This window comes from Pseudopodoces humilis, chromosome 5 (assembly GCF_049639895.1).
Source record: "Pseudopodoces humilis isolate 2021_Gansu_Grassland_sample_001 chromosome 5, ASM4963989v1, whole genome shotgun sequence".
NCBI lineage: Eukaryota > Metazoa > Chordata > Aves > Passeriformes > Paridae > Pseudopodoces > Pseudopodoces humilis.
This window is the reverse complement of record NC_142204.1, coordinates 33,296,258-33,368,346: the sequence shown is the minus strand read 5'-3', so window position 1 is coordinate 33,368,346 and position 72,089 is coordinate 33,296,258.

The following is a 72,089-nucleotide window of genomic DNA, read 5'->3' as shown; positions in this document are numbered from 1 at the left end:
ATTTCTTCCAAGGGGATCTCAAAGCATGACTTGAGTGGATAAAGCTGGAGGTAACCTGTCATGGATTGACTGCTTGGATTAACTGCAGCTACCACGAATTAACTGAAGCTGGAGCTGGTGAGCATGTTTTTGGATGATGCAGCTGTTTTTCAAAACTGCTGACTCACACAAGCATAGCTTTTCACAAGGTTAGGGTTTGTGGTGTTGTTGGAGTACTTCTCTCTGTCTTGGGATGGAGTGTTCAATTTGATAGCAGACTGCAAGGAAGGGGGTAGACCGTATCAATGGGTTTTGGTTTTGGATACTGCTTGGAGTGCTAAACTTGTGCTTTTCCTTTTTCTGGTTGGAGGTTTGGATTTGTTCCTACTTCACATGCCAGATGAGGAAACTTGAGGTGTAGCTTATTTTGGGGCAGGTTTCAAAGTTTTTGCTAAATGCATTCATTTTTGCATTAAAAAATGAAATAATTTAATGAGAATTATGTCTCTCTTATCTCTTGCCTAAGTCACTTTCATAAGGAAGTATTTGACTTCAGTTTTATTAGTCATAATCTTGTGCCACCCTATGTTTCCCACTGCCCCCTAAATACACTCTCCCAAAAAAACTTTTTCTCAAAGGATTTGACAGGTCAGCGAAGTTCAATAGTGACTGGAATGTTTTCACATGATGAAAAAAGCATTTCTGAAAAAAGAGTTCTACCTTTGACACCAGGGTTCAATGGAAAGAGAGGAGATCCTGAAATGTTTTTCTGTTCTCAGCTGAGCTGTAACAAAGATTTTTCAAGTTAATCTTGCATCAGAGCTTTTTAATGTGTTTATTTGATATTATAGGTAACATTATCTAAACAAAATAGTTCTCCCAATAGGTAATGGAAATGCGTAATCCCAGATTCTTCTGTTTCATGTCTGGTTCAATTGATTTACTATTGTACATTTAGCTTTTTATTCTGTCCAGAACATATATAGTCTTATAAGGTATTTAAAATTGGAAAAATAAGTAGATATTCTATTTTTGCAATAGAATCAGAAAATAGATGTCAAGATGTCTGAGATTCTCAGTTGAGCACATTTGAATGACTAGACTAAGAAATAACTGAAAGTTATCAGTTCCGTTTAGAAACAGTAAGACCATAAACACCATGTCAAACACTTCAAATTTGCCACTCAAAGGGAGACAGCCTCTGTTACCTGTAAGGTTAAAATTTTATTTCAAATATAATAAATTATTAAAATGTTAGAGCTAGAAAAACTCAGGGGAAAATTTTAGCATGTCTGTAAATAAGGGAATTTAATTTGCCTATTATTTTTATCAACGTTGATGATAGAAATGAGACATAAATTTAATAGTCTCCATTTAATAGATAGTCCCACTAAAAATATAAAAAAATAAATAAATTCTAGCTTGGCCATTAGATGGTTGAGAACTGAAAAGTTAATGGCAGCATGAGGTAATTTACTGTGACCTAATCTGTATTACATCTCTGTTACTTTTTCCAGTCATTGATATCTGGTGGTTTCCATAACTGTCAAAAAGCCCCATAGCTCTAAACATTTTACAGGCTTTACCAGAAATGTATGATTCAAGTTGTCAAGGCAATTTGGAGTTGAGTATGTGGAGTTTACTGAGAAAAATTTCTTCCCATACTGACTTAGTAAAAGAAAACCAATACATTAATTATATTTGAAATTTTATATTCAAATTATTGAAGACCTTCTGATAGGCAGATTCTGTAGCATGTTTTCAGAAGCATCCTACTGCTTCTACTAATGAGCTTAGGTTCTCAGTGTCTGGAGGTATTAGATAATTTTTGTGATGGTTTACTGTGATACAATGGTGTATGGATTTTTGTGATTCAGAGTAGTCTGCTTGTCAAGTTCAGTTTACCAGAACTAATATGAAAGATTAGATGACTTCTGGACCTCTGCCCTTGTTGAAAAGCTAGTCAAATGTCTGAAAGTCTAGCAATACAAATATTTTTCAGAGATGGATCATAGTTTCATGGAAATTGTAGGTTCATTAATTAGTAGTCTTTTTCCATCCATGAATACAAGATGCTTATGCTATTCTGTTGAGGCAGCTTGTAATTTAGTAGAGTAGGAATGGATTAATTTTGAAATACCTCAAAATAAATACCCTAAATCCAGTTAGGTAAATTGAAATATTTTTTTTTCAAGTATCTTTGTTTTTTGTTCTTTTTTTTTTTTCTTGCTTTTTTTTTTTTTTATTTTGCTGAGAGGTTGCAGTTTTTGGATTGGTTTTGATTTAAATTTGTGTTTCTTTTTTTCTTGAGAATAAACATTTTCCTCAGAATTGTCCTTTACAAATTTGTTGAAAAATTCTAAGTAAATTTGATATTTCCTTAGAATAAGATATGCAAATCACTAAGTATTGATAAATTTGGAAATACCAAAAATAACTTGTTGAACTATAAGTTTATCTGGGGAGCTAAGATATCTTTGTTGTGATAATATTTATAGAACCTAACATAGTGAAGCAGGATGAAAAGTAGGTAAAAATGTCAGAGATGTAACCAAAAGAAGTTAACTAGATAATTTGCTAAGGAGAAAAGCTACTGGTTCTGAGTGCTTTAGTTAAGTTCACTGACGAACATCTGGTGCTGATCTTTGTCTGGATGATGGAGGGAAAACAAATACAGCAGAGTAAAGACAGGACTTGATGACAAGGTGTTAGCAAAGAAAACTATTACAAAACAAAAGCTGGCTTAATTTACTATGACAAGATAAGATTTCAAGGAAGACAGACAGTTAACTTTGTTTTAAAAACACAGTAAATTACCTTGCTCTATCTTTAAAATAAATGGTACTTTGGCATTAAGCAGGGTTACTGATCACAGCCCATGAGCATTCATATAAAGAAGCATGTTATGTCCAGTCTTAATAAAGTCTGAGATTAAATAAAATTCTGGCAGGCAGAATTTGGTAATGACAAACCATCTGAAAGCATGAGATGAACCTGTCTTATTGCCAGAATGTGAAAGGAATGTCCTGAAAGAGTATCCATAAAGATACAATAATTCTGAAATATAAAATATCTGCCAGGGGTATTATATATATTTTTTATGCACTAACTTTAGGTGTATAACTGTATACACTTTTTACATTTATTGGTTAAAATAGTATTATCTGACAGATTAAACATAACTTTAATCCAAACTGCATTAACTGTCTCAACTAACCTTATATTTAACTCAAAGACTTGGAAATACAAACTTGACAAATACTTTAATTACGTGAAGTATATGAAGACTGGACATTGAAAGAACTAAGTGAGAGTGAAGTGAACATTTAATGAATAAATAGATGTGTGTCAATTTCTAGACTTACAGAGATCTTAATAAATGAAGGCTTGCTAAGATATGAAAACAGCTAGAGTATGTGGCTTCCTAAGGAAAAAACCCCAACATTATATATAAATTGTAGCTAATAAAGGTTTTGTTGTTGGTTTGGATTTGTTTTCTGGGTTTTTTAGGGAGGGAGGTTGGGGTTACGGATGGTTCTTTTATTTCTTGCAGCTCTTGGAATCAGACTTCTCTTAAAGCTGGAATTTAGATGCACTATAGATTGAAATTTAATTCCACATCATGTAATTTTCGTGAAAAAAGGTTGATTGCTGAAATTGCCCAGTAAGCAGAGGGAAATAAAACATCTGTTATTTACTTATATTAATATGCATTTATCAGATAACACTGCCAGTATGTTTGACACCATTCACTATACAACAGATCTGTGAGTCAGACTAGTGCAGTGCAATTCAACAGGAAAAAAATTCAATCTGTTTGCAAAAATGAATTTAAAGAATGATGCTTCAACTGAGTGAAAAATTTACATGAAGAATGTTTAATTAGTATTTCTTTATTCATTCATTCTGAGAGTACTAGAATTTAGCTTAGAGGACATATGAACCAAACTGAAGAACCTTCCTAAATGGGTTTGTATTTAAAACTCAAAAACTACTGCAGTCAAATCCTACTTGATAATAGAGGTATTCTTCCTTGCTGCTCATTTGTATTTATTTTGAACTGAGTTACTTAATTTTAAGGGTATACTCAGTCTTATTTCTTCTTAAGAAAGTCTTTTCAAAAATAAAATTTAAAAAGTTAATGGATTAAAACATGGATAGTAATTGTTCTTTCTTTAAATTGTTCTTGATGTAAAGTGCAAAAAAGAAAGAGTATTCTTTTCCAGGTGGTATTCAAAATAAGGAAGTATTGAGATGATCTTGGAATTGGTCTAGTTAAAGAAGTACTAAGAGAAGAAGATAAAAAAATATATTCCATTTATACCTTCCAGTTACGCTTCCTTTCTGACTCAAAAATAGAAATTGTGTGTGTAACAATTCAGCCAAAACCTAATAAATCTAAAACCTCACAGAGATTACAGTATTAAAAAGAAAATGAATACAAACAGGTACTACAGCCCACTCTTTCTTCAAATGCTTTATGATTTTACTGGAGTGTTTATAAAAAGAGTGTCCCACCTACATCATACATGGCCATAAACAATTTGTGCTTGGGTCAAGCACCATGTCTCCAGAAGAGCTCCCTCTCCATTAATATTGAAAGAAGAAGAGACAGCTGTGACTGCTCAGTCTAAACTACCATGGAAAACAGAAACAGCACTATATAGAAAGAGACAGTTGAGTGAATAACTCACTGTAAATTATGTATGTGATTAAGTTAGTCCTTTATTCTCCTTGTGGCTTCTCTATAAATAGATTGTGATTTCCTCCCATTTATTTTTCATTAGATTTCACTCCGTAAATATCATCAAAAAAGTCTTATTCAATGTATTTACACAGATTATTGAAAATGCAATCAGTGTTGTTTCGATATTTTCCTCATGACTCAAGGGGATTTTATTCCTTTCATTCCTGCTGTCTTCATTTCAGGAATAACAACTGCCAGATGATAACAGCTCTCCAAACAAGTCTCTCAATCTGGGATTCCCTAAAAGGCAAGTTGGGTGGAAATACATTTCCTATTTTAGTGAACTTAAGCTTACTGATTTGTGGGCTTGTTTTCCTTAGTCACTCAGGAAGAAATCCACCAATCATCCAGAGACCAATATATCATAGAATGCAAGTTGCTGTTATTTTTCCTGTACTGTCTACATTTGGTGGTCCTGCATGGTTGGCCTTCATATTTATCCAGTTTCCTATTTCTTCCCTAGTGAGAAGATAAATCAGACACCTTGAAACACTTGGTTCCAAGTGTTTTAAGGAGCTAGTTAAGAATACATAAGGCACGTTGTTCTCACTTCTCTGTGGTACTGCTGGACAAGCATATGGCTCGTTAAGAAACAGGAAGGCTTGAGCTGATATAAATAATTGGCCAATTAAAAAAAAAAGGGTGATAAAATTTGCAGGTAAAAGATAAGCTACAGCAGAGCATCAGAAAGAAAAAAATCCACTTATGTGTGTGTTTTTTGTTTTCCTGGGGATCAACACTCCTTAATCACCAATAAGACATGCCCTCAGTTGATTAAGGATGGCTTGCTGACAATTTCAGGCACACTTGCTGATGAAGTGTTTTCATTTAACAGTACATCTTATAGCTATCTCTGTGCAAAGTTGTACCAGACTATTAAAATTTTCATGACTACTTGGAGTGAATATAGCACTAGTCAAAAAGGATAAAAAAAACTTTAAAATGGGCTGAGCAGTACCAGGCATATATACATAATGGTGTAGGTGAAACACAAGTAAGGTAAGTAGGGATAGAGAGATGGAGACAAGACCATACAGACCTGATGGCTTTAGTCCAACCTCCTAAAAGTATTTGAATTTAAAAACACCCTTTCAGAGAGTGTATGGATGCTAGCTTTGGAGCAGGCTGCAGGTCCCATGGCCTCTCAGTCCTGCCTGAGAAGCTGGCCTGGGAGAATTCATAGGAGGATTTCAAAACAATCCTCAGAAACAGAAAACAACTGCCAGGTGCTGTTTGCCTGTCCTCTTGTTTTCCTTGCAGGAGAAAGTCAGGGGGTGGTGAACCCCACTGACCAATGATGGTGATGTAGTGATTTACTGACCAATAAGAGTTTCCTTTCTGTACTTTCCACGAACTAATCTATATAACAAGCCTAGAGCAATAAACTAGAGGATTTCTCCTGTTCTGACTCCCTTGAGAGTCTGTGTCGTTCTTTCCCGCCGTTCCCCAATTAGAACGACAAGAGTGTAGAGTTTGTACTCCAGGTTATTTGCATGGGAGGGGAAGGGGCAGAGGGTGCTACAGGGGTGGCTTCTGTGAGAAGCTGGCAGAAGCTCCCCCCACATCCGGCAGAGCCATGGACAGATGGCTCTGGGATGTACCCTCTGCTGGCCAAGGCCAAGCCCATCAGCGATGGTAGTACTGCCTTGCTGATAACATTCTTAAGGAGGAAAAAAATACTGATTGTGGCCAGAGAAGTGAGGAATGTAAATATCTGCAGGCACAAAGGCTGGTTTAGAAGCAGGAGGTCCTGCAGGTGGCACAGCAAATATTCCCCTGCAGCCTGTGGAGGTTCATGGAGGTGTGTCTCACACCTGCAGCCCCTGGAGGAGCTCCATGCCAGAGCAGGTGGGTGCATGAATGGAGGTTGTGATCCCATGAGAAACCCACACTGGAGCAGGCTTCTGGAAGTACTGTGGACCCATGGACAGAGGAGCCCATGCTAGAGAGTTTGTTGTCTGGACTGAACAGTGGGGGCTGGGGCGGTCTATTTTTGAAGGACTGCACCTCATGGGAGGGACCCACACTGAAGCAGGGGAAGGACTCTTCTTGGGGGAAGCAGCAGCAGAAACGATGTGAGATAAACTGTAATCTCCATTTCCTGTCTCCCTGTGCTGCTGCATAGAGGAGAAAGCAGAGAATCAGAAATAAAATTAAACCTGGAGGAGGTTTTTGGGATTTGTTTTTCTTTTTCTTTGTTTTTCTTCTCATCATCCCGCTCTGATTTTGACTCGTAATAAATTCAACTAGAGGACAAGGGAACTAGTGGTGTAGAGAGGAAATCACACAAGGATAGCTGAGGTCCCTTGGCTTCTTCAGCCTAGAGAAGAGGAAACCGAGGAGAGACCTCGCTGTGGTCCTACAACTTCTTTGTGAAGAGAAGAGGGGCAGGCACTGATCTCTCTGAGGGATTGGCCTGAAATTGTGTCAGGGGAGCTTTAGGTTGGATATTAGGAAAGCGTAAAGTCTTAAAATTTTACCCTGGAGGTGAAGGTCACCCTGGGAAGTAGTCACAGCACCAAGCCTGCCAGAGCTCAAGAAACATTTGAACAACACTCTCAGGACTGTGGCAGGATTCTTGGGGCTGTCTTGCGCAGGGCCAGGAGTTGGACTTTGATGATATTTTGGGTACTTTCCGGCTCAGGATATTCTATGATTCTAATTAATTTCTCCAAGCCTAGCTGAGGATGGGAGTAATAGAGAACATTTGGTGGGTAGGTGGGTATCTGGCCTACAAAAAACACATAAAAAAAAAAAAATTTCAGGTCAGGCCAGAAGGCTGGAGACTAGAAACTTAAGACTTGAAGGCTTTAAAGGATCAATAGTTGATCTCAGGCTCCTAATGCAATATTATGGGGAAAAAAAAGAGGACATTGTCACAGTTAATTATATAAAGAGGAATATAGGTAATAAAGGGAGAAAGTGTGAGGAAATCAAGTCCAAAAATTGACTGTTTTGAGGTCTCTTTGAAAAAGAAGGTTAATACTTCTTAAATAAGTTATTCTCTGGTCCTCGCATAACACTTCAACAGAAAGGCTTGAACTCTCACTGTTGGCTAAAGAGAGATCAAGATTTGACACTGTGAACCTTTCCAATTTTTGGAGAAATTCAGATCAAATCAAGAGGTAGAAAGTAAAGATAAGTGATAATAGTGCAAAAAAAATCTTATCAGAACAGATATGCAATGTTGGATGCAAAACAACAGGAATTAAGAGACAGATTTCCCATCATTTCAATGGCTTCTGAAACTTTTCCTTAGAGACATAAATGGATAACTACATATCTCTAGTATACCCAAGCTGTACGTTCGTTTATTTGAACCTAAATGGTTTTTGGACCAAATTGAAAAGTCTTGTTCTGTATCAACAAGTACTTTGGTTTGCATTATTCAGACAGCTGTAAGGGGAAAGCAGTGTTCACTGGGTAACAGGGATGAATATAATTAGATGCAATCATTACTCTGAAGTTTAATGACTCTTATAAAATAATGAACAATGTCAACGTCATGTGCCATGCTTTAAATAATTGATTGCTTAATAGCATTTTGATGGGAATGTAGTTCCCAAAGAGGATCCTTGATTGCATTTTAGTGTTGCTAAGTAATAGTGAGGGATATATCTCCATAGACTTATGTGTTCATTTCAACTAAGATATGTATGAAATATTTGTCTAAAGAAAAATAAAAAAGACATGCTGAAAATCCAGTTTTATATGTTACCCTATTGCACCATTTCAAAAGTTTTGGCATCTACTAAATGCAAGACTAGATAATTTTAATGAATATCTTTACTTCAGATGGTTACCTATACTTTCTCTTTTTTCTTTCAGTCTTTTGTTTTCAAGAAAAAGGTGTACAGAGAAAAAAGAAAAAGAATAGGCTGTAAAGTTTTTAGCTGTGGTAGATATCTTTTTTTCCTATTGTCTTACGTAGCACTGAGTTTTGTTTGCCTGTTGATATGACATTCAATTTAAGACACTTTCATGAGAAATTAATATTTCAGTTATTTCAATACAATACAGTCATCAGACTGCATAGAAAGCACTCATTTAGCACCTCTTTTTTCTCTCATTTTTCTTCTTTTCACATGTCACAGTTAATCTAATACATTAGCTTTCCACATCAGCAAAACACTCCTGAAAATTCTCTTCTTAACAGATTTTTCATACCCTCATAATTCAACGTTACTCTTCACAAAAGTGTGGGAGGTTATGAACGTGCATTTATTAAATTGTGAAACAGGAATCTGGAATACCATTAAAATGAAACTCTATGGCAGGGGTCTATTTTCTGAAAGGTAATAAAATTTTAAAATGTAATGCAAGTCAATTAAAGGAAAAAGGAAACAAAAACAAGAGCAAAAAGGCATAGATTTTCTGGGTTTTTGCATCAACTAATATTAATTAAACAAGTTTGAAACTCAGAGATAAAGATACTGAACTGCTATTATTTTGTATACTTTATTACTTTATGCTGGTTTTAAGATGTTTTCCCTGCATGAGTTGAGGCAAATCCTACATATACAAATGTAGAGGAGACGTTCAGACAGAAGCCTGGAATATAAATGCTCACAGAAACATGCTCTGAATAATTTTGCAGTGTAATTTTCTTAATCTTCATTTTTACTCTTATTTCATTGCATTTATTTCTTGGTGGCAACACATTATACCATGATGTCTAGAGTTCTGTATTTGAAATCAATCATATGTTTCAATATATAGCAAAAGCCAAACAGAACTTGGAAATTACCCTAGGGTACCTGTGGAAGGAGAGTGGAGGAGGAAAAGCTTTCATGTGTCACCCCTTGCAGTGCTCCTTGAGGAAACTGCCTCTTAAATCTAGAGTGAGAGGAAATAGCCATTACCAACAGCACTGGATATTTGGATAGGATCACTCTGGGGGAAATCTACAGGCCTTAAATAGCCATAAAAGATTGCTGTTCTCATTAGAAATAGATGTGAAAATACAGAAATGATTCATTGCTACCAGGATACCACAGGTAAGATTTGGCAGTAAAATTCTTAGAAATAACAGTCTTCTGCGCAGATTCTGGACTCCAAACTGAAGTAGAATTTTTTTGCATCCTATTTAAAATGTTAAAGTTGTGTTTGTTTATTCTTCTACCTTCCCATGAAATTTTTTTCATGAATTTTCATGCCAAGAATTTTGGCATACAGTGAGAAGTATTGTTAATTTGAAGATTCAGTGAGGGCTTTTTTGTCAAGGGTTTTTCCTTGTCTTCCAAGAGCTGTAGTTTAAAAAGCAGAAATGGAAATGAATAGAAATGAAATGGAAACTATTTGAACTGAAAACTGCAACTATTGAAAGATATAGCTATAAAGACATAAAGACCTATAGAGACCAAGATAGAAGCTGAGTTTCTCATAATTTATTTAGAAAAATCATTATTTATCTAGAAAATAAGTCATTTATTCAGACGACATTGGCAAGCCTTTCACGATAGGATGGTGAGATTTTTCTCTACCTTTTTTTTGTATGGAAAGTGAAATGCAATATTTTTGAAGATGTAAGATCAAATTGAAATATGTCTGAGGGGAAAAATGTTATCTTTCCAGTGACCATTCCTAAAGCTTCAGAATATCTTAATCCAAAACCATTTACATATAACCAAATGCCTGTACGAAATGACCACTCTTTTTCAAAGTAATTCATAAAACCATAACATGTATAAGATTGGGGAAACAAAACCACACGCCAAAAAACCAACACACAACCAAACTGAATCATACTTTAAAACTTCATAATGGTACTTTCAATACCTCTATTTCAATAAGTTTTTTCCAGGAAGAGAGAAAAAAAACTCCACCCATTTTTCTATGTTCTAGATGCCTGATGTGCTCCCAAACTATAAATCTGAACTATAAATTCACTTCTCATTTAGGAATTATTTGATTATTCATTTCTTAGAATGAATAAAATCAAGACTACATCACCCCATGATGCATTCACCTAGAGAATACTATTTTTCAAAAAAAATGTGTGAAGCTAGGTTTCCAAATATTTTTTAGACAGTGATATATGGGTTTTAATGCTTACAAGTACCATGAATTCATCAACCTCTTGCAAGAATTTATGGGAGCTGTTAAATGCTCAGTATTTTGGAAAATGTGGCTTACAAATTGCATGCCTAATTTTAGTTCTGGAGCTTACTTTAAGACAGTGATTAAGAAAAAGGTGATGACTTATATGTTGCATTGCATAGATATGTATTTCCTCCCTAATTTCCCAAACTAATTTTTTTCAGGTTTTTGATTCTCTTTCCTGATGCTGTTGTGAAGAGAAGTTTTACCTCTACCCTTAGAGCTTGAAATATTTGGAAGGAAAGCAAAACATACGTTGGGCTTCAAAACTAGAGAATGTCCATTCATTTATAAAGGAATTTCAGATGGCAGATTTGCAGTCATATTCAATTTTACCATCATACAGTATATCATTGGCTTGATCTTGTAAGAACTAGCAACTTCCAGAAGGCATTAAGTTATTTTTGCCCTTGTGATATCAATAGGACTTGGGATAAGTAAGACAGTTTTTCAAATAAATATGAAAGCTGTACCTAGATATTTCAACAGAAGTCTGGTGTTTTAGTTTATATTTTAAGATTTTGACTAGATTGTTTTCCTGAAAAACCAAAGGTGAGCCTAAATCATATGCATGATTCATGATGGAGTGCCTCCTAATACTTACCAGGGCACTGGACCCCTGCCCATAAAGATTTATTAATTGTCATTCAATTTGATTTTATGGAAACAAACTAACACCAAAGTGCTGTGTTCTAAAGAAAATACTGAATGAAAATGGCAAGAAATTACACTGAGCAGTGCTCTGGGAAATGAGGAAGAGGCAAGGAAAGAACTTCATACACTGATCTTTGAGATGCAGAAGCAAATAAAGCAACATTTCAATGCTGCTAAACCGAAACTGGATGGAAAGAAGTTTTATTCTTAGCAAGACATTGCCATCTACCTGTAGGATTGATAGCACTAGTACCTTAATACCTTAATACACAGTTAGTTTAAGAGTTAGCTTGTTATTGACTGGCAGCATGAAAGCAGGAATTCTAGAGAAACCTAACTGCCCCTGAACAGGCATCACAACTGAGTCTGCTAGCACTGACCCAGTGAGGACTGGTTGCACCTTTCTCCTTCAAATATTTTCAAACCCAAGTCTTTTAATGCAGTTATATTGGTCTTGTGTAATGGCAAAACCTCAAGGAGCATCAGAGAGGAAGGAATAAATAGAGTGGGAATTCTTTTTGTACCTATTGCAGACTGAGCCCTTTCTCATCACTAGACCATCTTCTTAGCCATGAAAGTGGAGAAGAAATTTTTCATACCTGAATTCAAATCTTCCTTATCTCCCTGTGTATTCAGTTGAAAATCATAACTTTATGATTGATTGTTCTTGTTAAATATGATGAACAATGAGTTTAAAAGGTACCCTATGCCAGGGCTGTTGTACATGCTTGTCAGCTGTACTACATTTGCACGAAGATTTCTCTAATGTATGAGAGGGCCCCAGTTCAAAGTTTCAGGATTGTTTCAAAGCAAATCTCCCAACCATTTCCATTTACTGTGTTTTGGTTTACACTTATGTGTTCATTGGTTCTCCTTCCGAGGCAAATGAGAACATGTGGTCCACAAAGTGTTGTATTACTACTATTTGTTGCTGTGGAATTTCGGTTTCTTCTCAGGGCTGTGTTTTCTTTGGGATACTCTCTCATGGGGAGTCTCTCATCTCAGTTTTGTTTCAGGAAAGATTCTCTAAAGGCTCGTTTGCTTTCTGTTTCTTGTGTTTATTCATATATAATTAAAAGACTTGGCAGGTTTTCCTCAGACTTTCTGCACAAGTTCAATCCACCACAGCTTTGGCTCAAGTAGGCTTGAATAGCACAGAATGGCTCTGAAATACGCAGCTCTTTTATCTTTATACTTATTTTTACTCAATTAACAATAGACACATAAATTATTTTTTTAGTGACTCAATGACTTATCACTTGTGTGTTCCACTGCGGCATTTTTTATTCAATCACTATTACTCAAAAACTTAGAAGAAGAAGATGAAGAAGAAAGAAGAAGGAAAAGAGACAACATTCTAAAATCTTCCATCTTGTCTTCTGTTTTCTAAACTAGCTTAAATTTTACATTCTAACTTTTTCACTCAGTGACTTAAGAAAACTTTCTAATCTGCACACTCACATTTTTAGCTTTTCATTTAACAGTTGTTTTCATGGTGTTATATGAAATTCAGTGTTTACTTGGATGTCAGAGCTAGGTATCAGAAACAAGGGCACGCTCTGTGCCTCAGACTCTAACATCAAACACACTTAGGAATGTGGACAGGCTGTCCACAGGAATCAGTCAGAGACAGCTTTATGATGGCTTTTGCTGCTAAAAAGCTAAAAAAGCCCTGACCATGGACTATTTCCCTGGACAGGCATGCTACAATTGACCCACAGTAATTGCTGTTTGTCCATCTGAAAGCAACAGGGTGGGTAAGCCCTTCTGAGACTGCTCTCACTGTGCCTTCATTTAACACTGATGGGGACTGTTCTCATTTCCTTCTCTTTCTTTAGCTCTCTGAGATGTGTGTGTGTATGAGAGCGTGCTTTGTTGCTTTTGGCTATAAATTAAGGAAGATTACTACCTTCATTTTAAATAATGTATTGGATTTAAAGTTAATGGGAAAAAAATAAGCAACCCCAAGTAAAACAATCTATGAGAAATGTGAACAATTGCAGTAGTGTTTTAACCTTTTAACAGTTATAAGTGTCCATTTTTATCACTCATACCTTCTCCACTCCATTGCCATAATACAATGAGATATACTAAAAGAGGAAATGTTAGTGCTTAAAATGGTCAAAGACATAAACACAAAATAAATTGTGTGTGTCTGTGCTTTTGTGCTTGCATATGTGGGTGGCTTATCTAGAACTGAAAAATCCCTGCTGTGAAAAACTGATCCCACATAAGAATTCTAAGCTGTTGGAAATCATGGCATTTAAGGAAATAATAAAGGTTGTAATTTATGTTTTCAATATCCATTATTTAAATATACATACTGCACCCACTTCAGTACAAAGTAGACATTTTCTGATTTTAAATAGGGGGTATAGCATCCTCAGAAGACTAGATAATAAACATAAAATGAAAAAAAAATCCTTATTATTTACCTCAGTGCCTGTATTCATAATTATTTTTGACAAAATCCTTGACATTTTTCTTTATTATACAGCTCTCAACATGCTGTCAAGAAAAAAAAAAACAAACCAAAAACAACAAACCCACACAACAAAGCAAAAAATCTATGGAAGAAAATAAAATATTTATGGATAACCAATCTGAAGAAAATTTCATAAATGTAAACTGTCCAATCAAAGTATTATCTGAGAAAAATAGATAACCATTACCAGAAAAAGACTCAAACACTTGAGAGCATTAGAAAAAATCTGAAAATTATTTAAGTTCAGGAGTTAGACATGTCTAAGAGTAGAATAAGAAGACAAAGGTACAGTATTATGTTTTTAATAAATGGGGCTGGAGGGCACTAAAGTAAGAACAAAAGTCACATTAATTCTTTCTCATAGTGGGACTGAGTCTATAGGGAATGCCAGCTATTGTAGACAAAATGCTTGTTTTTTTCCATTTTATATAGAATTTAATGTATTGTTAGCCCAAAAACACCACCAAGAAATACACATCACTGATACTTCTTGGCAGTACAGCTTATCAAATTCTACATGATGAGGAGACAAACAATAAAAAACAACCTTTGCTTTGTGTTAGCTGGTGCCAATCGGTGCAATGTGGGGAGGAAAAAAAAAAGAACCAGATCACCCAGTCTTCAAAAACAGTATGCCCAGTAATTTGTTTGTTTGGTTCATTGGTTGGTTGGTTTTTGTTTTGAGAAAACACTCTTCCTTTGTATTTAGTGCACCCACCAGTGCCCTCATTATATTTTACAAGAGGACGGTGTGCCTCTTTCCAAGATTCCAGAATCTTCAATGGGAGGATAAAAATATCTTAACACTTAATATATGTCTTAAAAAAACTGAACCAAAAGTAGAATTGGGAAGAATACTCTCAATTGTGCAACTCCAAGATGAAAAAGAGAAAATAATTTTCAAATCAATTATGGAAGAGTATCTAAAAATTCCCTTTTTTTTTTTTTTTAATGAATAGACCTTTCTGTATTGCTATATTAATAGTAACAGATCTACTGAATCAGGGGATGCTGCACAGTTAACATGATTTTTGAGTTCTCCAGTTATTGATAAGGAAGTCACAAGGAGTTACTGCTGCTGTGATGAAAAAAGAAGAAAAAATACTTTGAATAAGGCAACTGAGCATAGTAGGATCTAACTTCCTTTTCCCTTGACAGAACTGAAATATAGCCTACACAGGTTTGTGAGGAGGCACAGTGCTGTGTCTCTCAACAGGGAGACATTAAATCCTGTAAGTATATTGGAAAATAGAAGATTTCTTCAGTCCTTTGGATTCTGAGGAAAATTGGACAATTTCCAAATGCTTTTTTATATATTTAAATCTAGTAGCAATTGGCTCCTGTTTTGGCACACTGGCATAGCTCATGAGCTCATCAATTCAGGATCAGACGATACTGCCAATTTTGCTCCTTTCAGGGAATCACCTGTTTTGTAAATGTTCTAATAAGGTACAAGAGATATTTACTGTCAATTACATTAATATTGCATCTTAAAAATGGGTGTCAGTGACATAGCTGCACTGTAAACTTGGAAACAGTAAATGTAGAATAATGTAGATCAATCTTTGAAAAAAATTTCTATCAGTGTAGCAGAGAGCATTTTTGATTCTTAACAGTTTATAATACAAGTTGCAACAAGGGGAGTCTTGATTTGCTAACTCTTCTTACAAGACTTGAATACATTATCTTTATAACAAAAAAGGGAATTGTTTATGTTTCAATGCACGGATTTTTTTCCAGAATAAAATAACCTGTCCAATGGGACTGAGAGAGATTTTGTCATAAAATGAGATTCTTAACATAGATATTTAACATTCTGTATTATATTGATCTGCTATCCATTTGAAGTATTTTCATTGCCTTTATTTAATATTTACATATTAGAAATTTCCATAAGTTTCTAACTTGTATTCTTCCCTTGAAAAATTTGTATTTTTACCCTTTGGCCCTTTTTCCCATCAAATTTTCTGAAAAACATGGAAACTGTGAAATGAATCTTTGCATTCTTAAAAGATGATCCCCCATCCCTGGAATCACTCAAGGTCAAACTTGATGTAGTGGATCAACCTGCTCAAGTGAAAGGCATTCCTGCTGACAGCAGGAGTGTTAGAGTAGGGGATCTTTAGAGACCGCTTCCAACCTAAGCCACTCTCTGGGGCTGTGATAGGGGCTGTAATTTTTCCCCTAAAGGGTTTAGTACATATCATGTATATCTCACATATTGCACCCACAGAATGTCGAATACCAGCAATCTTGGCTCGTATGTCAAGCTCTGTTGCTCACACTATGCATATTCTCAGTTGCATGGCATGGCCTTTTCACAGCTGGTGGAAGTCAGCAGAATTCTGACAGTTCTCATGTTGGATCACAGACTGCGTGATAAGGTCCCTTACCATTCATCTGACACTGACACTGCCTCTCTGAATTTCAGTAATCCTCTTTCCATTTTGTGTCTTAAAGAGGAGAGTACAACAAAGTTGCAACAAGGAGCAGATGAAGGAATCCTATTTAACAGACAGCTATAATGTTGTTGCTTCATGGATAACACTGAAATTGCAAAACAGAGCCTGAATCACAGCTGCTTTATTAAGTAATTTCTGATTGCAGCCAGAAACCAGGAAGCCAAACATCAAGCAATCACTCTGCCAGTTTTCAGTTTCAAATTTTCTTTATTACTCTACTCAGAAATTTACATTAGCAGCCAAAATTTGCCAAAACCTCTGGAAACACTCCCATTCAAGCTGCTTCTATGGGAAAGAAATTTTAGGCTTCAGACTAACCATCAGGATTTGATTTTTTATTTGCATCATTTGTCATTTTGCCAGAAACACATATTAGAAAGGTATCCAAGGTAATACTTATTGAATGCTGTGTGTAGATTGAAAAGCAGGAAAACAGAGTTTATTTATTGCACCCTAGTTTTACACAGTGAAAAGTCATATAAACCCTACTGCACATCTTGTGGAGGGCAGTCATCCAAAAAAAGTAGATGTCAACTACAGTTGCTAAAGGGAGGTTTGGCAAACAGAAGTGCAGTGGCGTGTCAGAATGCTCTTTGCTTAGCCTTTGCACAAGGCTGATGATGTCTGCTCCTATGAACACAGGAATCTTGGTGCTTGCTGGCTCCTGGAAACAAATTATCTGAAAAAGAGCAGGCAGAATCAAGAGCAATTCCGTCTACTACCACTACACCCTTATGCTGAATAATTTTGGATAAGTCTGATGACCTCAGACTTAAAAATATCAGACTACTGCTCCACATTTTTAACTACCTGGGGCAAATTCTGAGCTCCAGTGCAACAAGCTTCCATGTGCAACTGCATCCTACAAGATGGAGGAAAACATTAATTCAATGATTTTAAATCTCAGAAAAAGTTTTATAATAATGAGGTAAGAGCATAGTGTTGTTGGGTAATACAACCCTTTTATTTTTTTCTATAATGCACTTGATGAAGTGACAGATTTGTGTTACCCCATCTAATATCTTAATCTTTCTTTTAAGACCCTGAACATCACAGGATGCTGTTGCTTTTCTAGCAAACTCTCATATTATATATGAATTTCATTGTATATACGACATGCAAAAAATAATTTGTTATTTTGATGTAAGCAAAAAAAACCCCAGGAAATCACCATAAATAATTATTCTTTTTCTTGTCTGTTTCTGAAGCATGACATTCATTCTTATGCCAGAATATGATCTTGCATACGGCATTAAATTTGCATAAATCAGATTTTGGATTTCACAGAACATGGGTAAGGCTCCCAAATGCCAGGAGAATATCTGAAATATCAGAGGACTTCTCAGGTGGGCTTCTTTATAAATATTTTCTGTGTTTTGTTTGTTTCGCATGAAAGTTCTTGGCAGGTTTAATTTGTTTAATTTTGTTTGTTTGTTTGTTTTGGCTGGTTTTTTTTCTTTTTTTTCTTTTTTCTCTTTTTTTTTTTTTTTTTACTATAATACCTGTGTTTCTCTTGTGGTCAATATCTCTTGTGATCTCAATCTCAGGTCTTTGCTAACCTACAAAAATTGCTAAGATTTGCAATAAAGGAACAAGAATTAGCAACTCTGGAGGTCATCTAGTACAACTTTCTATTTGAAGGGGGACTGTTGCAAATTCAGGCCAGATCAGCGATGAATGTGTACAGCAGAGCATTGAATATCTCCAAGAACAGACCTCCCTAGACAACAAGTGCCAATGCTGTGTCATGCTGGCAATTTCACTGCCCTATTAATTTTTTTTTCCAGCCTAAAATGTCAAAGACATACTTTATGGCAACTTTGTTTTGTTATGTTTTTTGGTGCTACTATGAAAGGTATAGCTCTGTGTCTTTGCAGCTGCCCTTCAAAGGGCTGTAGACATTCACTAGATTTCCTCTCACTCTTCTTTTTTTCTGTATTGAACAACAGTTCCCTCATCCTCCCTTCACAGTACATGTGCTCTGGGTCCCCGCTCATCACAGAAGCGCTTTGCTGAACTTTTCTAGTTTCTCCATATTCTTCTTGAACTGGATGGAAGGCAAAACTGTATGCCATAGTCTGGTTATAGCCTCATCAATGCCAGGTAGAGAGTGACAGAAGCTTCCCTTGATCTTTAAGGCATATTCTGTTGCATTTCACAGCTGCAGGATCACGTCCAGAGAAGCTGCAGTTACCAGGAGCCAGCATGGGACACCAACGAGACGGGCTTCTGTTCATGAAACCATTTATTCAGCATGGGAACAAACTCAGATCCAGAGGCAGAGAGCCCCAAACAGAGGCAGGGTGATGGGTTTTGAGGAACAGAACCAGGGTGGAGTTCAGGGTCAGGGACCACTAGGAACACAGCAAGGGAGAAACCCCAGGGGCTCAAACCCAATCAGAACTCCTGGGCTGCCACCTCACGAGGGGTCTGGGGTGAGGCAACTGGTCCAGGGCTCACAGGGAACATCCTCTGAGGCAGAAGTTTAGATTTCACACTAGCCTGGCTTTACAGCCACGCCTCTCACTTTAATAATGCATATCTGAAACTAAATCTTTCCCTGCCTGGGCAGGGGGACCTCACAACATTCCTCTCAACACAGACCAATGCACCATTTGTCTCCCATGCAATGACACTGCCCTGTTCCCTCTGGGGCTCACTATAATCTTTAAGTTCTGTGGTAGATTGACCCTGCCTAGATGTCAGGTACTCAAAAAAACACTCTATCAGCTGGACAGGGGACAGAAAATATAAGAAAAGTTTTGTGAGTTGAAAAAAGGATTAGGAGAGCTCACTCACCAAATGTTATCATGGAAAACACAGACTGAACACAGGGATATGAAATTAATTTAATACCAACAAAATCACAGCAGGACAATGAGAAGTAAAATAAATCTAAACAACACCTTCTCCCCATGTGAAAGACTGGAGGACTTTGCTGGCTTAAAATATTTCAGGTGCATGTTTGGGGACAGGGGCAAAACAAGTCAGACCTTGTTGACTGGTCTTGGTGTCCTCAGAGCTTTTCCTTTCACCTATTCTCTGTCCAAACCTACATCTGCACATTAACTTTTTTTCCCTTTTTACATATATTGTCACAGAGGTGTTTCTCTCATTCTTGATTGGCTTGGCCTTGGCTGGCAGTGTGTCCATTCTAGAGCCAGATGGCATTGGCTCTGTCACACATGGGGAAAGATTCTGGCAGCTTCTCACAGAACTCACCCCTACCTCCCACTGTTACCAAAATCTGGTCATGGGAACACAATAAAAGTTCTTCCCAGAAGTGAGATTATTTGGTTGTTAGCCCCTAGTCATATGCTTGGAATAGAATCTAAGAGTAAATGTTTTGTGACCTTTTTGGGGTCTGACATGATGCTGATTTCTTGGACCCATTATGGGCTACTTTGCCTTTTCTAAACGTAAAATTGTTGTAATGTTAGACTTTTTTTTTTCTAATTTTTGCTAGGCACTCCCCCATCATCACACTTCTTTGCAGATGACAGAGAGTTGAATTCAAAAATCACAGTAGCCAGCTCTTCCAGCCTTTCTATCTGAAACCAGCTCTTTCAGCCTTTTTGTATGAAACCCATTTTGTTCCAGGAATTTGAATGTACCCAGTGTGCCTGACTCTGTTGTGTCCCTGCTGTTTATTGTCCCATGCCTTCCCATCTTTTCCCAGCTCACTCCTCTGTAAAACGGATTGTTAATAATCTCAGAAACTTGAATAGCTACTATTTCATTACTTCCTTCTGTGAACCTCTCATGGCTTTTGAGACTCTTGAAATAGAGAAAATGTCAGGTAAATGTCTCTAGAGAGAGTACTTAACTGGAACCAAGTATATCAGACTTGCTACTACCTGCTACAGTCACATTTTCTGCTAGTCTCACTCAAAAAAGGAAACAGTAGAAGTCCAATGGGGTATAGGCAAGAGACAAAAGAACAGGAAGGTGCCAAAATCCATTTCCTTAGGATAACAGCTGTTTTTCATCCAAGGAATTTGTTAGTGGTACACAGGGGAATGGTATATATGAACATACAGCAAAAGTCAGTAGTTGTTTTGATATCAGAAGAACTCTTATTTTCAGAAAGTATTTGCATTTGGACTAGTTTTTGTTTAAATTCAATGTATTTATTTCAAGCTTCGTATCAACTAAATTTATGAAGGGAGAAAAAATAGAAAAGACCTTTGCAGGCTTGAATCTGTATCACTGATTAGAAAGACCTGGGTAATAAAGAGAATTAGGAATGGTCATTTTCAAAGGTGAAACTGTTGTCTTTAGCAAAGCTCCTAATAGGCATAACACACCAGATAATAGCTGTAAGCATGTGGTAAGTGACAGCTCTGGTTCTCTGCTATAGATATGTACATTAACATATGGAAGACACTTCAAGACAGAAATGTATTTGCTGATTCAATGCACTGAATTATATGGAACATCATATATAAGTATTAGAGATTGCTTTGCATAAATATTGAAAATCAGAAAATGACATTTCTACTTCTTGTCATACTTAAAATTACCATTAGAGCTGCTCATTTTAATTCAGAAAATACATTACATACAGTTTCCAAGAAATAAAACGTTCATTACTAAATTCTTGTTTTTGTTGACCCAGATATCTTTCTGTCTTTGGTAACTCAGCCTTATTGAATCATATGACAAAAAAGAAAATAATTGTAAAATGTGAATTCAGAATACAGGAAATACTGTGAGTGGAAATAGAAAGCAGTGCAATAACATGGCAAATTAGAAGTTATTTCAGTGGCTCTTCTCTGATCCTCCTTTTACAATTTGTAGGGTTTACTAACAAATTTGATTACTTGCAACCCAAATCTCCTCCCTCTCCTTCCTACTCAATCCATGTACAGGAAACAGAATTTAATTTAATGGTGTTGTTAAAAGGTGAAAATAATTTATAAATTAACCTTGGTGGTAATTTGACTTCAGCCTAGAGAATATGCATCAGAAAATTATATTTGCTGGATTTTGTTTTCTGTGAATGGTCATAAATACTGTGTTCATTTCAAACCCTGAAAATTGTCTAGAAATAAATTGAAAGGCATCTTAGAAGTTATAAATAAATAAAGGTAGCTGAGTAATTTAAAAAAATCATTGTATTTACTTACTTCTGAAAGAACATAAGTTTCTCACACTTACTGGAAGTTGATTATAATTTTTTTTATTGTATTTGATATTTAATTGCTAATTTTGAACATCATATTTAAAATACTTTAGTTCAGTTTCAGATCACTGTTAAAAATGATTGTTAAGGTCATAAAAGACATTATATATTCAAACTGTTCAAGTTTTGTGAAGAACAAGATCACTAAATGTGGCAAAATTTCCACTGTCTTCAATAGAGCCATGGCTTTGTGATACATGGTACAGTATGTACAATAATATGAAATAGAGACAGTTGCACATTTTACATTGTCATACCACTTGATACTATAGCTAAGGGGAGACCTTACAGCAGTCATTTTAGCACTGAATATTTTACAGTGAAGAAAATTGATGAAAGGTATCAGGAAAGAGCATCAGAAAATTTTAAAAACTGCTACAGGTTTACCTTTCCAGGTGACATAGGCCTTTCCAAAGGTAATATTGATGGAAAAAAAAAATATGTTCCTACAGGATTTTTTGCTTAGCACAGAGTTTAAATGTAATGAGTCAAGGTGCTGTGAAGTAATTGTGTGTGCATACCTGGTAGTAGTTGTGAAGTATGCAGACTCTTGCCTGGCTTTCTTAGTTGCCTCTGTGTCAAAAAATTTGGGAGATTTGGGATTATTACTATCCAATATATTATGCCATTTCACAAAAAATATCATTTCTCTGGTGTGAGCCTTCAAGTGTGCAAACTTAAAATTCACTTTCTAGGAGCATCCTTGCAACATCCTTGAACATCCTTGTTCTTCCAGCCCTGGAAATTACTCAGCTCACTTTATAATGATAATCATTTGGAGTAGACATAAAATACTTTTTTCTTTCTAGGGAAACAAATCTATTTCAGTTCAAGGATGAATGTTAATACAAAAATTTCAATACTGTGCTTCCTAGCTGAAATACTAATTTGTTAGAGGATTTAAAAATATTCAGCCTATTACATGGAACGTATCTGTATAAATGGAATCCCAGAAACTGAATCATAGGATTGTGAATGTAAACCTTGTGTGTTAGCAATGAAGTGAGATTAGTTTATAAATAATGATTCAAACTAAGGACATATCTACGTTATTTAACATTCCTGTACATTGTAAGCAGTAGTTCAGAGGTATATTTGTCACAAAGGTGCTATCTTGTTAGTCACCTAACATGAGGTATACATGAAATCTGATTTGGCTTAGTTCAAATCAGTGCTTTCAAAAGTGGTTTTAAAATGTCCCAGTCAGATGTCCTTTCTGAATTAGAAAAGTTATGCACTTCAGATTGGAGTAAAGGAATGTTGATGAAATGTTAAAAGCAAATACAACTTTTCAGTCTGTATCGACCAAGGAGAGTTTGTGTTGACACAAATCTTGTAAGAACATGGCCACATTAGAACATGTAAAAATTTATCTAGTCCAGTGTTCAATGTTAGGAAAAAAATGATAGAGAATACAGTCAGTATTATCCCCTAGGGATACTTCCCCAAACAAACCCTTTCAGAAATAATTTTTCATTTTTTTTTAAATTTAAAATTTAATTTTCTGTTAATCTGCAGTTATAGTATTTTCTGAACTGAAGACCATACCTTTGTGTTTAATTGTTTTTGACAGAATTTTCTTCCATGAATATTCCTAATCCTTCCTCAATCTATATTTTGTCATTTACAATATCCTTTGAAAAAGTTTTCCACAGTTTTATTATATCTTGCACTTCCTTTTGTTTATTTTAAAACTGATATTTAATAATGCTCAGCCTAATTTATATTTATACAAGATCATGATGAGTATCAAGTCATTCAATCCAAATTACTTCATAGTCAATAAACAATAGAAAGAACAATATGAAAGAATAAAGAACAATAAACAGCTCTTGCATTCATTTTGTAGTAACAGATCTTGTACAGTAAGTGCCAATTTCTGACAAGATAAAATGATGCTCTTTGTTGCTGAAAATTGTTATTCATATACCTGCCATTTTAAAACATTTCATTGAAGCTGCTAGAGAAGTAAGGGCAGGGGATCATCCATCCCTTAAAATCTCAAGGTTAGAACATGTTAAATAAATGGGAATTAAATTTTGTAGTCAAGAAAACTTCCCAGGAAACAAATTCCAGTATTTCACATTTGCTGATATTTCAATTTAAATATACTATCCCAAGTCTCTTAAAAGGAAAAGGAAAAAAAAGAAAAAGCAAACCCAAACAATTCTTTGAAGTGGGTGCAAAAAATCTTCCCTTAGCACAGAAGGACCATTTGTCACTGTGTTGCAGGGAGGTCCTTCCTTCTTTCCGTTTCTTGGTTGCAAAACAGAGGATTTGTATTTGTAAAAATTATACAGCTTAAGTTAATTACCAAAAATAATCTAAACCAGGTTTCACAGTCACAGAATGGGAAAGGTTGGAAGGGACCACAATGGGTCATGTGGTCCAACCTCCCTGCTCCAGTGGGGTCACCCTAGAGCACATAGCACAGGATTGCATCCAGATGCTTCTTGAGCATCTCCTGTGAGGGAGATGCTCACAAGCACAACCTCTCTGGGCAGTCTGTGCATGCAGTAAAAAAATTCTTCCTCATTTCCAGGTGGAGCTTCCTGTGCAGCAGTTTCTGCCCGTTGCCTCTTGTCCTATTGCTTGGAACCACCAGGTAAAGCCTGACTCCATTCCTAGGACAGTCTGGGTCCAACACTTTGTAGAAGAGGAGCATATCAAAAGAATGTATTAATCAACACTCAGCAGCTGGTGCTGATAGAATAGGACATTCAGGACACCCAGAGGTGTGTGAAGGTGACCACATAGGTCCTACAGCAGCAAAGGCTTATTAGAGAGTGTCATTTGCACCTGCACTGACACCCCTTCCCCACCCCCCACCCCAGGGTGACCTGGCTTTGACCAAGACACTTTGACCAAGCTCCTGAGGAAGGACAAGGTTGATCAAGTACCAGGATGACAGAGATATCTGTAGTTTCTCCTGCCTCAGGGTGGATAGCTGTGTTGTACATCCTAAGAGTCACATGGCTGTCAAATAAAAGAGCTGTGGGAGAAATTGAGTACATGGTGTAATGGGAGAATTGAAGTACATTGTGTAAAAAGAGAAATTGAGTACATGGTATAACATTAGGGAGGAGATGAAGGACACAGAAAGGATCTTTGCAGAGACCTTGCAGGTGCAAAAAAAAAAATCCCAAATCCATATTTCATGGAAAGACAGATGGCTTGAGGTTATATTTAAATGACAAGGTATAGATTCACCAGATGTTGAAGGCCTTAAATGTAGATTCAGAATGGAAGAGTACATAAAGTACATGGAAAAGTGAAAAAATGGTATGAAACATAGGAGGCTCTCAGGGGCAGCATGATGTGGGAAGCTATCCCACTTTGCCAAACAAAGCTGTGCATCTGTGTGTTTGTCCTAAGCACCTGTTCATCAATATGAGCATCACTGAAAACAGTAAAATTGGAAGTTCTTGTGCACTCAGAAGTATATAATTTTACTGAGATCACAGACATAGGAGTACACTGGTAGATACAGACTTTTTTGGGAAAGGCAGGCCAGGAAGACAGGATGGAGATTTTGGACTTGCAGAGTCAAATCTTGACTTGACTTGTAGGGTTTTGCTCTGGGAGGAGCAGAAAGATAGCTGGGATCAGTTAAAAAATGGAAACTAACAAGAGAGAAACTCTTCCCTAGAGTTTCCCTAGAACAATACCCTAGATTATTCCCTGCAGAAGACCTAAACAAGAGGAGGAAACAGATGAAGACTTTATAGATCACAGAGGAAGAAGCCTCATGGTTGAAGGCCATGAACTCATGAGAAATTTAATCTTGGTATCTGCTTGACATGCAGGGCACAAGCAAGGACACAGGAGTTTGGCAAGCCAGCTAAGGTACATGCTTTGCAGGCCCTGCTGTTTATAAGCCAGGAAAAATAGTCAGGGTTTTGGAAACAAATGCAAGTCTCCATTGTGTTTATGATGTTAAAGTTTAGACACAGGGGTAAGGGCTGGACAGAGCCCCAGGCAACCTGCCCTAGTTGACTGTGCTTCAGCAGGAGAGGTTAGACTTGACAAGATGTCACAGCAATCCTCAAATAGGCTGTGATTCTGTGAAAATGAATAGTAGACCTTGTCTTCAGCAGAGCTGACCTATGCTTTTCTGTGGAAATACTTAGAGACTCCCCTAGGAGGTAGCTCTGAAGAACAAAAGGGCCCAGCAGTGTTGGATGATCCTCAATAATCAATTCTTCAGGGACAAGAATTCTTCACCCTTTTGTAAAAGAAGGCACACAAGTGTAGTAGAAGATCAAGCATGAATGAAGAGAGAATTCTGAACTGAAGCAATATAAAACTATTTTTGAATACACAGTTAGTGAGACAGCTATAGGACAATAGGACACTAATGGGACAGTACAGCAAACCAAGACTTCTGAAGAAGCTGCCTTATATTACTAGAGCTGTTCTTCATGGGAAATAGGTGATTCTATTTAATGTCTTTCACTAAGAGGTAGAATGAATAGATGAAAAGTACCTTCAGCAAGTTTATGGATGACACCAAATGGGGAGAAGTACTCAATGTACTGGAGACAAAAGTGATTTTGGTGACAAAATCAAAAGATTTTGAAATCCAAAGAGATTTCAATATGCTGGAAAAAAATGGACTAACAGAGACCGCATGAAATTTAACAATTATTGGAGTGGAACAAGCCCTTGCAAGAGAAGGGCTTAACTGGCTTGAGAGCAGCTTTGAGGGAAAGGTTCTAGAAGTGCTGGTGGCCACGAGTTGACCCTGAGTCAGCAGAGCACCCTCGCAGCTTTAAGGGGTAACTGCTCACTGAGCAGCTTCAGCAAGTGCACAGACAGCAAGGGCAGAGAAGGGATTATCCCCTGAGGAATTAGCCCAATCTATTTGGCATTTGAAGCCAGGTTTTGAGTGCTGCATTGAAATTTAGCCTCCCTAGTACAAGAAAAGCATTCACAAACTGGAGAACTACTGGTAGAGCTACAAAGATGGCTGGAGAATGGAATCATAGAATTGTTTAGTTGAAAAAGTCCTTTAAGATCATCAAGTTCAACCGTTAACCCAACACTAAATCCACCACTAAACCATGTCCCTCAGTGACATCCACACTTCTGTTAAATACCTCCAGGAAAGATGACCTAACCACTTCCTTTGACAGCCTGTTCCAGTGCGTGACAACCCTTCTGAGAAGAGGTTAAGAAAATTGGTGAATTTTTCTTTCTTTCTTAGCCTGAGGAAGTAAGGTTAGTGCAGTCTTGCTGCTACATTCAACTACCTAACAGATTTTTAAACAGAAGATGAGGACATGCTCCTCTCAGAAGTACACAGAGGAAATACAAGGTTGGGTAAGATCCAGAGCAATCTAATCAAACATTAAACTTAGTCCTGATGTCGGTGGGGCCTTGGATCAGATGGGCTGCAGGGATATGTTCCAATCTAATTTATTCTTTGATTTTAAATTATAGAAAAATCTGTTAAACAGGTCTTAATTTCAATGATTCCTGTTGAAGCAATAAGGGCAGAAAAGTTAACATTTAAGAACACAAAGAATGTTAGCAATTTTTTCTTTCTTTATTCATGTTTTTGCTTCTAGACTTTTCCAGCTGTGATTTTATGTGCTTATCTAAAGGTTTCAGTTCTCTTAAACCATACTATGCATAAAATTCCAAGAGTTAAATTTCTCTTTCATAAAGGAAATTGTGTTCCTTGGAGGGTCAGTTCTACTGAATATCTCAAAACTCACATAAAATACATTTCTGCAAGTTGGAGCTTTTTAAAGCTTTAGATCTGTATGTATTGTCTAGCTGAACTTGGCACAGCTTACACCTCATAAAACCATAACAGTGTTATTTCAATTTTTCCTATGCAGTATGTGTGAATGTGTTCTATTTCTTGGTAAAATTCTGTTTTTCCATTCTACTCTGTGGGATATGACTGTGGAACAAATATTAGCTTAAATCTACAATGTAAAGGAGAAAACTATAAAAACAGACCAGAAATAAGCTATAATAATCACTGTAATGTGTTTTATGCTTTCAAATTGCTCCTGGTTTATCAGCCAGTGAAGTTATAGACAGAATAATATCTGCTGTTTACAGTGTTGTATTCTATCTGCAGGTACTGCTGAGATGAAGAACATACACTGAAGAACAGACAGGTAACAGAATGAGAAGCTGCACATAAAAATATCTCAGAATACCTCTTGCCAATTAACCAAATAACAATTAACAATTAATCAATATTCAGAATATTGGTAAAATCAAGGCTTTCTTTTTTCCAGTGAACATTATAAGTGCATTGGAATATAGAACTAAGAGAATGTGTTAGATATTCTCTGTGATGACAACATACACAATTATGCCAAATTATGCCAATTGTCAGGAATGTAATTGCCTAAACCCTACTTTTGTGCTATTTGAACTTGAGAAAGACAGTTATGGCAAGAGAAAAGTTTTCATTTCTTTCATGTCTTGCAACTCTTCTGAGTCCTGCTTCAACACACAGCCCTCTCAGGTAATGATTATTTTGCACATTTGTCATGAAACAAAAGACATTTGTTTGGTTCTTTCACATTTATTTTTTCTTTTATTTACTTTCTGCTTTTGCCCTTTGTGTTCACTTCCCTCACTGCTTTTTTCGTGGTATCATATTATCTAGCTCAAGTTTGGTTTGTTTTTGTTTTTAAGAGGAAAGCATGCAATAAAACATGATTTAATTCCTTTAATCTTTATGGACTGCGAGAATGGGAGGAAAAGGGCAAGTGGTTGATGTGTTAACATTCATTTAGTATCCAGGTCATTACTACTAAATGAGTTTTAAAAAACAAACCCCATGGCCTTAAGCACTTAGGAATTAAAATGGAGAAAATAGCATAATAATATATACACCACTGTCATGCTAAAAAAAATAAATTAAAATGGCTTCTATATTGTCATCAAAAAATGAAGCCAGGATTTTACCCTATGCTTTTGCAAGACTAATATATGCATATGTTATTGCATTTGAATCTTGCAAAAAGGTAATAGCTGTGAGTGTATAGCATAAATTTCACCTTCATTCAGACAACACTGTAACAAGATACATTTCACATGACACACAATGACTATATTCTAAAATCTAAACAGCATCACTGGACAGTGAAAATTAGTTTGATACTTAGTAGATGGGAACAAAATACTCATTAGGGATTCTGCCAGATTAACCTGTGATCATTTCATTGTGCATTGTTTGGAAAATAAATCCTCTCATAACTTATGAATTTACTGAACCAGAAAATTTTATTTCAGGGCTATTGTCATGACTGTTTTAATAATTGGAATTAACTCCATGTCAATGTTTTCACAGCCTGGATGTGATTTAATTTGCATTATACTAAACTTTATAAGATTGTATTGACAAAATATGTGTTTTGCATCCATACCTTCAGAATCAGTGAAAGCGCAGCCCTAAAGTCTTTTTTTTTTATTGTAGCTTTTCATAAAAACAATAGCTAAGATGAGAAAATTTGTTAGGAATAAGAAAAATTAAGTGAAAGAGATGTCATAGAGTACAAAACAGTGAAGGGGAGGAAAGGTTGTGGGGGTAGGGGAAAGCAGCATTCAACTAAAAAGAAAAGGGATATAATTTATAATATATAATTAACCTCTGGATTTCCTTCCTTCAGGAGGAATGGCACAGCCTATTAGAGGTTGAGGCTGTAGCTGACTTTAAATGAATCAGACATTTACATGAGCCATGGGACCGTCCACAAAATTAACCATAGGCTATTCTTTTCTTTTTATTATTCTGACAAAGACAGAGTTTCAGTGATTCTGAGCATAAGCAGCCATCCAAGAGTGAGAGTTAAAAAATGCATTTCTTCTAAGGAAAGGTTGTTCTTTTTCTTCAATTTTTCTTAGTTTCCCTTAAAGCATGCAGTAGTGGCCACTTGCAGAGAGGATATATTGGATTTTTCAGACTCACTGAATGTCTCAGGTTCAACAGTTTTTCTTGTTATATGACATATTTTCCATAAACCACCCAAGAATGGTTTATATTTGCATGGTGAAAACACCATGCAAACTCCTGCCTCCTCAGTCACTGCATTTGTATAAACAGTCTGCATACCTAATAGCTAAAAAAGAACTCTGCAGAGCTAATAGTTCACATACCAATACTCTGGGGATGTGCTTTGCTGTGACTAGTTCCTTTAGGTGAGAAGTCACATTATGCAGGGTGAAAGGGTCAGCTGGGTCTGGAAATAGCTGTATGAATGACTTCATGAATAGTCTCCTGGCATGAGGAAATGAAAGATTCCAGGAGCTCCCTTTAACAGATAGGAAACCAATTTGAGTAAAAACTGCAAGTGGAACTGAACTCTGACAGGTGCATGTTTTGTTACAGACTGACTTCTGTAGTTATTTTTGTACAGCATAGGAGCAGCAGGAAAAGGAAAGCAAAGGACAAAAAAGACTTAAGATGTGTAGCATGCAGGCTTTGAGTGATACCATTGGAATTTTTTAATTATCAGACTGGAAGTAAATAGAGATAAAAGTGTGCTAGAACCTCGTTGTTAGGTCAAAACACATTTAGCAAACATTAAAATGATTTGGCCAACTCCTGATCCATCCTCCTTAGTGGCCAGAGGTGTCCTCAGAGAACTTGCTGCACTGTGTAGTGCCTCTCCATCCAGCTGAACCACTGTAAACAAAAGGGAAAGCAAGAAGACAGTGGTGTGGAGTGATAAAGAGATGCTGGCGTCAGTGTGTCAGGGTTCAAGCTCAAAGATTCCAGACTGCACTCCACAGCTTCTGCCCATTGTTTGGCAGTATGAGATGGTCCTTTCCCTTGTGCCCAGTCCTACCACTGCTCACTCCAACACCGAATAAACTGAGGATGAGCCTACATGCAAAATGCGTATCTGCATAATTAGGTGTATTGTGTGACAATTTTTAAATTGAAGTTGCTGTGCTGTAGAGGCAATGATGATCCTTAGCATAGCTGGCACTTCAACAGTGTAATAACTTTGGTTTTATTTCAGTGAATGAGTCATTTACTGACCACTTGCTCTGCCTTGGCAAATTATTCCTGACTGAACTTTCAGATAGCAATATATAAAATTTCACCCACCTACATCACACATTTTTGCCTGAGTTAAGCCATTTGACTTCTGTTATTATCAGTGGAAGGAAAGTAACTGTTAGAGTGATATATATCTATTTCTGTTAAAAAACATAAATCTAAAGCAGGTCAGGTGATTCACAATGCAGAAAAGTTTATTTTTCCTCCATTGACTATAAAAGTTTTCTAGATAGCTAACGCAGAGTCCTCTTAAGTTCCTGGAAGGCTGCAATTAGGTTTCCTCAAAGCCTTCAGTTCTCCAGAATAGGAGAAATGTAACAAATTGCACTGGACAAATGAGAGGGATAGAGGTTATTTTCTGGCTGAGAATGCACTCTACAAGTTGCTAGACTGATTAGAGTCCAAGTATATTTTTACTTTTGAGAACAGGCCTTGGTTTATGTAGTGGACCTGGTTATTACCATTAGTATTCTACTGATGAGTGGTCCAGTGAGAAAACTCCTCTTTCCATTTATGTGGGAGAAGGTATTTTTCTGAAATATTTTGTCTTAAGAACTGGTATATTTTCTCTTGCTGATCTATTTCAGAGGATTTATTCACAAGTCCTATGGCAAAGCCTTGGTTTTATCATCAATAAAAGAGGGATATCAATACTTTCTTTCTCAAAAGACTTGGTTATTGTGCTATATTTAAATACTACACTATAGCATAGCATGGAGATAATAAACTTGGGGTTTAAAAGATTTATCAATATAATCTATCCATCTAATTCATACTGGTGCTTCTCAAGATGAAATACCCTGTAGATGGAAAACAATTAGTACAGAACATCAAATCATTGTATCTAGCTCTTGATTGTACACTTACTGTAAGGGTTAATTATGAACAGAGTTAATTATGAACAGGAAAAATCTATAAGAGAGCTCAAAGGTTTCGCTTGAAATAATGTACCAATCAGTGCAAGTTATCGGAAAAACATTAATAAAAGAGGTACTTTCTTTATCCTAAATTAGTTGATATGAAAACAAATTCAACAAATAAGAGTAAGAATAGTGACAATGAAATCAAAAAGCTCTTTGCTATTGCAAATAGGTTTGGATATTTCATCAAATATTTTTGGTATTGACATCTTTTGTTCGTCTCTGAATGGCCTCATGACAACAGTCATGGGCTATGATCACAGTCACTTTGGAAGAATACAGGGGACTGACCCCATCATCAGCTCATTAGGAAATTACTTACTTGGACTGCCTTTCCTACTGTCACCTTGATGTATACTGACACACTGTTTTCTAACCCACTGCAGAATAGAATGACCCAGTCCCATTTAGAAACTCCTTCTTCATCACATTTCTTATTAGAAGAAATGTGATAAAACCTCATAAACTCTCCAAAGAACTCATAAAATACAGCCTGATTTTTGTAGATAACTACTACTCTGACTGCAAGCTAACCTGTGACTACTCTGCTGCAAGCTAACCTGTTTCAAGTGTGAGGAAGTAAGACTAAATCTAACAACCTTTTCAGGAATTAAACCCCAGCAGTCCAACCACATGTTGCTAAGAATGTTACCCACTGCAATAGTGGCTGCTCCTCTCATTCTAGCCCTGCAACGTAAAATTCTGAATTTTCATGTTGCAGTGATCTCAGTTTCATCCTGAACAACTGAAATGTGTTCAGACTTGGGCTTCATAATTTCCAGTTCCAGCAAAAAGTCAAGGAGAAAACTGTTCCCCATGAGATGGAATTCCTTATTTTGTATTAAGAGAGGTCTTCAGAAATGTAATAAGTATGTATTGGAGATGATTCAGTTTCCACCACTGGAAATATTAAAAGCAGGTTATAAAACTATCTGACAACAATAACATAGTTGAAATCAATTTTGACTTTGGACAGATTTGAAAAATTTCCAGCCTCTTCCAACAGCCCTTTCTATCATTCTGTGACTAAAGAGTAGCCAGACATTGACATTTAAGGTTTCAGTTGAAAACATCTGTGAAATTAAAAATGAGTGAAATTAAAAATTTTATTTTCTTATCACTGAAGAGATAGTATGAGTATTAATACTGAGATATGCAAACAAAGTTTCTTGTATTTATGTGATTTTGAAGGAATTAATTAATGTTCATGGGCACGGTCTGATTTAAAACTCATCCAGACATGATGTAACTTCTATGACATAATGTGACATGTGACTGTAATAACATCTGTGTGACATGAATCTGTCCATATGCACTTGCCACATCAGCCTTTTCACAGAAAAAAAGCTTCTGCTGTGGTATTTAGCTGTGGTGCTATTATGAATCCCTCCACTATTGTCATTGTTCTGCATTCTCACAGATTAGATATAATATTAATAATCTCGTTTATAAAGTTTTTTTTTCTTCCTTTGCCCTTTCAAAACACTAAGACACAACCAGCGCGACAAAAAAATAACTAAATCAAAGTATTCTAAATTTGGGAGTAAGGAGACATCTGTGTGCATGTCAGGTGAACAGAATGAAAAGATAACCCAGAAAATAATGGGAGGGTGTACAGAGAGATGAAAGACCACATAAATTAAAACAGGAACAGGATAAATTAGAGTTTTTGACCTAGGATGACAAGAGTCACAGAGAAGATCTTGCACTTCTACTGTGTTGTTCATAATTTTGACATTGTTGTTCAGCTATTTTTATTTATAATGAAATTTTATCTTACTGCATTTCAATTCTAGTATGAGGAAGTGTTAAAATATATAGTCAATGAATCAATATTCTCATTATTTTTATGTATGTTGAGACATGATAAGAAGACCCATTCTCTAATTTTTCCTGCAGTTTGGAAAATAGTAAAAAAAGGGTGTTTATTCACAGGTAAGTGGCTTTTCAAGTGATAGGGTGACTGTAATTTCAAGTTATGCACATGTATTAGACATTGTAGATCAAGATAATATCCTGTACTGTCTGTGATGATTGCCTTCATTTCTGTCATCCATTCAAAAAAAATTTAACATTGTTAGTGACAACACTGGCAGGAAAATGGCTTCCCACAGTTTTTATCTTTGAAATCTTGATTGTTAAAAAAAAAAAAAAGGCTAAACATCATGCCTTCCACTAAAATGTAATGGAAATCAAAGCAATGACTGAGTGGCCTCTCTTTTTCTAGTGTACATTTTTGACAGTTAGTATTGCTATTATTACAATATCATCTAGGTATATTCAGTGATATATTCAAGACACAGTTTTTCAAGATTCTCAAGTCTTTGCTCTAGGGATCTTACTGTCTAAATACTTTTATTTTCTTCCAGTATTCTGTGGCTATATTCTGACATACTGCTGTAAAACTGGGCTATCAGGGTTTAGCTGATGCCTGAAAATTTGTATTTAAAATTACATTGTTGTTATATCATTATGACTTACTGTGTAGAAAAGTTTCCAATAAGGGGAAAGCTGAGGGGGGCTGGGGAAGAAGGAGGACAGTTAGAAAGGAGTTTTCCTGACTTGCCAGAGGGTCACTTATATTATATTTAGTCTGGAAGGAAGCGTATATTGGGTGAAGCAAGGCTGGCTGCAGTAAGGCTGGTGTGCAGTGTCTGCAGGGACCAGTGACTTACAGGTCCTCTGACATCAGCTGCAGTAAATCAATGTACTCCTCTATCACTTTATTAAAGCTTCCATCACTTTCAATTGTTTCCCAGTAATTAAGGAGTCAGCCTTGAAAGAGCCTTGAGTCTTTCCTGGGCCAAAAAGTGTGTAAACTGATTTAAGAATGTATTTTTTTATGATTTCTTTTGCCAGTGTGTGTCTTAAAACTTGCTGGTTAGTTTTCTGTATTACCAGCCCTCGTTTGATCGATAGATAGATAGATAGATAGATAGATGCCTCGCTATTCCTGTCCCTCTTTCTGTTATCTCCCTTTACACCATTATTATTATCATTATCATTATTATTTTCTTCTCTCAAGCCATTGGTTTTACCTTTCTCACATTCTTCTCCCCATCCCACCAGGGGCAGAGGGTACCGAGTGATTTGTATGATCTCAGGAAGAAAAGGGTTAGTAAAAAGAAATGAAGAATAATGTGGTGGTTTTAAAGCATTAGCTAAAAATCACCAGAAAACTTACTCATCCCTTGCTGTGAGATATGGATTAGGAGAAGGGCAAAACAGGCTCAAAACTTAAATGGGATAAAGTTTATTAATAGAACTACAAGAATAAGAAAAACAGAATAAAACCTCCAGAAATCTTTCCTCCCCACCCCACCTTTTTCCTGACAACATAGAGACAAAACCTGTTGGTTAAAACAATACCAACTATGCAATAGTCTTTTCATCAGTCTTTGTAGAGAGAGGAGTTCTCTTTTGTCATTCCATGGAGAGTTCTCCACAAGAGAACAGTTTTCTCATGGATTTCATTCCCATGATGGCAGCTGCCCAGAAAACTCTGCCAGCAGGTCCTCCTCACATTTTCACACCATCCTGAGGTGTTTTCATGGGCCATGAACTCAAGGGATATTATTTTAAGGATGAGTTATTCAAAGGCAAAGGTTCTCTTCATCTGTCTCTGTGATCATCTCTGGGAACAGAGGTTTTCTCTTTTTCTCCCTGGGGGCCAAGGATCTTCATCAACTCTCACTTCTCTCTCTCTGTTCCAGCATCTCATGGGATCACAACTACTCTACAATCTGCTCAGCTTCATCAATGGATACCTTTGCTCAGATCTACACTTTGAAACACTTCATTCCCCCCCAAAATACTCTTTCATGAATTAAAGGAGTTTTTCAGAACATTATTGTCCATCTCCATGGCCTTACCAAAAGAACATTCACTGTCATGTATAATCCATAGTAAAATATGCAACAAATGCCTTCTCATTCCTTTATTTTTGTGTATGATCAGATTATTAGATTTTTATAGATAGATTTTAACATTACCTTTGTTCATTTTCTTAATAGATTTTCATTACTGCTATGTGAGAATGGGAGAATTTCAAGAGATTTAGATGTTCTGTTGATGTGAACTTAACTTATGAACTATAAATCTTCACTTCTGTGTGTTTAAAAGTTGTTAATGCTTTTCATATGAACCCTTGGCCAGCTAAACTTTGTCTTTGAAAAAAATTACCCTGCCAATAAACCTTGCCTTGTTCTTGATACTCCCTAATTTCCTCACTGTGGTGGAAACAAATGGAAACCATCACATCACAGTGGGGCACCTACACATACATGGCATTTGAATGTGTGAAAGTGATGGGAGACAAGACACCTTTTTCTTCTCTTGCCTCCTGTATCCAAGATGCCGAAAGAATCAAGTGAGATGTAGGTGCACCATGTTAGGTGTGGCCTTTTTGTGTTCAAGTGATAGTTATTATGGTGGAGATACTTTAACAGTCTCAAGAAACTAGACATTTTACAGCAAAATAAAACAGACAAATTTAAGTCACTCTTAGGAATGGTCTAGACATCAGGATATTCAGAGCATGAATGGAATTAGTTCCTTAGACAGAGCTTGATCATAGCTGTATGCAAAAGGTCATATTTTAAGGCAGTCTGAGACAGTTAATAGTGGAAGAAAGCACAGGATTTTTGTCTTATTTTGACTTGTAATACTTCCTTTTCTTTCAGCTTATCCTATTCCTTAACTGCAACAACAGACTCTCTATTGACTTGCACACTATAGTTATACCATGCTATGACAGGGAACAAAAGATTATTTCTAAATACCTATGATGTGTCTACAGTGTTAATTAGAGCCAACTGTCAGTAATCTTCTTTTTATAAAATCAAATGTGACTGTTCTGTGCAGGAATCTTCAGGAAAATATATCTATCCGTTAATGTTTGCAGTACTTCATAGGATTTAATTAATACAAATCTTATTTTGTTCAACAAAACTAGTGAAAAATACTCTAAAAATCCCCAACCTTGAAAGAATGTATTCTTGAGGAAATAACAAATGGTTCAGCTCATTAACTGACTTCTCATGCATTTTTCCATAGTAAATCATTGTCAGAAGATTGTTTTTCTTTTGCCAACAAATAGATTAAAGTTAGAAAGGAGGACACTTTACCTTTAAGCAGAACTCTATTAGCAGCTACATTTAGCTTGTTACAAAAAAACCAGGAATGGGAATGTAGAAATAGAAGACAGGAAAACACTGAACTCTTTAATCTCTCTTGGCTTTCTTCAGCAAGGGCTTGCATCAATTGAAAAGAACTTCTCTGTTTATACTTAATTTCACTGAATTATATGTGACATTAAGTGGTTAGCACTATATGAAACCTTGTGTTTCATTATGTCATTTTCAAAAAAGAACTTTTATTTTTTTACAAAAAATAACTATAAAATATTTACTCTAAAATGGGATTACGAAGTCAGAGGATCTTAGTTTGGGGGTGTGTAATTATCAGTAGAATATAGTGTTAAAAATGGGATCCAATAAACAATGAAGTCAGCAATGTAATGTCAAGTCTTGTTCTAATGAACACTTAGTTTAAAGTCATAATATATTAATAGGGCATGTTGTATCTTCAGTGTAATTTATAATTTAACAGTCTAATGGCACCTTGCAGATATAGTGGCAAACTATTTTCTTGACTAGAATTTTCTTCTGGATTTCATGATAAAACAAAACTGTTTTAAAAAATATGATAAAAGTATCTTTTGCTGGTGCTAGGCTAAGAGGCTGACATAAAACAGTAATATGCATAGTATAAATTAAAAAATGTTTCCAGATCTGGAATTTATACATTGCATTATGCAATAAAGGAAGGTTACTGAGCAGAATAATTTGCCAGAACTAGCCAGCAAGTATACAAAAACTGTCCTCATTGGTATAGAGGTGTGGGTTTCTATTTTTATGATATTTGTAATAAGCTGGAGTTTTTTATTTTTTGTGTATGAGTGTGTCTGTGAGAAATAGTTTTTTCTTTTGAGACCCGGTCTCAAGGGAAGAGCACATTGCAGCATGCAAATAGTATTTCTCTTAAACTAACACATTGGTGGTTATCTTTGCACTGGGTTTTCCTGTTGTAAACACACCGAATTAGATCCTTATGTTCTGCAGGAATACAGTTTCTCCAGCAGTTCCAGTAATCAAAAGCTGATGGACCAAGGCACTGGGTATATATGTACATGCACATGTGTATACACACACACAATTTATATATATGTATGTATGTATGTATGTATGTATGTATGTATGTATGTATGTATGTGCCTTTGAGCTGCAGGGCACAGTGAGGAGAAACCAGGACTGCTCTGGGTCCATCACAGCCAGTTCCAGACAGTCCCAAAGCACCCAGCACAGCCCACAGCTGATGTGGAGGCACCTCTAGAAAAATGTCTTGAAAAAAGCTGGTAAATACTGGGAAAAATGAACAGCAAGGCAGCAAGTGAAGGAGGTGCTCTGTGATGGAGCAGTGAATACCTTGATGGAATTGCTGACCATGGAGAACTTGATGTGAGCCCATGCAAGAAGGAGAGAATTACTGAAAGAATGAAGAAGAAAATGTCTGCTGAAAGTACTGATAGAAACACTTGGAACTGGGAACCTGACAACCAGGTCTTGGAGCCAGGAACACCCTTGAAAAGTTCAGCTGCCCTCTTCAAAGTGCACCCAGGGTATGAAGGAACCTGTGATATCCTGAGATGCTACTGAGAAGGGAAAACACAACTGCAATGTCAGCTTATTGCCTGAGAAGATGGAAAACAGTCTAAAAAAACAAAAGGGGATTAAAAGTATAGGAAATTGCATTGCCTATTAACTGCTACAGGTGAAAAATAGGAATTAACTGCAAAGTTAATTAACACCAAAGTAGACTGTTTCAAGTAGGATGTCCTATATCCTTGTACGACCCCATGTTATAAGATATATTTTATTTTTCGTTTTCCAAAATGGAACCTTGCTCTCTCTCATACTTTTTCTTTCTTGTGCAGGACTCAGCAAAACCACCGTATGAGACCTTGGACTCCCATGGGGGTCACCTGGCTAATTTGACTGTTGCAGGTATGACATCTGAGGTGAGAGCCCATTGTCTTATTGATCCTTTTTTGGGCCCACTGTTGAGTCACTTTTTCCTTCCACTTCCGGGATGGGTGGATTGCTATTTGCAATCTCTTTGTACCCTTTGGTATGGTTTGGCCCCTTCTGAAATCTGTCTAAACAAACCCCAAAGCCTCAAACTCAGAACTGAAAACTAAAACTATGGTATCCAAGTTTAATCACTCAGGAATAACTTGACATTTGAAAGTTTTGAGCAAGTAAAGTAGCTTCTGTAAAAATGGTTTAATAAATGTTATCTTAACCTACAATATTGCCTAGATTGTTAAATGCATGCTGGAGAAAGGAAATGAGGGCAAAACATAGGCTGGGGGTTTTATATATATTTTTTTTTCTCACTTACTTTCCATTCAGTTGAATGAAGTAAAAATGGAAAAAAAAAAGTCATTACAGTACTTTGTTCCATAGCATTCAATACTCCATGTGAATGTTAAAGTGTCAGAATTTTTAGAGACAGGGATGTAAGAAACAGTAAAAACATTTGCTTTCATCTGCATATCAGTATTTCAGTAACAGCTTAGAAGTTTTAATGACCTGTATTCAATCAAACTCCTTTGACCTAGTATGAAAGGTATCAAAGCACAATTGAGACCCTCTGTTGAAGTAAATGAAATGTTAAAACCAAGTACTGCAGTTAAAAGCCTGTAACAGGCTCTGAAGCATATCTGAGAAACCTCAGACTTGCACTTATTTATTTGAGATGAGAATCTGAGACACTTAACTGATTGCAGAAGCAAATTTTAGAAGTAATAGGTCAAAAGTTAAATATCTTGAATGTTAAATTGCTTCTTAGATCTTTGGTAATGTTACAAAATATTTGGATTCTTTGTAGAATAGTGAAACTTATCCTAGGTGTTAGGTTTTGTTTGACCCTAATTTAAATTCCTCTATATCTGAGCATAAACTGCTCTATGCAATCTAATAGAAAAAATACGTTGGCTTTTTTTTCCCTTCTTGCCTTTATTTTATTTTTCCAAAAGACTTTAATAAAAAATTGGCCAAATTTCCATTTGGATGAAAAGATTTAATATGATAATAAAATAAATAATAAAAGATTACAGTGTTAGCTGAAATAAATCTTGCAATTTCCAAAATTTTTGATTTGTCATGTAACTTTTTCTTTTAGGATCATTTCAGTCTGCCCTCCTCTCTCTGATTTAAATAAGAGATTTGGTTCATTCACTGAACCAAATACTTCAGTATTTTGAGTCTTTGCATCCTCAGACACTAATTGGTTGATGTTTTTCTTCCTGAAGCTGAAATGTTATGTAACTGAACTGGTAGAAGAACCTAAGGGAGATGACTCAGCCACAAAAATGGAAGGTAATAATAGACTTAGTTTATGTGATTTTACATCCAAAATGTATTGAATATGTGCAGCACAAAACATAACACTTCACAACAATCAAAGAGTATATTCCTGTTTCTAAACTCAGGGATTTCTTTCTTCCTTTCTTTCTCCCTCCCTCCCTCCCTCCCTTCCTTCCTTCCTTCCTTCCTTCCGCCACTTCCGCCACTTCCGCCACTTCCTTCCTTCCTTCCTTCCTTCCTTCCTTCCTTCCTTCCTTCCTTCCTTCCTTCCTTCCTTCCTTCCTTCCTTCCTTCCTTCCTTCCTTCCTTCCTTCCTTCCTTCCTTCCTTCCTTCCTTCCTTCCTTCCGCCACTTCCTTCCGCCACTTCCTTCCGCCACTTCCTTCCGCCACTTCCTTCCGCCACTTCCTTCCGCCACTTCCTTCCGCCACTTCCTTCCTTCCTTCCGCCACTTCCTTCCTTCCTTCCTTCCTTCCTTCCTTCCGCCACTTCCTTCCTTCCTTCCGCCACTTCCTTCCGCCACTTCCTTCCTTCCGCCACTTCCTTCCGCCACTTCCGCCACTTCCTTCCGCCACTTCCTTCCTTCCGCCACTTCCTTCCTTCCGCCACTTCCTTCCGCCACTTCCTTCCTTCCTTCCGCCACTTCCTTCCTTCCTTTTCTTCCTTTTCTTTCTTTTCTTTCTTTTCTTTCTTTCTTTCTTTCTTGACATTTATAATATACATGAATGTATAAAAGCCACAAAATTATTTAAACCATTATAAACTGGAGATTTTTGAGTGTTTTGAGATACATCTGTTAAGTAAAGACAGTTTATCTGAGCTGCCAATTATCAAATTTATGGTAAAGAGTAACAGGCCCATGAAGAGGTGGCTCTAAGAAAGAATCCAAACCACTGCTATTTTGATGCCAATAGTTAAGGGAACATTCTAGGTATTATTAGCAGACTAATTAATCAATTTTTCTATGGAAACAACGCTTATGCACTTATGTTGTTCTTAAAGTGTATATTCAGTAAAGCGTGAAGCCTTTTGCCAGTTTCAATTTCCATGTGGGAGAGAGGTGGGAAATTCAAACATAAAAAACAATCTTGCAAGTTTTGGGCAACTAGATAACTAAATAAAGAAACCTTATTAAGGCTCCCACAGTGGAGAAAAACTGTAGCATGAGCTGCCACTGGAGAGTTCAAATGCATTGTAGTTAGAGACCTCTGTGGGAAAAGTTTAAACTGAAATAAATACTGTATTAAAATCTCAACAAATAAATTCATCCTAAGGTAGTTTATTTATTCAAGGAAATACTTCTGAATTCTTTGATAGAATGATATTTAAGGCAAGGCTTGGACTCAGATACCATTACTTTACTTGTACTTATGCCTTGTATTAGTTTATAATGTAAAAATAGTTCATTTTCAGTATTTGATTTCTTTTTTCCTTTCATTATTCTTCATTTCTGTCTCATACCTTTACTTCTTTCCTCTGAATATTCCTGAGACAGCTTTATTTGCTCTGGGTGAGAAAATGCCCTCCCACATCTAGGCTAGAGGGAGATTTGAGGTTCAGTCACTCTATAACCATGTTGAAACTGCCGTGACCTATTCAGTGACTGTCTGTAGAGACAGCAGGAGTAAGCTTATCAAGTTTTTGTTAGTGAGGACTGGGAAGAGTCAGAAAATCTTTTCAGAAGTGCTTAGCTTTCCTTTTCTGCTAGTATTGTACCTCACATATTACCCCTTCACCAACCTTGAAAATTAACACCGCTGAGATACTTTTCACAAGGGTTCAAGGACAGGGGACCTGCTTCTTCTTTCAGTGCATTGTAATGAAAACTGCTAGGTCCCAGAGGGCACCAAAAGGCCATATGTGTGCTGAACCTCACTTGGGACTTGCCTATGGATTTGTGGGCTGAATTTAAGCAAAGTTCTAGACACCCTCGCCTCCCCCAGTGACGCTGTAAGTACACATATTCTGCTACCTGCAGTTCTGTCCTCCTGGCTGGACTTGTAGGATGGAGCTTGGGCTCAGTTTACTTATAGTCTTATCTCTATTCCTGCCTCCAGTCCAGCCTCCTGCCATTTTTGACTGGTCTTCCTGATGGTCAGACTCATTGCCTTATCTTATCTGGATTTGTTACTTGGATCTGTTGATACCACCACCCCTGACCAGAGCCATTGGATGGCAGCCTGTGGAAGCATCACTGCCCAACCTGAAGTGCTGAGGTAATCACGATTCCTGGCTCATCTCTGTCAGAGAGCAGCCCCACTCCTCCTGCTCCCTGACAGCTGGAATGTTTTTACTGAAAAAAATATTTTTAAACTAAACATATATAAATTAATTCCCAAACATATTTTCTGCTAATCTATTAATGCTAGTAGCAGTTTCACTAAAATATTTCATATAAGAGCTTAATTATTAAAATAAATAAATAGTGGGTATGTTTCCTGGGATTTTAGTTTTTATGTTATTGAAATACTCTGATGGCAATGCAGCAAAATAAGCAGCTGTTCTAACTATGAACTTTTCCTATATGAAGCTTTAAAGCAGCCTTCCAGATTACTTGTATAAGTGTTTTGAATGAAATTATCAGTTTGTGCTAGGATAAGCCTCTCCTAACATCTGTCAAAGAAACAGTACAATATCATTTAGAAATAAAGTGCTAATCGAGTGCAATATTTGCTTTCACATGGCATCTGATGCATAGTTCTGTCATGAAGAAAAATGGGTATTAAAATATCTGAATTCAGATATGACTCAGTTTGACTTATTTAAACTTCAGGTTGATTAATATATTAATGTGAAAATGAGAAATTCAAAGTTATTGATAAAGTGGGTTCCATGAAAAATTTAACAAAGCTTCCTCCAGGAAGCACATTATTTTCCAGTATCTAGAAGAATATAATCATTTTCAAGTAAGGTGAATAAATTTTCCGCTTTCTTCTGTTTTACTCTCAGGGGAAGTAAGATGAAATTGAGACTGGGTCTCATTCCTGCCAGGATTACAGCATCATTAAGAGTCTATCTGTTATGGGTTCACTGACTCAGACATTCTGCCTTCTGTATCAGACCAGATTGTTTGGGATCTAAATCTACAACCTAGGTTAGAAATGAGTATTCTACTGGTTATGCAAGTAAGAAAAAGTGTCACATGATATGGGGCAAGATTCACTGAGACAGCCACCTTAAGAACATTCAAATATTTGAAAATCAAGTTCATATTTACTACTTGCTATGGTCTTGTTCTCAACTCTCTCCCTTCCCCACCTCCTTTCAAATTTAAACTGTTTTCATTTGGCTAGGATGGGAAGCAGAAGTGCTGAAATATTTAATCTTGTAAATCTTCCAGCCCAGCTGTGCAGAATCAAGTGGCTTTAGACAGTTGGAATACAGTTCAAAAGAGCATCCACAGTTTTTGGTGTTTTTCCAAGTGTTGAGAAACTTTCTGGTTTACCCATCACTCCTTGTAACGCATTAGAAAGTAAACACAGTCTGTCAATGCATAAAAATTTTATGAAAGTAAATCTGCTTGTGACCTGCTGTCCACCTGTAGGCATGACTCTGACTGGCTTCAATGGGAGTTTCATACAGGGAATGACTTTGTGATCAGACATCTGTACTGCAAATGAGACAATATGTATTAATGTGTGTGTTTTCTCTCTGGAATCAATTACAAGTGAGAAAAGAAAACTGTGAATTTAATAACTTTCCCATGGACTGAAATTACTACTTCATCAATCTATGCAATGAAACTCTAGAAGTAAGCATAGTAGAAGAAATGCAAAATTAAAAGATTTGGTTAAATGAGGCATGGTCTTTTTCATACGATACTTAAAACTAGAGGAAGGGGAAAGTGGTACAAAACATCCTTCATTACAGGACCTGGTTGAGGATCTGAGAATAATATTCTTAGACTAGAATCTTGTCCTAGAAACAAGATGTAAGAATTGTTACTGAGTTTGTGAAAAAGAGACAGACTTTCCTGTCAGGTGCAGTGGGAGAATAATTACTTAATTCATCCTGATGTTATGCATATATTGAAAACTTAAGACCAAGAAAAGTGATTGTTATGGGTGCTATGGCTGTATGACCACTCTGTTCAAAAGTGACATACTCTCTTGCATAATTTTCTCCCATTTCATCTATGATGTTTCATCTTAATCATATAATTTTGCCTCAGGCTTGTATTCTGAAAGCAGACTTGAGCCTCTTTGTGTTCCATGATTTGCCTGCACATGGAAATTGAGGAATTAATCACAAGTAGATTGTAGTGATTCAGTTTCTATTCAAAGCTAATTGCAAGTTTCATCACCAAAACTTGGTAAAAATGAAAGTTTGACAAGTCATACTGCTGACAATGTTGTTGAACAACATAATAAGTTTTAATCTCAAATGTTATAAAAAAAGTACAGTTTAAAAATGGCTTGGTCTGCTCAATAAGGTACAGGATGATTCACATATGGAAATACATTTTTCCCCTAAAGCATAAAGTAGATTTCTAGAAATAGTATTTTCTTGCTATTAAATTTACTTCTATTTGTTTTCAAAACAAGTTCTTATTTGATAAATTTCTTATCTATGAGATGATTGAAAAAAACTTTTCTTTTGCTAGACCTGAAATGTGGTTGAGGTCTGAATTTAAATTTAGACAACTCTTTGCAGGAGTTTATATTGAAACTAAACTCCAGTGCAGTATAAAAAGCACTTCTCCTCAAAACTGAAATCATATTTGCACACTAGATAGCTGATACTTGGATCAAAGGGTGTAGAAATGTTTAGTCTTGTTCACAAAATGACAAAGTGCAAAGTTAGATGTTATTTCAATTTTTTTGTCCTCCGATACTTACATTACAGCTTACTGCTAAAGACATCTCAATAAGTAAAAAGTAATATAAAATATGTTTTACAAAGGTGCTTGGATTGCCAGGCTTTCATAGTGTATTACTGAATAATTGAAACAAATCATTAAACGGATCAGGAGCTAAGCCTGTGGGAAGGGAGAGATGCTGGCACAGACTGTTACTTTAATTTAATTCAATTCTGTTAAAGTATTTTATTGAACCTGCAAGTGACATTTATAATCAATGACAAACTTACAGACTGAGAGTCTTATTTTTGAGTGTATTGATTAACTTTCAGTAGACCATATATGAAGTATTTACAGTTTGAACATGATCTGTTAACCTGGAATATTGGTTAAAATGATGAGACACTTCAAACTGACTCGTTTCCATAGTCAATACATTTACAGAATATCATGACATAAAGATGGCTTGACTTGTCAATGCTCTGATGTAGTTCTGCTGTAGTTAACCAGCTGTAGAGGACAATATTGTTCAGTGATGACACTTAGGATGACACCTCTTTTTGGCTATTAGGAGTCAATTTTATTGCTGCTATTGAGCTGTTTATCCAGATCACCCTGACACTTCTGTCTTGCATAACCCAAAACCTGTTTAAATCTGAAAGCGTACATGTTGCACTTTTTAAATTCCTGCAATGTATTCCCAGAAAAATGAGACTGTAAACACAGATTTTCCCCTGCTCTGCTCCCATTGTTTATGCCTGCCCATGTGACTACTTACCTTAAATTCACTGGAGAAGAGGCATTCTGAACTCTTCAGCTATGGTTTTGTAATCCTTAATCAGATATCCTACAATGATTTTCTTAAAAAGAATACAGAGAACCTATTGTAAATGAGTTGCATAATGTTCAGTTTTTATTTTTTTGTATATCATTTTATATTTGACATTAATTTCATGTTTAATAGTATATATTAATACATAAGGCAAGATGGATATTTTCAAAATAATTTAAAAAGAGATGTAGAAGTATATCTTGAATTTCATTATGCTATTTTAAAGATCTTTTTCAGATTTGAATTAAGATTTTAGCTCAGAATGCATTTATGAAAAAAAAAACCTACATAGATTTATCCTCATTGCAGAAACTAAGCTAATATTCTAATAAAAAGTGAAAGCATGCCGATTTTTAAAGTAACCAGTTTTGAAATGTATTTTGTTGATTTTGGTGAATAAAACTGGGTGTTCCTTGCAAAGAACAGCAACAAATAGCTATGAAAGGCAGTCTATGAAATTCCCATAACTGTACTGTCTGATGAGCCAAATTTTTACTTCAAAATAGCCTATGACCAATTTTCTTTTTCATGGAAAGAGATTAAACTACATTGATTATGATCTCGCACAATAATCTAAATAAAACTAGACTGAATCTTCATGCCTTTAGAATGAAAATAAAACCAAATGTCTTTCCACTTGTCTAAGATAGAGATCTATTTGAACAGTTTTTTGGAACACTCTTTATGAATTTGAAAGTAAATGAATCAAGGCACAGAAATATTACTAGTCGTATATTGCTCAAGAACCAATTGAAACTACAGAAAAATACAAATATCAGTGGGGGTGAATAACTTACAGGTCACTTCCCAGAAGAAATAAATTCAGATAGTTGTAAATTTTCAATGAAAACTATCAGTCCATTATTTTCAAATGATTACCTGGAAACATGTTTATATTTTCACTTAAAAGAGCTAAATTCTGGTGTGGGAGGGACACCATAGCACATAGCATTAATTGACTGCTCAGGATACTCTCTGGAGATGTGCAGAGAAATAGCTTGAATCTGCATCTCTGGCCCTCTGTATGTTCCTGTAGCTCCTACATTTTCCACTGGCTTTTGGGATTCTAGGATGAACTTTTATGAATGCATCCTGTTGAAGTACTTTTGTTGAAATTAGTAATTAAATGTTCAGTAGACCTCAGTGGTTTTGGTTGACTTTGGCTTGAGGTATAAAGTATTCTGTTATATTCAATCTAAAGAGTATGCAAAAAGAAAAAAAAATTAAATTGTAAGGCTCACGAATATCGTGTCTGATAAGGAGATCATTTCCCATGCCAATTCAGAATTAGACTAATTTAAAATGATAAATAATTTCTTAAAGTTTTTGTGTGTACATATTTATACAATTACTTGAGAACACATAAAATAGAAGTATTTCTCATTAAAGGGAAAGACTGCTGTGTATAACCTGCCATATCTTAACAAAATACCTCTTCTTTTTACCTTCTGACCCTTTCCTCACATCTAGATTTTTCTGCACTGTTTTCTCATTTCTCCTTGAGTAAACCTTCAGCTTTTTCTGCCTTTAAAGCATTTTTCTCAAACTTGCAAAGCAGGAGGTTAATCTCAGAGTGAGATGTGTTTTTAGCTTCTTTATACAAAGTAAGATTCAGTTCTTTTTAGTAGTCTTACAGGATTAAAAGCTCACAGCTTTGGAAACTGCTCCAAAAGTGAGCTAAATGAGAAAACAGCACAAGGTAACTCAGTGGATTTATCTAAATAGCTTTCCTCCTTTGAAAGTATTTAATTTTACTTCAAGCATAAAAGAGAAGTGTTTGAAACATCCAAGGTCCCAGGGGAGCATAAAAAGTAAAAACTAGAACTAATATATCTTTTGATACTGTTGGCAGTGTCTGCAAGAACAATGCCAGGAGTGATTGTGTTTGGAGACTGAATCATACTTTCATCACAAGAAAGGCTTGAAATTTATTGGTACTATGCTTCTAGGGAGCCACAGCTAAAAACTATAACATCATGTTGTAATTAGCCAAGGAATAAAAAAAAGATTATCAGTCTATCTTGTTTCACATGCTTACATCTAAAACCAATATTCATTGAATTTAAATTAATAAATTAAGTAATGGTCTGCTACAAAGTTTAATCATTTTCATTTCAAAGCAGGACAGGCACACACTACCTTACTCTCAAAAGAATCATGTTGTATAATAAACTGGTTTTGGTGTGTCTTTTGTAAGTAGGTTAGCAAGCTTCTGCTGCATTCAGTACCCAGCAGACAAGATTTTTTTTCTTTTGGAATCTAATTTTCTTATAATAACAAATTAATTTAAGAAAGGTCTCTAACAGAGGAAGCATCTGAAAGCATTCATTTATCTTGCTCTGAATTCTATCACAGATATTGAAGATGTCTTAAGAAGGCCAGAAACAACAAGATGATAGTATGTTTCTGTAGCTCAAGCTTTTGACATAGTGATGACAGTATGCAGAGTAAGCAGTCCCCAGGAGTCCACTTTTCAATAGGAATTGCAAAGAACTCTAATGTGGAGATAAGTCACAGAAGTGTTCATGCTTTCTAATTTGAAATTATTTCTCTTTGGAAGCCTGTGATTATTATTAATTATTATTAATTATAATTGTAGAAAAGTTAGAAACAAAAAAGGAAAAGAAGAAGGGGCAATGTTAAGGTTCTGACAGGGAAATCTGATTAATTATAACAAATGTCTATGGCCTAATATTTTGCCCAAGTTCAAATGCAGGTGAATAGACAAATAATTTAGAAAGTTTATTCCTACATTATTTTGCTAGTAGTGGCATCAATGAAATCAAGTCTAAGAGCCCTGACACAAGAGCGTAATTTCATTTTTTGTCATGACAGAAGATACATGTGTTAGTTTGACAAAACAATTGAAAATAATTAAGCTGAGTAACCAAAGAATCAGTCTAATACAAGACTTACCAATTCAATCAAGTAGGGCTTTGAGTTTTTTGCCTTCAAAAGGACAGCCCTCTAGAAAATAAGGGATATTTTCTACTAACTCCACTGATTCAATTGGTTGGAGAAGATTAGAGAATGAAACTAAGGTGGTACTGCATTGAAAACATTAATGATACAAGAATAGGTAGAGTTGCTATCTCAGACAAAGGGGAAATACTGTAGAACAGGACTTCAGAAAGAATATTAAAAAACAGCAAAGAGGGGTCTGTCTGAAAGGTTAAGAAATTTAGAGGAGCCAGACCTTGCAGAAAAAATGAAAAGCAAAATCTCAACTACAGAAACTGATAAAATGACAATAAAACCCACAGTGAAACAGCAGTGCACTACAGGAAAAGGTGAATAAAAATTATAATCTCTCAGTGCTTCTAAAAATAGATGAATACTTTGCAAAAGTTTTGTATAGAAATGTCCATCATTACTGCAGACAAAAGTGAAGAATAGAAAGGTACATGTAACAGTGAAAACTCAAAGAAAATAGTGTGCTCATGCTGTTAAAGTCAAGTAATCTACATCACAAAAATTCCAAGAACTGTGAGAGAAAGTTGCAAATATGGAATATCTGGAAAATTGATTCAGTCCATGTCTCAACATAAGAGTCTTGCTTTCTGACTATAAAAGAGAAATTATGGGGAAAGTGGGTTAGAAAGAACAAATTTCTCTGATCTCAATATGATATAATATCCCTTAATAATGAAAAAAAAGTAAGTAAAATGAGTTAAAAATGCAAGTTTAATTTACAAAAACAAATTAAGCCACAGAAAACATTTTTCATTGAAGAAAAGGAGTACACTAGAAGATCTGATAAAAAAACACTTTTCCAAATCATGTTCCTATTGTAGAATCTGGTCCTTTTAGCAAAGTACCAAAAACAAGAGTAGTTTACATCAGCAAAATATTATCAGCAGCTTTTACCAAACAAGTGGCAGTGGAAGATTAAATAAGGATGGAAAACACCCAACATTTTTAAAATAATGCACATTTTTTTCTAGCTGAGGGTGTCTATGTTAGTACTCTGTATCAAAAATAAAAAAATGGTGTGGATATTTGGACTGGGCATAATAGTGTGACTTGCACCGATAATTCAACTTTGATAAACATAATAATGGAATAAGAATTCATTATTTTCCTTATGCAATAAATTGAATGTATCTATCTAAGGAACTTTTAGCTTAGGAAATCACGGCTAAATTGTCTTATGTATCTAACACATGTATCTTACTTGTGACTTATGCTCTGTACAGTACAAACAATAAATTGTACTATAGGCAGTTCTGGTAGATTGGACAGTCTCTCCTCATGCCTATACTTCATTTTCAGTCAGAAAATTTCAGATCTGAGACAGCAAATCTTCTCATGGGAACATTCTTAGGTCAGCTTGTTGGTTTTGGTTTTGGTTTTGGTTTTGGTTTTGGTTTTGGGTTGGTTTTTTTTTAACCCTGGAAATGTCTCAAATCTGTGATGAATTTATTTTACTTTATTGTATTTCTTAAGTGAGTATGGCATCAACAGGTAAGTTTTTAGGTCCCTTGCACAGAAGGCCGGTATTTTAAGTTTCTCTTTCTCCTGATTTGAATTTGATTTCTTTCACTTGCCAGCCTAAGTGAAAACCATCAGGCTGTTGGCTGTTGAAGATAATTATACAGCTCACTCTATGTACAGATATTGGAATTGGACTGAAAAAGCAAGATAAAAAAAAAAAATATATATATATATATATATATATATATATAATTATATAAAATTATAATGTTGCCTCTACACAGAAGAGAAAAAAAAATGGTTAGGCTGGATTATTAATCAGATTTTACTACAATCTTTTCTATAATTTTCTCTTGTAAAAGACTATAGTATGGCTCATTTTCTACATTCCTCTTTTAGTGTAAGCTTACATTCTTCCTAAAGGATAGAATATGATGCTTGCTTTTTTATTCACCCAGCATATTTTGAGCAGTATGTCTAATAAAGACATATCCTCTCCTGGTCATCTGGTCTATTTAGATAGTGTTAGTTCATTAAATTGATGCTGGGAAAACCTATGCCGTTGGGACTCTTTTCTATTCCTGGGAAGGGAGTTAGTGCCTGCTCACAATTTTTCTGTTAATTAAGATCCATATCTAAACCCAAATGAATTGTTAATAGAGAACTGCTTACTCAGTATGAGGAGGGAAAACAGAAAGAAAATAAAAAAAGAATACATTTGCACCAAAGCAAACTGTAAATATAAGAAAAATATTTAAACAGTTTTGTCATTGGGTGTCTTTATCTTGATTAGAACTGCAGTTTTGGTTAAATAAGAAAAAGAAGAAATAAGAAAATCATCTTGTATTAAGCATGCTCTGACAGAAATACTTCCCTTCCAGAACCCAGATAAGTCTGAATCTTAAAAGCTGGTCTTGTTTCCTTTCTCACATCTAATAGAAACTTGGTACACTTGCATTAAAGAAAAATAAAATACAGCTATTTATAAACATTTCAGGGGGATAATATGAAATTAGCCTATCTGGATCTTTTGTTCATTTCATTGTTAAAATCCTATTAATATCTTCTTTTGAATATTTTTGTGATTAACTTATATGTGGAGAAGTTTGAAAAAATATAATTGGGCTTTTAGATAGGATTTCAGATAGTACTGAGACTTTCAACTACTGTGGGAACTCTTATTTGATGGAACAATTTTTGTCTAATGGCTTCTAGAGATAGATGATACTTCTGGGGAAAAATAGCAAGACTAATTTAACAAAAACTGTTCATTATATTTATACTGTAGTGCAGCTGTCTTCAGGTCTTGGATCAGGACTTGTCTGCTCTTGAGCGTCTGTGCTCAAGTGTTCAGCTCAAGCACAGAGCTTTTCTCCCCCTGCTCTCAAGTGCTCAACTTCAAGATTCAGTTGGATCCTCTTGCAGATCAGAGGCAGGGCATGATGGAACGTGAAAGGAGGGAGTTTATGTTCAAGTGCAGGCTTGAACCTCCCAGTCCAGCAGTACAGAATTCTGCACTGCACCCGGGGACCAGACACACTGAAATCAATGCTCAGTAATGTTTCTGAAGAAGCAGTTTCAATCTGTCAGGTGTTCTCTCTTGCAAGGGGTCAGAAATAGAAAAGAAGTGGGGAAAAAAAAAGCACCCTGTACTAGTAACTGTCCAGAAGAGAACAAATGTCTTGAATAGGAAAAATGTCTTAAAAGAGTGAATATTTTTTTAATTAGTTCCTGAGAAAATGAAAGAAACTTTTATTTTCTTTTCTCATTAATTCTTCCACAGTGACCATTTTCTCTTGCAGAAAAGCTTTAATTATATTATTTAGAAATTTTTACTATTGATATTTTCATCCTTTAATGACCTTATAGTATTCATTTAGGGTAATGACCTTGTAGTATTCATTTAGGGTCTCATTATCATGAATATCACATTTTGTTTCTCTATCTCCTGTTCTGATTATTTGTCTGAATATTCCCCCATGTATAAAATTCTCAGATTACCTCAATTCTATGCATTGCAATTTTTAAATTAACTGATGGAAAGATTTCACTGACTGTACATGAACTGTTCAGTATTGGATATGGTGATTTTTTTTTTAGTGCCACCTCATGCAGGACATTTTGCAAATATATTTTCTTATCTGGAATAAAGCTAATGTGATTACTAACATCTGTACTAGCTCAGGTGAGTGCCATGAATTATTTGCTTAATTTTTTTATGAAGATGGATCTTTTCCAAATATCACATCAGCCCAAGGCAAACCTGCTTTCCATGCTGCCAACTCTGCACAGATACTGTGGACAACTATTATGGGAATAGAAAACAAAGTCCTTCAAATTGCTGAAAAATCATATCTATTGTTAGTACAGTGAGGAGTTGAAACCTCACAGGATAGCTGCTGAAATAGCACATGTAAACGGTTCAGGAAACACAGACAAGTAGACTATTATATTATTTTCTTCTATTGACTTCTACAATCTTTCTTCTGATCCCTTTTCTCTGAAGTATCTTATGGATGCTAATTCTAAAGCAGGCAGCATAGTGCCTGTGAAATTGCAGGTTACATAGCTTTCTCAGTCTTGCTGGGAAAGTGGCCTGGGAATTCATAAAGAGGAATTAAAACAATCCTCAGAGACAGAAAACAGCCTTGCAGGTGCTGTTTGTCTGTTCCTTGTTTTCTTGCAAGAGAAAGTCGAGGGGTGGTGAACCCCACTAACCAATGATGGTGATGTGTTAGTTTACTAACCAATGAGAGTTTTTTTTCTGTACTTTTCACGTATTGGTCTATAAAAAAGACCTGAGGTAATAAACCGGAGAGAAACTTCTCCAGTTTGACTCCAGAGTCTGTGTTGGTCTTTTCGCTGTTCCCAATAGAGAGACAGTGTATTACTGATTAACAAATGAATGAGGTATTTTTAGTAGGCAGCAAATTCCAAGTTGCAAACTCATGGATACTCCATATGTACTTGCTTAATTTTTTTTTTCTCTCAAGTCCATGACCTATTTTATCAAAGAGCTGTGAATTTGTTATCTTTGATATTTATAATTGTCACCTACAAAACTTCATTCCAGGCAACTCATTGCTTCTTGAACAAGGACATTCCACTTCAGCAGCTAGAGCAGACTGCAATCAAAGACAACTTACTATTGTACCATGCTCAAATGTTTCATATTTGACAAGAGCAAAGAAATGTGAACCATAGATTTGGTGTATGTGATCAGTGTCCCACAAAACTTCTGAATGCAATACAAAATTATTCTATAGAAAACACAGATATTTTGCATCAAGAGAAGGAAACAATGAGCAAAACAGCACAGAAGGAAAAGAGGAGGCCAGTTCAACTTTCTAAGAATACATACTGAATTTTACAAATTTATAAATTAATATTTTTAAGTTATTTTTAGGGAACAAAATGGATGAAAAGACAGCCAACACACAAAACAGTCCTTAAGAAAATATGTCTTCTTAACTAAACTCTTTACAAAACCCATATGGGCTTTACACGTTAGCGTCATCCATCAAGAGAGCTTGTAAACTGCTGGGTGAAGTGGATGTCACTTGTGGCACCATCTATACACAGAGGGAATTCCTAACGCCAGCAGCCTTACCTCAACCCAGCTGGAGTTACGTGTGACAGAAATGGACAGCTCAGGCAGGGGATGAATCAAGGAGCACTTTGGCAGGTAAAGATCCAGCACAGAGTAACCGAACACATCTCCACTTTGCTGCTGTGGCTCAAACAGGGAGCTGCTATCACAGATGTGTCTCCAGGATCAGGAGTGACCGTGTCACACAGACACCACTGACAGTCAGCCAGGCTCTCTCTTATGCAGCTGAGTGTTAGAAACATGTATGAGCTGCAAGGTTCACAGGGAATGTGGTCCATTGTTTTGCCAGGCTTAATGTAAAGCACACTATGACTTTTACTTGCCCACTAAAGACACAGAAAATCCTTTAAAAATATAAATCTGCTGGGAATCTATTTTTAACAAGGACTTGTAATAGAGATGATGTTTGTCTAAAAATATACAGATTACTTTACTCAAAAATTCAAAAAAAAAGTCCAAGGTTTTTCATCAGATCTGAATTATGATATTCTTATACCAATAATTCAGTTTTATACATTATCCTCCCTGCTGCTCAGTGACAAAAATCATGTTCTGAAGCAGTCAGAAATTGGTAACGCTGCAAACTTTTAATTCACAAGTAAGCCACTGAGCCACAGACTAATCAGTTGCAAGTTTCACAGCACTATGTCTCGTTAAATTTAACTTGCCATGAGGAAGAGGCAGGAAAAGGGAGGTCATAACTTGTAGTTTGGGTGGAGTTTTTTTTAAATCAGCCTGTGGTGATAACACAAAGTCTTGTTTCAGGTAACTGCTCAAAGAGATTAAATTTAGGTAGATGGAACATCCTTATCCCACTGCAGAGCACTTCATTATATTTCTGTCAGAATGTAGTGATGCATAGGCTCATTGCTGAACACAATCAGCTTTAAAATTGTTTTGCATTGAAAAAAGGTTCAGAATTTTCAGCTGCTGGCCTTATTTCCTGTGAGGACAAAATATTAGCACTTTCTGTTACCTCTTGTATAACTTTAAACACAGGGGCTTGGTGTAAGCATTTCCAGGACTGACAGCTTCTTTTGGATTCAAAATACAGACAGGATATAGCCTCTATAATGGTATCCAATTCGTGGTTGCAGCTCTTCCATGTGTTGAATCTGATGCAGGCTTGTTTGCACTGTGCTGGAATGGTGTGTATTTCAAGTATGTAATGTACTGGAACAATTTCCTGCTTTTGGCTGTGGAGATTCTGTACTTGTTAGAACAGGAGATATACTGTAATTAGGGGTCCCCTCTTCTACTGAGTAGAAAAAAATATGTAGACATTCTAACCAAAAGACATTCTTGCTTTTACTTCAAATCTAGAGCAGATGCGTGTGAAGCATGACATTCCCCTGCTCAGAATAATTCTCTTGAAACCTCATCACGAATAATGTAAGGTACTTGAATATATTATACTTGGAGCTCCATCATCCTAAGATTATAGTAAAGAGCATGTAATACACGTCTAGATAGCCACTGGAGATAATCTATCCCACATTCGAGGGTTTTGTTATGTTTATAAAGGCAAAGATTTCAGGTCAAGACTGAGAAAAAAAAAATCCTTGGAATTTTTGTCCAGCTTGAAACAATTTAATGGCCCTGATTTTTAAAAGATGCCAACATGAAAGGTCTCTCAGTATATATCCCATAAAAATGAGCACCTAAAGCCATTTGAAAAAAAACTTGACCTTGGTCCCTAAAGTGAAAAATTTTGTTTGACTCAGATGATAAACTGAAAAAAAAAATATAGACACTCAAGCTGTAATGACTTTCTTAAGAAATATTTACTTGTTCAGATATTTCACAACTGTGTCTGAGTATTGATGCTTCTGTTTTGTAAAATACCTTGGACAATGTTGTAAAGATACAACAACATTATAATCAACTTTGATACGTATATATGGTATTCTAGTGTTAGTATTTTAATTTAGCCCCTTATTCTCTCATAAAATGTGCCTTAATGCAGAATTTTTTCCCTCACTTCTATTGGCTTTTGTTCATTTTCAAAAGGTAAAGAGCTGGAAAAGAGAAAAATTCTACAGGGGGAAAAAAAAAGTGAATAGGCAAACCCATTCCTGAAATATCAAGAATTATTAAAGACATTGTGAATGGACCTGGAAGAAAAGCCTTTAGTCCCAATTAAATAATTACATGATTGGAAAGAATTGCAGAAACTGGTTTAAATCGCTTTTCAAATCCTTCCCATTTAGAATAACATAATATTTAATGTAATTTAATGTCTAGTATTCAAGTCTATCCTGCTAATTGTGAAGGTCTCGGCCACCAGCAGAAGCACCTCTATGGTTCCTATTGCAAATAAAATTTATCAAAGTGAATACTAATATATACTTGTAGATTCTCATTAGAAGTGAATTAAGTTAAATTCCTTTTAAGTTATTTTAAAACTGAATAAAAATATGATGCAAATAGTTAATTGACTTAACTTAGCCACTCTGAAATTCATTAATTTTTGTGACTATATCTGTTAAAACAATCATCATGAAAAGTGTCAGGATGCAACTACCACTGCTATTGTCTCTGAATGTTCATGACTTCAGTTATTACATTGAGAAAAATACAAATCCTTGTCAGGAAAAAGCTGTACAGTGGATAGCTTTGCAGTCATAAAACATATGGTACATAATGAAAAGAGGATAAAGTGTATTTTGACTTTGAAGAATGTCATATATTCCTGATAATGCAGTAATTATATATATATATATATATATATATATATACTATATATATATATATATATATATATATATACTATATATACACACACCTTTATTTTCTTTTAATTTGAAGAACGTCCAATATCATTGTATTCAGGTAATGGAATCCATGCACATGGACACTGATTTTTTTCAGAGAGCTGAGGCTGACATCAGTGGTGACAACACGATGATTCCCTTGGAATGTGATTTATGAGCCTGTGGTACATGAATTCTAAGGGCAGTTGATTCAGCTGTTGTCTGAAAAGATTTACTCCCACAGAAGGACAGGTGGCCTCTGAACTCCCATCCTATAACAGCTTGTGCTTGAAAAGGATATTTTTCAAGCGCACCTGCACATAAGCCCTAATTCAAAAGGCATGCTGAGCTGCTGCATTACTTGATAAATGCTGTTCATGTTTCCTCCTTCGTTCCTTTTGACTCAACAAGGGTTTGGTGCTGCGGGTATTTGCAGATACATTTTGCTGATTGCTTTCTTCCTTCAAGAGGAAGTGTCTTTCTACAACGGCCAGACACAGAGCATATAATCTTCACAGCAGCTCAACCTATACTAAAACAACAGGTAATACACCTAAGGGAAACCACAGAAGGGATTGAATATTTTGCTAAAACTGTAGGAAGAGGACACTTCTAACCACTAAACCAAATAAAACCAAACATCATTATTCCGACCAATTCCAAAACCAGGTGAAGGCAGTGGAGGAGGGGGAAGCACTTCTCCCAACTCCAGAGCTATTGCCCCTGGAGAATACTCTAATGCATGTTGTGTTGGGCTGCAAGTGATATCCCTGGGCTATGCTCCTCTGTGACCAATTTAGTTCAGAGCTACAGAATCCATCTGTATCTGTGAGAGAGAAACATGTTAAAATGACAGCTGAATATGATGCAAGCTCTTTTTCTAGTTGGAAAACATACTGAGCATAACAACTACATTGCTAAGGAAGAAAAGGGAAAAGCAGAATAGGGGAGACAAAATAAGTAATGCAAAAACTTCTACTTTATGCTCCTTTTTTAATTTCATAAATTTTTTCATTTACAGAGCAGATGATATTTCTGTTCAATGAACTAAATATGAAATGTCTAATGGTATATATGCAGATTTTCCATCTGATTTCTTGCCTATCAAACACAAAAAATCACAACAAATATATCTTTTTAAAACATCCTGTAATAATTCAAATGGTATTACAGGAGATGGTGCAGAACGGGTGAATTAATGCCATTTTCTTTTTCAAAACCAACAGAAAAAATCCATAAAAGACATTACAGTGTTTAAGTTGAATGGATCTTCCTTGTTGACTTCTAAAGTTTGTAAAGAGAAACAAATAGGCAGTTGGCTTGATAGACATCTTTGGCTCATTTCCAGAAGAAAACATAATTGCATAATAAGATCATTTATTGAGTCCTGTAAGCCTGTGACAGACGGTATAGAGAGCAGAACCAAGCTCCTGTATAGATTTCCCCATATATAGATAATTTCTGTGATTTTTCTTCAATGACTTAATAGCTTTAACAAACAGTGTTTCAATTTGCTTTTTAAGTAGATGCTGTGTACAGAGTTGAAAAAAACCCAGTTATTCCAAACAGAGAGAAGGCTTTGCCAGGAAGAATATGTTTAACAAGATGAGATTCTGTGAAAACAACTCAGTGTGTAGTGGTCTCTAAATGAAAAGTATCTTTTACTACTGACAATAGTGGTGAGAGGTTTTGCATTTCTGTGTTGGATTCATTTTATTGTTTCTTAGGTTCTGGGTTTTTTTTTTCAATGGGAACTGTGCCAAAATACTAGTCCTTCAGTTCCTTTTTACATCATACACCCATGTCACCACAGCCTCACAAGTTTACTGCACATTTTGTGTATTTTTCTTCAACAATCTTTAATTTTATCATGCAGAGTAACCACTTAAAATATGATGCACTTCAAAACATTTATGTGACAAATTTCAAAAAGGTAAAATAACTTCTGTCTTAGATGCAATAAACTTAATGGTGAACGTAGGAAATAAAATTTCAAAATTTTTAAAGAAGCCTATAGAATTATATCAGAAAAATAAGGAGGAATTTATAAATATTCTTATGCAATTGTTTTACCTTAAAACTACTGGAAGGTTTTCCTTTCTTCATTCTTAAAAGTGGTTAGATTGTTAATTTCTATCACAAGTGCTGTTCAAGCCCTGAGTGTTTATGATGTTATTGTAGTACATGTGAATAGTAACGTTTGTGTTTCTCTTTGTGTCATGGATTTAAGGACAGAAAAATCAATCAAATTTCAACTACCTAGAATTACAACAATGCTGTAGATCTCACTTGTGTATTTCAGTAGGCAAGAACAGGATAATTTGGATAATTAATATAACTTTCTGTTTTTTTACCTACACAAATAATGTAAACCAGTGCTTGAGGTACATTTGGAATGCTTTCTTAGCTACAAAATCTTTCAGGTGATTCTGACTCTGTGGTGCGTATTGCATTGGCTAATCAAATTAATTCATAATTCAATAAACACTGTAAAGAGTTTTCAACAGTTTTAAATTGTCTTGTGTGAGGAAAGTAATTGTTTTTCAAATTTTAACATACGGTGGTTTTCAAAATGTCTAAGCATGCAAGCTGCAATGTGAATGTGTCATCCCTATAAATGATATAGTGTGGTGCACTAATGCTAAGGAATGAATGGTATGTTCTTTTGGGTGTATTAAAAAGAACACTTTGTGGTTCTGATACAGACCTACATGAAGGCAGTGAATAATTCTCAGTGTAGCATTTCCAAATTTTGTTGTGCTTTCTTTAAACCAAATTTAATTAAACACAAGAACTAATTTACTTCTTATTCTTCCAACAGTTGAAATACTTTAAAACAAAACCCCAACATAGCTATTTTAGTCATTATTTACTGTTTTATTCTGGTTGTCATCATAGTTCAAGTCCTAGAATTTTACACAATGGAAATACGTCAGAATAAAACAGATGGTTAGAGAACCAAAGCACTATGTAAAATAAGCAAGCTCCAAGTTAAACATCTCTTGATAGTTAGCATAGAAGTTCTTAACCTTTGGAGTCTGAAATTATGACAGTTAACATTTTGGGGGGGCTTCTTAATATATGTTTGGCAACAGAATGGCCTATTTTCATAGCATCCCTAGTGCAAAATATAAGCCTGTGGTGTTTTTGGTCCGAATCCAGACTTCAGATTTCATGATTCAACTTTCAACACCTCTCAATGTAATAAATCATAATAGGCAGTGAGGAATTTACTTATAATGCACGAAACCAAAACCCTAACCCATGGAGACACCACAGAAATCTGAAGTTTCCACATCTGAGGAGCAAAACAAATATTTTTTAGATTACAAATTCATGTTAGCAAATGGTGTGTTAGTAACACTAAAACAAAAAAGCCCTGTTGTACAATGAAGTCCATTGAGCTCTTTTCACCATAGCTAAATTTGGCAGGTTAATATGAAACAGCGAAGATTCAATGTGAAAAAGTCTAAAATTACTCAAAAGCTCAAAATTACTACAAATGAGCACCACAGGACTGTTTTGGGAAACTAAAAAAATCTTTTAAAGATTTGACTTTCTGAAGACATAATGCAGAAAAATATTAAAATTAAACCTCTTTTGTCATCAAATGTAAAGTGATTTTTTTTCTATTCTCAATGATGTTGGTTCAAAGGATGCAAAGTGTAGTGTCTTCTAGTTCAGCGTGTGAAGTGCTGGAAGCTACTGTTACAAAAGCAGCTTTACTATTTTGACTGCACAAATAATTTGGGAGACTGACAGGGACCAGTTGCCTTGAAAATTGCTGTCTTTTTTCAAAGTTAAAGGCTTACTCATCAGAGGACATTTTCAATAACAGAAAAGGAAGGAAAACGCTCTGTACAGGGTCTCAGGAGAACAGAAGCTAGGTGGAGGTTCATGAACCAGACAAACTATTAAATATTTTAGTTAGAAGGTCTTTTTGGAGTGATGTCTAAAAGATACAGAAGAACCAGGAAGCTGTACTTTAGCATTTAGTATTTAGAGATAAACTTATTTTGGGCCATAAAGAGGTAGTTTTCTGCTATTAATGTGAATCTAAACAGATTGAGAATAAATTATAAATAATTTTAATTTTATGGCTTTCTGACTAAGTGATATTCAGTTGTAGCAAGCACAAAGATGTGAAAACAATTATTAAATGGAGACTGAATTATGTAAACAAGCCATTATTTATATAACTATAAATTATAGAGTTTAGAAAGTAGAAGAGAACTTTTCACTCACAATAAAAGGCAAATCAAACAAAAATTATGCAGTATTCAGCAGACAAACTATTTAAATAGAAATATATAAATATTTAAACTATTTAAATATTGCTTTGAAAAGACATTTGAAAAACATTTTGACAGTAATATATTGTTTATTCTTACTCATAATTATGCTTCTCAATTATGTAGGACAGTAGGCATCAGAAATATGCCTTTGTTGGGATGACACCTACAAGAAGAAATGAAGACATTTACAACTGAAAGCTGTCCTCCCGGGATGGGTATTTTCATAAGGGACTTCCTTCGAAAAACAAAGTAAGGCAGCATGTGCTTCTTCTGTACCTTACCTTCCGTGTAGCTGCAAGCTGGAAAATGACAAAGCTGTCAGGCAAAAGTACCACACAGATGCTCTTTCTCTTCCAATATAGTTCTTTACCAAATAACTCCCTCACCCTGAATAAACCCTTTTTATGTGAGATCGAAATAAATCTCTGGAAGGACCCAACTGGGAACTTGAGATAAGAAAAAGGTGGTAACTATTGTCTGAGTGTTATCTCAGATCTAGGGGGAGGTTAACCAGCTGAGGGAGAAGAATCTATCACTGATAATGGACATAAGGAATGCAGAATGTATGGGTCACAAAGAAAGCCAGCTCAGCAGCTGTGCTGAAATCAGCTCAGACTGGAGAAGAGGTAATTCCAGCGAGTGGAGATAGTGACCAACTCACAGCCCACTGACAAAAGAGAAAGACTGGGACTAATTAGCATTAGAAACAGGGGAATAATTTAACCAACAGAATAAGAGAACAGTGTAGCCAATGAACATTAATTCCTTTTTGGCTAACATGTGTAAATAGTGAAAATTTTGAACAGCTTTGAGATCCCCCACCACTGGGAAGCCCAGGCTGAAGAAGAGCCAAAAGAATTCTGCTGGATGTACGGGTGGGGACTATCTTCTGCTTGATATCCCAAGCTCTCTCTCTCTCTCCCCGCTCCCACCTCCTTTTCTATTTCTTTATCTCTACCTCACATTTATTATTAAATAAAATCCATGTCATTGACTTAGGTATATGATCTTGTTTGCACCTTAATTTGGGCAGAAGCATCTCTCTCTAATCAAATCTTACCACGGGCTCATGTGACCCCAAAGGATCCTTGATTCTACCCACATGACTACGGTGCACAAACTGAGAGGTCTTGTATTTATAGGAAGGACATTATTAACAGAGTTTTTGTTCTTGCTCTTGTAGTTTGCAAATAGCAGAGACCACCCTTTATTTTAGATATTTTTTGGCTTTATGTTTGTTATGAAGCTATCAGCTGTAGGAGCCTGGGCCCAGATTAGACAATCAGGTGCTGCCTTGAGATGTCAGGGCAAAGGTCCCTTGGGCAGCAAGATAAAATGAGGAATGGGCATGGTCTAGTAACCCAAAACAAAAGCACTTGAATAAGGATAAAATAACAAACTGGATCAGTGACCAAGAATGCGAACAAGGTGTGGGGTGCACTAGAAAAGTGAGGGCCAGGGGATTACAGTAATTTATATAAACTAAGGTGGGGGCGGAGTCTGAGGGAAAGGGGAACAATAAAAACTGGAGATTTGGAATATGTAAAATAATGAACCAAATTTTAACCAATGATAACGAAGAAACTATAGAACTTTGTGGCAACATTAACATATAGCTTTTCAGGAACACTGTAGGTGAGCTTTTTCTCACCCTAATGACAGGAGATTCTTCTTCTCAGAGCCTGGGGCAAAGTCCCTTACCAACCCCTTGCCCTGATAGACTATTAAACAATCAGCTTAATGAATAATGTGGAGTGCTGCTTGAAATTGAGTATCTTGGCAGCTTTTAATGTAGATGTCAGCAGTTACAGATTGCTATTACTACAGTTTCACAGAAAACATCTATTTTTCTTCTACAAATTACTGAGCCTTAATAAAAGTAGGCAAGAGTTTAGTATAAATTTCATAAAAATTATGCAGACAATTTATCAGAGGGGTGAAATGCTGAAGAGAGAGCACACATACCTCTTATGCATCCTTTATTATCCTGATAATCTTTGACATATCTTTTTTTATTGTAATATTTCTGGATTTATGCATCCTGTAGTTTTATCCTCATACAAAGTATTGCATTTGATGTTTGTAGAGAACAATACCTAGATCTTCAAATGTATAAACAGATATATAGGTCACATATTAAAAGAGTATTGCTTCATAACTCAGATATTTGAAGAAAAAGTGATGAAAGAAAATAATAATCCTCATGTACCTGTCAAAATTAATTAAAATCTCAAAATCTTACACTCATTTGAGACTTTCAGTTCAGACTAATCTGTCTTTGATTATTTTGTAATTTGTCCATAACACAATGTAACTATAAAAGGAAAAAGGAATGTCAAGGGATTTTGAAAACAAACTTTGTGACCTTGAATGAAGAGGATTTCTTCAAAACAAGGGGTGGAGACAAGGCTGAGAATGAAAGGGAAACTGATGTTTGAGGAATCGTGATTAACCAAACTAAATTTGGTTAAACCTGATTTTTTTTTTAGTTCACCAAGTAGTGTTGAAAATTATTAATATCTAAAGCCAACATTAGAAAAGTAAATTTGTCAAGGATATTATCATTACTGCTTATATGAATCCAGCAAATAAATGTGTTGTGGGAAAAAAAATTTAGACATTTTCAAGCCACTGCCATGTAATCTGAAATCTGACAGATAACTAAACACTGACTGCAGTGACAGATCCATGTTCAGCAATTAGAGATGAAAAGTAAGACCAAGCCCACCAGTATTGCCAAATTTCATATGATCTGGGTAATTTATGAGCATTAGTAATCCAATCCTACTTCAGTATCAATACCTTTCAGTCCAAATCTAATTACTTGAGACAAACTTTGGGAAAAGTGAACACAGGTCTTTACTGGGGGCTCCTGTTGTAGACTTTGCCCTCCTCCCTGGGAAGAATGGGACATAGAAGCTTTTTTCCACAACGCTGTTAGGTTCTGCCTGAGTCACGCTCTACACATTTCCTTCACACAGGCTGCTGCCTACACATCTCTTACCCTCAAAGCCTGGAATTGCTCCCCTCGGTCTCAGAGGAAACAAAAGGATACTGTTTGCTTTGCAGTCATCTTGTCTGAGCTTTGTCACGCCTTTGTCACAAAGGTTTTCATGGGTTTTTAGCTAAAACAGGCAGGGTGATAAGCACTTGGCAGAAGGACAGCTGTTAAAATAAGGTAAAACATGGTCAAGCCCAGTTAAGTCCTGAGCACCTGGCCTCAGGAGCCCAAATGACCACAGAAAGCCTGTGACTATTGCCAGTAATGGCAAAGTAACGTTCACTGGGGCTACAGACAAAATAATTATCACACTTTAAAATAACTTTATTGGAATTTCTGTTGATTCACTTTGAATGAAGACACAGAAGTTAATATCAGTCAATATTTAGATACAGTTTAAATTAAATTAAACTAATTAAAGTCATATGGGAACATCACAATTAGCAGTGGAGGCTTGAAACCCAAGAAATAAAATTTAAGCAGGCTTTCATTCTCAATGTAAGGGATCACAAAGATATTTAAAACCATTTCTGTAACAACTTTTCAGTAAAATCCTTATTTAATAGCATTTTAAAACCTTTCTTTTTGTGTCCCTACAGAACTAATCTAATTGTTAATATTCTCAACTGTTCTAAAAGCTGTTTGGAGGGAAGAACACCTAAGTATTCAAATTGCTTTTCTGGGAGAGAAGTTTGACCAAATCTGCCGTTCCACTGAGGCCTAGTGGAAGCTTACCATAACTGACTGTGATTTTGTCAAGTGGATACTAGCTCCCCAGAAGGCAATAGATTTAGAATGCTGGAGAGGAGCAGCTACCTTTCAGTGGAGTGGAAATCAGGCTGATTAAAGATAAAAGAATTACAAGAGAATCAGAATCTGAGATTGATTGCTGCCACTGATGCAAAACATCTAACATACAAGGTAAAAAAAACTTCTGAAAAGAGCTAAGATGCATTAATTGTAGAAAGTGATTAACTTGAAATGGCAGTATTAACAGCTTTAAGAAAACTTCTCCTTTAAGAAAATTAATCACATAATGGACTCCGTAACAGCCAACATAAATTTACACTTTAAAAAACAAAAAGATGTTACATTTTAGTGTGTTGCACTTTAAATGCCAAGATGACTATTTCTTCCTCTTTTTTGATTCACCTATTGAAAATCGAGCTACTACTCATTTAAATATAAATCAATGGAAAAGATGGGACAAGAAATACCTTTTTGCGATCCTAAATGTTTCCATGTTTGGCATCTAGGAAGCAAATAACAGGTACTTAAGCAAATATTCAATAGCCATTTTAGACACAATACAGCACCCAATCTGGTCTTCATCTGTTGCTGCAAAAAGACATGTCTTTATGTAATGCACCCTTGCGTAGAAAACTCAGAGACTCTTCATGTGCCTAAATTTGCTCTAGAGAACTACTCTAAACCAGATGGATTGTCATTTATGTCTCCAGGCCAGACACACAGAATAAGTCAAATATAGTTGTGTCTGAAAAAATGAATTTACTTCCGTGTGTTTTAAAAAGTCCCTGGGCTACTACTCTTGATGTAGATGTGTACACCGAATTTTTTATTGATGTCCTTTAACAGATTGGGGTCTTATGTCCCATAGAGCATTCTGAAGAGATGCAGTTTTAGTGATCATTCAAAAATTCCTGTAGGGTATTGCAGTGTATATCTAATGGGGATATTATATTTTGAGTCTATCTATGAAAGATTTATTATGGGTCCTATAAAAATTCATTGAGCTTTATGTGTTTTATGCATTTATAAAATTGGGACACAAAAAAAAATCCAAACCAACCAAACACAAGAAAAATCAACCAAACAAAAAAACCCCAAAACAATACAAAACAAAACAAAAACCCAAGCCTCCCCAAGCTTATTACCATATGATTATCAGAACCCACATTATAATTGAAGTATAATTGGTTCAAGATGAGAGAAATTCACTATATTTGGGAAATCCCTTTGGCTAGCAAACCCTTTTTAACAAGGAATACAAAAAGTTATTCTCTCTTTTTTTAAAGTACTTCCATTGTTAATGTGTCTGAATCAAAGATAACTTACATATATACTATAATCTAATTAGGTATATTTGAGGTATATTATATATATATTTGAGGTATTCAAAGCAAATTTAGAATACTACTATAACTCAATAGCAGATACACTCCTTGACATTTAACATAACTGTTAAGTTGTTCTTAGTTTAACAACAAAGGGGCATGTACAAGTGATTCTCATAAAAAATGAGGTCTTCAGGTCTCACTGGTGAGCATAAATCTGTAACTACAGTGTACTTGAAGTTTGAGGTGTTGTATACTTTTTTTCTTTATGCAAAACACTACTTTTTACATCTTAGACTGAGTCAAGGTAAATAGGACACAGGAAGCTTTGTCAGCCTGTTGAGCCACTGTTGCTGAAACAGCACATACAGAGGAGAAGGACAGCATTTCAGCAACCTAGAAAGATAATTTAGAAAGAAACTTGCCAAAAAAATTACCTGGGAACCCTGTAGCAACGCTTATAGCTATAGCTTGGGTGTAAAACCTTTTCCTTTGTGTTTAAATGTAAACTCTAAGAGAAGCCAAGAAGAGTCTTCCATACTTTCTGCTTCAGTAAATAGAAAAGAATACAGATGTGCAGAATAAAAACCTTTCTAGACACAAGAAACAGGGGCAAATATTTGTCAGGGCCCTGAGTGAACACAGAGGCCTTAATTTCTCTGGGCACTAGCAGTCCTGCTCATGGTCCCAGGAGCCCCATTTCAGCTAAGCTCTGAGCAGAGGAATTGCTGTCTCCAGCCCAGAGGTGATCTACCTTGCATCAGCCACAATCCTGCCTCCAGCTCCTGTTCACTGGGTTACCAGTTTGGACCCTGGAGGAATGATGGACTTAGTTTATCCCTTCACCCTTTCTGGGGATGTCGTTAAATGCTTTTTCCAGCCCCCAACCCTGCTGGCAGTGCTCAGGCCCTCTGGGGCCCTGTTCTGATAACAAAGGCACAGCCTGTGCACCCATGTTTTTTGCCTCATTTCCCTCTTGAAGCAGACCTGCACACAAGGATTAGGAGAAAACTGTATAAATAGTCTAGATCATCCTAAATTGATCATCCTAAACTTTTTGTTTATTGCCAACACTTTGTTCTCATGTTTGGCTGATGCAACCTTATGCTGATAATTATATATATGCAGCAAAATCAAGGGTGTCAGAAGATCTTTGAAAAACCCTCCCACATTTCTGTGCCTTGTCTACTGTGATTCCCAAGGATGTCATTATAACCACTGTAACAGGCAGAGGGGTGACTGTACAGAGTAGTAGAACCAGAACCTTAAATGTACAAGCCAATCACACGCCAGCTGAGGCACGATGTGCAGATGTCACCCATTCCTGTTCATGCACAGGATCATGATCCTATCCTCAGCTCCAAAGAAAAGCAATTCTGTTGTGTCAGCCAGAAACACACAATTAACTCAAGATTCAGTCAAAGCAGAAAACCTGGACAATTACTGCACTTAAGTGAGCCAATGTAATTTGTGTGTTTCTCTTAGGCCTGATGAAAACTTGCTTGCATGAGGTTTTTCACTGAGATTTTAATTAACAAAAGGTTGTGGTTAGGTGTAGAGATATTTAATTTATGGAAAGTAAAATTGCTAAAATATCAAAAGTTAGTGATGAGAACATAATTTTTACTGATAAAAAAACACATTAACAATTTAACATTGGCTGTTGGAAACCCATTATCTTTTATCTTGATCATTATACCTGCTTCACATATTTCAGTCATATCCAGATTTTTGTACTGCAACAAAGTATAATGGGCTCTTTCAAAATGCGGATGATTTGCTTGTGCCTTTTTGATGAGAATAAAGTTCAAACGCACAATAGTGTGACCAGTGGGAGGTACTTAGAAATTCATAAAGACTTACAACTAGCTGGGAGGCCCTCTCCATTTACCTCTTGACATAAAAGGAAAAATGTTGTTGTACGTATCTCTATTTTGTATATATCTCTACTTATCTCTACTTATACTTTTATGCACTCCTGTTGCACAAAATTAATATGGTTAGAAACAGCACTTAGAAACATCCACTAGTAAATCCCATACATATCAATAGTAAATTACTAGATGCTTGATGTTAAATGTGACCTCTAAAAGTCATCTGGCTTGATCATCCATTCTCCACCATCAATTGTTTTTTATTTTATTTCTAAATTTTAATTTAAATAAAACTATCAAGGAGTGTATTATATTCCATGGGGTTTGCATCCAAACAGCCTTTTATGCATAAAAGACCAAGACTCCTCTACCCTAGTAAGTTATGTGACACTCCTAGTCCTACTTGTATATGGAGAGGTGCTTAGTTCTGAGGACTCAATTAAAGCTGTTGTCTTTAGACATTTCAACTCTAAAACTCAGGAAAAAAGAAAAATGTTTGATGGTGCTTTGTGTCCATCTTTGATTTTTGATGATTTATACATTAGTCCTATTTTGGCAAGTGTTCTGGGCAGTAATGGAAAGATTGGAAATAACATGCAAATTTCAAATACCAAGGGACAGTCCTGGAACAGATGCTTTGCTTATGGTTCCTGAGCAATTGCCAAAGATAATATGTTATGGGTTTCTCAATCCAAAATAAGAAAGAGGGCAGCAGGAAGTGACATGTACAGAGTAAATTAGTGTGAGAGATGGTTTCTGCTTGAGCACTAGTTTCAGGGATACCTTGAGTCCCTGAACTCTGGGCACAGCATGAATGCACACAGAAGTGAAATGGTCGAAAACCACTTAAACAGAATTGATTTCATGGAAAAACAACCTACATGGTTATAAAGAAAACAAGCTGATAATTTAACTTTTGGGCATTTTGCCTTACCATACTTGCAATGTACTAAGCTAGATAGTATTTTAAGAGAGAATCAGACAAGTTATTTTGTTCTTAATTTTCTTAAAAAAAAAGGAGGCAGAAAGATTTCTAGTGTCATGTGTATCCAATGGGCCGTTTTCTTTAGCCATCTGTTGCATGCAAAATGACATTTTGCACTTCTTCTGTATGTAAGAGTTTGTGGCAAATTCTCCTTGCAATGTTCCACTATGAATGAATTAGAAGCATTTTTAGAGTAGGCTGATGATCCATGAACTTCCATAATGGTAACAGCCATAGACATCAATTCCCATCACTGGGGTGATTACCTGTACCCAAGACCAGATAAGTTCAAACTGAAAGAGAGTAGATGTATATATAATTCTTATGGCAGTAAAATAGAACACAGTAAACTGTGCACATAAGGAAAAAAGAAATCCCATTTCTTGTGTCTAATTTCACTGCCCATACCTATTAAGGATCCTACTTTTTTTTCAGTAAGTTTGTAGTATATGTACTGAACCAATGAGGAGTTATTTTTTGTTGAAAACTGAGTAGCTTTTCTTTTTCTTTCTATTTCAAGGGAATATTTTCAGGGGAGACTACTATGAAATAAAATGATGTCAAGGTCTCACCATTGACGATGATGACAGACTTTGGAACAGGTTCCTATCATTTTAATCCATAAAATGCTAAAAAATGGGGAAAAATAATATTGCTTTTTGAAGAATTTGGACCAAAGGAAAGATTTTTGAAAGTTTTAAATGTCTATGTTTTCAGATTTGGCTTCCCCTTCCCCTTCCTCCTGAAATTAGGCTGGACCAAAATTTGGTGCTTCTGCCAATCTTGAAATATACAGTTCTTCATTGAAATACATCCTTTTCACCACTTGAGTGATAATGAAATTGCAAGAATGTCTTTTTTAGCGAAGAGAATATTTTTGCAGTGGAGAGTCAGATACAGAGCCAGTTTTTGTTCTTCGAGTAGACCTTTTAAAAACCCAAGTGCTTGTGATTCTTTAAATGCCATGAAACCTTCTTCCCTGAACATGCTGTCAAAACCAAATGACCCTCCAAACAAAACAATCTACTACATGTTTTAAACAAAGGCCCCAAAATGAATGCATTTGCCTGAAAGAGTTTCACTAGAACATTTTTCAGACAACTCCACTCAGAAGCAATCAGACTGTCATGTCAAGAAAACTGTCAGAAAATAAGAAGTGTATCTATGTGTAAATACAGCTATTATTTTTCAAAAGGAATCCATAATACATAAGATTTTATATGCCTTTTTGTCCTTGATTTTAACAGTATTTGGAGGCAATTTTCCAAATATAATTGTACTTATAAAGATCACAAAAGCAGAGCATACATTTGTTCTTAGATTGTATTTGACCTTTTTGGCCAAAATAATTTAATTGTCAACATTAAAATCATCTTGATAAAAGTCTAGGAACATGTAGAAACACTAGATGTTGCTTACAGTTCAAGATCCTTTATTTACCAACAGAAATGACATTATGCTTCCTTAAGTGGTAATAAAGTAAAATACACAATTTATTATTTTCTGAATAAAATTTTCTACATCAGAATTCTAATACTGAAATTTCCCTAGTCAGGCACTAGGGTGACTAGTAACTGGAATGCCTATCTGTCTTCGGGCTTTTTTTACCTCACAAGCTGTCTCTCTCAAAAATATGAAATATGCCCTCTAATTGAACAAATCAGGTAACTACTTTAATTTAAACTCTTAGTAAATATGTGCTTTTTATTATTTATTTAAAATACAATATTAATGAAATAATTGTTCAAGTATTAAAATATTATATTTATATATTTAATATTTATTTAGTTTTAATGTTTTATATATATTTAATATGAAAGTATTTTAAAAATAATTTTTAAAACAGAATGTGCTGAAAGCATTTTAACAAAACAGTCTCTCATAATAACAGACATTAATATATGAAGCTTGCAAGTTTCTTTTAATCCTATTTTATCCATGTTTAGTCTTTTACACTATCTTTAAAAGTTATTTCATCAAAAGTTATAGTGACATCGTTTTGTTAAAATTATAAAGCTATCTAAATCCAGTATTTTTTTAATATCCTTTCTGACACACGATACTTTGCTTAGCTTCCAGTTTTGACTGCATTGTTTGTTGTTACCCTAACATTAACTTTTACTTTGGAAAGTTTAATTGTTTTATGCAAAGAAAATGACCTCCACTGGGAAAGGCAGCAGTGCAATGCAATGAAGACCTGGATTCTCGTTCCAATAACTTACTTGCATCTACTGATTCAGCCAAAAGTGAACTCAGTGGAATAAACACTTTTTTTTTTTTATTAGACTTATTTATATTAAACCTACTTACTTGGTGTTCAGGGGTGGACATATATTTTCATTGGGCTTTTGATCTGGATTTAGAAGGTTTTGAAAACATTTGTAATGCCAGGTAACAGGCTCAGCCTATCAGCTTATTATTACAATATGGGAAGCACTTTAGAAAGTTGTTATATCTCTATTTTTAGAGTTCAGTGCCATTATTTATATCAAATTGCACATCACTTGTATAAAAGGTGATTTAAAACATCTAAATTAATATTAATTTGATTGAACTATACAGACTAGGGGAACATTCTCAGGCATAATTAAATGGCTCTGATCTCAAGTCTGTGGCACAGACTTTTTTTTTGTAAAAAGTTGGGTTTTTTTTAAATTTTCAGGTAACAGACATTAGTGAGCAGCATGTCACCACATCAAGAGTAATGAACTGTAAATAAAAAAAGTTACAGCAAAATGCCACCCAAGAATACATAAACAGTTTGATCTCTATTTAATCCCATGAAAAGCCCTCATGTGGGTGAATGTCAACATATTTTTTTTTAATATGACTAAGGAAAGCATAGAGATAAAATAGTTCCACTGGTGAGAATTACATTGGTTTTAATCATTAAGTGAAATATATTTTATTCATTTTTACGCAAATCTAAGAGGATATTTTGAAAATTGGCAATGCTGAGCAGCTCATGTTTAGGAAAGGAGCCCTGCCTGAAGGCAGCTCCATGTTCCATAATCCACATTATTTGCTATATGTGGAAATAGCTGGTTGCTTGACAGTGGACAAGGCTGGTTATGGAGTAGCTCTGGAGGTCATATGGCTCTGTATATTTTGCCTCAGGGTGTATGTAGACTGCAGGACAAAGGACTTGAGTTGGATCCAACTGAAGTTGCTCAGGAACTGGAGAAAGTGTAAGAGAGCAATATATTGCAGCATATTTCTGGGAATCAGATAATTAGTGCTGCCTTCGGATGGAGTCAATCAGCCTGGCCATTAACTACCAGGCTAATCCAGTTTTACTGTGGCCCACAGTTGTACCTATATCCTCGACTTCCCTGGGTAAATACACTGGTTGAGCAGGTAATCTTTAACATAACACTGAATTTGTGCAGTATGCACATGGCCAAAAGAGTGATTTTAAGAAAAAGCGTATAAACTA